The following is a 72,089-nucleotide window of genomic DNA, read 5'->3' on the forward strand; positions in this document are numbered from 1 at the left end:
GTATGGGGTTCTCTCTCTATTTATATATACAGTGTATGAGGGTCTCTCTCTATTTATATATACAGTGTATGGGGTTCTCTCTATTTATATATACAGTGTATGGGGTTCTCTCTCTCTATTTATATATACAGTGTATGGGGCTCTCTCTCTATTTATATATACAGTGTATGGGGTTCTCTCTCTATTTATATATACAGTGTATGGGGTTCTCTCTCTATTTATATATACAGTGTATGGGGTTCTCTCTCTATTTATATATACAGTGTATGGGGTTCTCTCTCTATTTATATATACAGTGTATGGGGTTCTCTCTCTATTTATATATACAGTGTATGGGGTTCTCTCTCTCTATTTATATATACAGTGTATGGGGTTCTCTCTCTATTTATATATACAGTGTATGGGGTTCTCTCTCTCTATTTATATATACAGTGTATGGGGTTCTCTCTCTATTTATATATACAGTGTATGGGGTTCTCTCTATTTATATATACAGTGTATGGGGTTCTCTCTATTTATATATACAGTGTATGGGGTTCTCTCTCTATTTATATATACAGTGTATGGGGTTCTCTCTATTTATATATACAGTGTATGGGGTTCTCTCTATTTATATATACAGTGTATGGGGTTCTCTCTCTCTATTTATATATACAGTGTATGGGGTTCTCTCTCTATTTATATATACAGTGTATGGGGTTCTCTCTCTCTATTTATATATACAGTGTATGGGGTTCTCTCTATTTATATATACAGTGTATGGGGTTCTCTCTATTTATATATACAGTGTATGGGGTTCTCTCTCTCTATTTATATATACAGTGTATGGGGTTCTCTCTATTTATATATACAGTGTATGGGGTTCTCTCTCTATTTATATATACAGTGTATGAGGGTCTCTCTCTATTTATATATACAGTGTATGGGGTTCTCTCTATTTATATATACAGTGTATGGGGTTCTCTCTCTATTTATATATACAGTGTATGGGGTTCTCTCTCTATTTATATATACAGTGTATGGGGTTCTCTCTCTATTTATATATACAGTGTATGGGGTTCTCTCTATTTATATATACAGTGTATGGGGTTCTCTCTCTCTATTTATATATACAGTGTATGGGGTTCTCTCTCTCTATTTATATATACAGTGTATGGGGTTCTCTCTATTTATATATACAGTGTATGGGGTTCTCTCTATTTATATATACAGTGTATGGGGTTCTCTCTCTCTATTTATATATACAGTGTATGGGGTTCTCTCTATTTATATATACAGTGTATGGGGTTCTCTCTCTCTATTTATATATACAGTGTATGGGGTTCTCTCTCTCTATTTATATATACAGTGTATGAGGTTCTCTCTATTTATATATACAGTGTATGGGGTTCTCTCTCTCTATTTATATATACAGTGTATGGGGTTCTCTCTCTCTATTTATATATACAGTGTATGAGGTTCTCTCTCTCTATTTATATATACAGTGTATGGGGTTCTCTCTCTCTCTCTATTTATATATACAGTGTATGGGGTTCTCTCTATTTATATATACAGTGTATGGGGTTCTCTCTCTCTATTTATATATACAGTGTATGGGGTTCTCTCTCTCTATTTATATATACAGTGTATGGGGTTCTCTCTATTTATATATACAGTGTATGGGGTTCTCTCTCTCTATTTATATATACAGTGTATGGGGTTCTCTCTCTCTATTTATATATACAGTGTATGGGGTTCTCTCTATTTATATATACAGTGTATGGGGTTCTCTCTCTCTATTTATATATACAGTGTATGGGGTTCTCTCTCTCTATTTATATATACAGTGTATGGGGTTCTCTCTCTATTTATATATACAGTGTATGGGGTTCTCTCTATTTATATATACAGTGTATGGGGTTCTCTCTATTTATATATACAGTGTATGGGGTTCTCTCTCTCTATTTATATATACAGTGTATGAGGTTCTCTCTCTCTATTTATATATACAGTGTATGGGGTTCTCTCTCTCTCTCTATTTATATATACAGTGTATGGGGTTCTCTCTATTTATATATACAGTGTATGGGGTTCTCTCTATTTATATATACAGTGTATGGGGTTCTCTCTCTCTATTTATATATACAGTGTATGAGGTTCTCTCTCTCTATTTATATATACAGTGTATGGGGTTCTCTCTATTTATATATACAGTGTATGGGGTTCTCTCTCTCTATTTATATATACAGTGTATGGGGTTCTCTCTCTCTATTTATATATACAGTGTATGGGGTTCTCTCTCTCTATTTATATATACAGTGTATGGGGTTCTCTCTATTTATATATACAGTGTATGGGGTTCTCTCTCTCTATTTATATATACAGTGTATGGGGTTCTCTCTCTCTATTTATATATACAGTGTATGGGGTTCTCTCTCTCTATTTATATATACAGTGTATGGGGTTCTCTCTATTTATATATACAGTGTATGGGGTTCTCTCTATTTATATATACAGTGTATGGGGTTCTCTCTCTCTATTTATATATACAGTGTATGAGGTTCTCTCTCTCTATTTATATATACAGTGTATGGGGTTCTCTCTCTCTCTCTATTTATATATACAGTGTATGGGGTTCTCTCTCTCTCTCTATTTATATATACAGTGTATGGGGTTCTCTCTCTCTATTTATATATACAGTGTATGGGGTTCTCTCTCTATTTATATATACAGTGTATGGGGTTCTCTCTATTTATATATACAGTGTATGGGGTTCTCTCTATTTATATATACAGTGTATGGGGTTCTCTCTCTCTATTTATATATACAGTGTATGGGGTTCTCTCTATTTATATATACAGTGTATGGGGTTCTCTCTCTCTCTCTCTATTTATATATACAGTGTATGGGTTCTCTCTCTATTTATATATACAGTGTATGGGGTTCTCTCTATTTATATATACAGTGTATGGGGTTCTCTCTATTTATATATACAGTGTATGGGGTTCTCTCTATTTATATATACAGTGTATGGGGTTCTCTCTCTATTTATTTATACAGTGTATAGGGTTCTATATGTTGGTATTATGCCCCGCCCATTGTGAGGGTAGCCACACCCATCCCCGTGAAGGCTCTTTTCAGTTGGCTTGCTAGCTCCGCCTACAGAAGGAGTCGATCCCGCCCAGTTTCTGCGCACGCGCACTGCTCTCCCCGCCCCGTCGCTATGGAGTCAGTCGGTGTCGGACCGGAAGCGGCTGTGGTACCGGGAAACGGACCGGAAACGGAGAACTGGGGACCGGAAGACGGAGATATCTTGGAGGAAGAGATTTCTCGTCTTTTAGAGACCGGAGACACCGGAGGAGACCGAGCAGCAACCGGGGTTCGGAAATAACCGGCCGCAACCTCTATATACCGCTCATTGTATCTCTATATACCGCTCATTACCTCAATATACCGCCCATTACCTCTATATACCGCCCATTACCTCTATATACAGCTCATTACCTCAATATACCGCTCATTACCTCTATATACCGCCCATTACCTCTATATACCGCTCATTACCTCTATATACCGCCCATTACCTCAATATACCGCCCATTACCTCTATATACCGCCCATTACCTCAATATACCGCTCATTACCTCTATATACCGCTCATTACCTCTATATACCGCTCATTACCTCTATATACCGCTCATTACCTCTATATACCGCTCATTACCTCTATATACCGCTCATTACCTCTATATACCGCTCATTGTATCTCTATATACCGCTCATTACCTCAATATACCGCCCATTACCTCTATATACCGCCCATTACCTCAATATACCGCTCATTACCTCTATATACCGCCCATTACCTCTATATACCGCTCATTACCTCAATATACCGCCCATTACCTCTATATACCGCCCATTACCTCTATATACAGCTCATTACCTCAATATACCGCCCATTACCTCTATATACCGCTCATTACCTCAATATACCGCCCATTGCCTCAATATACCGCCCATTACCTCTATATACAGCTCATTACCTCTATATACCGCTCATTACCTCTATATACCGCTCATTACCTCTATATACCGCTCATTACCTCTATATACCGCTCATTACCTCTATATACCGCTCATTACCTCTATATACCGCTCATTACCTCTATATACCGCTCATTACCTCTATATACCGCTCATTACCTCTATATACCGCTCATTGTATCTCTATATACCGCCCATTACCTCTATATACCGCTCATTGTATCTCTATATACCGCTCATTGTATCTCTATATACCGCTCATTACCTCTATATACCGCCCATTACCTCTATATACAGCTCATTACCTCAATATACCGCTCATTACCTCTATATACCGCTCATTACCTCTATATACCGCCCATTACCTCTATATACAGCTCATTACCTCAATATACCGCTCATTACCTCTATATACCGCTCATTACCTCTATATACCGCTCATTGCCTCTATATACCGCCCATTGCCTCAATATACCGCTCATTACCTCAATATACCGCCCATTACCTCTATATACCGCTCAATACCTCTATATACCGCTCATTGCCTCAATATACCGCCCATTACCTCTATATACCGCTCATTACCTCAATATACCGCCCATTACCTCTATATACCGCCCATTACCTCAATATACCGCCCATTACCTCAATATACCGCTCATTACCTCAATATACCGCTCATTACCTCTATATACCGCTCATTACCTCTATATACCGCTCATTACCTCTATATACCGCTCATTACCTCTATATACCGCTCATTACCTCTATATACCGCTCATTCTACCTCTATATACCGCTCATTCTACCTCTATATACCGCTCATTCTACCTCTATATACCGCTCATTCTACCTCTATATACCGCTCATTCTACCTCTATATACCGCTCATTCTATCTCTATATACCGCTCATTCTACCTCTATATACCGCTCATTCTACCTCTATATACCGCTCATTCTACCTCTATATACCGCTCATTCTACCTCTATATACCGCTCATTCTACCTCTATATACCGCTCATTCTACCTCTATATACCGCTCATTCTATCTCTATATACCGCTCATTCTACCTCTATATACCGCTCATTCTACCTCTATATACCGCTCATTCTACCTCTATATACCGCTCATTCTACCTCTATATACCGCTCATTCTACCTCTATATACCGCTCATTCTACCTCTATATACCGCTCATTCTACCTCTATATACCGCTCATTCTACCTCTATATACCGCTCATTGTATCTCTATATACCGCTCATTGTATCTCTATATACCGCTCATTGTATCTCTATATACCGCTCATTGTATCTCTATATACCGCTCATTGTATCTCTATATACCGCCCATTACCTCTGTATACGGCCCATTAACCCTATATACGGCCCATTACCCCTGTATACGGCCCATTACCCCTGTATACGGCCCATTACCCCTGTATACGGCCCATTACCCCTGTATACGGCCCATTACCCCTGTATACGGCCCATTACCCCTGTATACGGCCCATTACCCCTGTATACGGCCCATTACCCCTGTATACGGCCCATTACCCCTGTATACGGCCCATTACCCCTGTATACGGCCCATTACCCCTGTATACGGCCCATTACCCCTGTATACGGCCCATTACCCCTGTATACGGCCCATTACCCCTGTATACGGCCCATTACCCCTGTATACGGCCCATTACCCCTGTATACGGCCCATTACCCCTGCATACGGCCCATTACCCCTGCATACGGCCCATTACCCCTGCATACGGCCCATTACCCCTGCATACGGCCCATTACCCCTGCATACGGCCCATTACCCCTGCATACGGCCCATTACCCCTGCATACGGCCCATTACCCCTGCATACGGCCCATTACCCCTGCATACGGCCCATTACCCCTGCATACGGCCCATTACCCCTGCATACGGCCCATTACCCTGTATACGGCCCATTACCCCTGTATACCGCCCATTACCCTGTATACGGCCCATTACCCCTGTATACCGCCCATTACCCCTGTATACCGCCCATTGTACCTCTGTATACCGCCCATTGTACCTCTGTATACCGCCCATTGTACCTCTGTATACCGCCCATTGTACCTCTGTATACCGCCCATTGTACCTCTGTATACCGCCCATTGTACCTCTGTATACCGCCCATTGTACCTCTGTATACCGCCCATTGTACCTCTGTATACCGCCCATTGTACCTCTGTATACCGCCCATTGTACCTCTGTATACCGCCCATTGTACCTCTGTATACCGCCCATTGTACCTCTGTATACCGCCCATTGTACCTCTGTATACCGCCCATTGTACCTCTGTATACCGCCCATTGTACCTCTGTATACCGCCCATTGTACCTCTGTATACCGCCCATTGTACCTCTGTATACCGCCCATTGTACCTCTGTATACCGCCCATTGTACCTCTGTATACCGCCCATTGTACCTCTGTATACCGCCCATTGTACCTCTGTATACCGCCCATTGTACCTCTGTATACCGCCCATTGTACCTCTGTATACCGCCCATTGTACCTCTGTATACCGCCCATTGTACCTCTGTATACCGCCCATTGTACCTCTGTATACCGCCCATTGTACCTCTGTATACCGCCCATTGTACCTCTGTATACCGCCTGTGGCGAAACCGACCTCGCCACGTGTACTTGGAGGGGGCTGCTTGCCCGCCTCCTGCCTTTGGACTTTGGACTTCGGCTCCATGGCAATTGAACTGTGTGAATAGGATCTGAGCGTTATTTGGTAGTTTTGTGTGCTCAGATCCCAGCTGTCTGTGTTTTATGTATAAAATGTGACTTTGTGTATTTTATAGTATTTTAAGGCTTTGTGCTCACCATGTGCATAATGGAGTCTTGTCTCTGTCCTGGGAGATAATTGAATTACTTCTTAATTATCTCCAGAATAGAAGACTCTGAAACCGGTCTGGGCCAGATAGCCATGTGCCAGCCAGGGCCCAAAAGATATTTTACTAACTTCTGAACCCCTGGTCTGATTCATGCCATTTTTTGATATGTTGTTCCCCTGAATGGATTGATTGTGAATATGTATTTTTATGGATGTATGGTTTTAGAGTTATGAATGTTGGTTAAAAGGTATGTTTTAAACTGTATGTATAATTGGATTACCTCTCAGGCTAAGGGGAGGGAATCTGTGGGCTGTAACCATTGTGTGATTGGTGTATTGTAAATCCCTCCCTTGTATGGGAGAATCCTTTATAAGACAGTGTGTGAATAAATCTTAGCTTCTTGTTTTAACCCTCAAGCTGAAGTGTCGGCTCATCCTTGGGGGGAATGGGATTGTATGCTGATTGCCAGGAGTGTAAGCGGATTGTATGCTTTTCCTGTTCAGGTATTCCAGTATTCATGTAGTTTGTAGTTTGGGAGATTGGTGCTTGCTGTAGTTGCCTGTGTATCTGGAAAGGGGGATTATCGCCTAAACGGTTTTTATCCCCTTTTGAGCGAAACGGTCCGTTACACCGCCCATTACCTCTATATACCGCTCATTGTATCTCTATATACCGCTCATTGTATCTCTATATACCGCTCATTGTATCTCTATATACCGCTCATTGTATCTCTATATACCGCTCATTGTATCTCTATATACCGCTCATTGTATCTCTATATACCGCTCATTGTATCTCTATATACCGCTCATTGTATCTCTATATACCGCTCATTGTATCTCTATATACCGCTCATTGTATCTCTATATACCGCTCATTGTATCTCTATATACCGCTCATTACCTCTATATACCGCCCATTGTATCTCTATATACCGCCCATTACCTCTATATACCGCCCAGTGTACCTCTATATACCGCCCAATACTACAGTATACAGCAACCTGTAAGATGACTCTATTACTCTATGAAAGGAAATTTAACTACATATTGGCAATCATTCTTTCATTGCACAGTATTCAAACAGCCAATCACACACATTGTCAAAATATTTATTACTCGGCATTGGGTGTAGACATTATTTTTATCTTTGTTTAGATGTCAGAAGACGACTGTTTACTAAAAAAGCTTGAGATCAGTGTCTCGGAGGCAGAGAAACGGACTGGAAAAAATGCCGTAAACATGCAGGAAACATACACCGCGTACCTGGTAGAGACAAGGTGAGAGCGACACACACTGCGCTGAGAGTGACACACACTGCTCCCCTTTCAGAGATAGTGTGAGAGCCACTGCGCCGCTCTCAGAGACCGAGTGAGCGCCACACACACTCTGCTCCCCCGTCAGAGACCGAGTGAGCGCCACACACACTCTGCTCCCCTGTCAGAGACCGAGTGAGCGCCACACACACTCTGCTCCCCTGTCAGAGACCGAGTGAGCGCCACACACACTCTGCTCCCCTGTCAGAGACCGAGTGAGCGCCACACACACTCTGCTCCCCTGTCAGAGACCGAGTGAGCGCCACACACACTCTGCTCCCCTGTCAGAGACCGAGTGAGCGCCACACACACTCTGCTCCCCTGTCAGAGACCGAGTGAGCGCCACACACACTCTGCTCCCCTGTCAGAGACCGAGTGAGCGCCACACACACTCTGCTCCCCTGTCAGAGACCGAGTGAGAGCCACAGCCACTGCGCCCCTCTGTCAGAGACCGTGTGAGAGCCACAGCCACTGCGCCCCTCTGAGACCGACACACACTCCTCCCCTGTCAGACTGAGTGAGTGAGAGCCACACACGCTCTGCGCCCCTGCCAGAGACCGAGTGAGAGCCACACATTTACCTGATGGAGACACACACATATCACATACTATTCTCTGTGACATTATGTTGGGCATAGAATGGTGCTATTTTGTGGGTTATTTCCATGAGTAGCATTTCAAGGAATTTACTAAAAAAATGTTTGTTCTCTAGATCGTTGGAGCCACCAGCTGAGGGCCAGAATTCCCCTCTCGATGCTCTTTGGAGACGATACAGCGAGTTTGAGTTACTGCGAAACTATCTCTCTGTCAGCTATCCATTCGTGGTTGTTCCCCCGTTGCCAGAAAAAAGGGTATCATGTTTATATTTTTATGGCAAACTTTTTAAGTCTGATGGATCGTTAAATACTTGTTAAATATTTATTTGTAAATATGAGACAGAAGTAAATACAGTTTAAGAACCCTCTCCATAGGAGCTTACACTCTAGAAGGATCAATTTTTGCAGCCATTTCTTTTTTTTTATTTTTTTATTTTATTTTTTTTATTTATTTTCAGTTTGACATATGTAACAGCTTATCAGTTTACATTGGCATGTACGGTGGTCAAGTTGAGACGTGGCCATATTGTGCACATTTCCAGAGATAAACAAAATTGTTGTTTACATTTGTCTAGCTGAACAATGTCAATTTTCCATTACATCATAAAATCATGAAATCATAAAATCAACATTAACATAGGATTAACATAGATACTAATTACCTAGGATAACATCACTTTTCTGTTTGTGTGGGTTGGGCAACTATGTGGTTACACCTTGCCTCGACAAGGTGACTTCGTATAGGAGTGCGTATGTTATTTATACAATTCAGTATCCCGTCAGTATTGGGTGTCGGTAGCTGGTTGGCTTGTTTAATTCCTCCTTTGCGATGACGGGGTATGTTTTATCCCATTTAGTGGGGAAGAGGTCGCACTCTGCGCAGTAGGTCGTATGGACACTGTTGCCTCGCTTACTTACGTGTTGGTGGGGGTAATGGGGTGGGGTGGGTAGGCAGGAGGAGAAAATAAAAAAAATAAAATTATCTGCTGGGAGGGGGAGAAGGGGAGGGGCGCTGCGGGGAACCGTCTCTGTCTGTTCTCCAAGTCTTATCCTTGTGTGTTTGTGCGGGCCTCAGTCATTCATGTAGTCTTCCCAGGGTTGCCAGATTTTTTAAAAATGATTTTTCAGTGTTCCTGATTTGGGCTGTGAGTTTATCCATTAAATAGGTATCTTTGATCTTCATTATGATGTCAGTGGAGACTATAGGTGCCAGCCACGCCTGGGCTAGTGCCCTTCTGGCTCCTAGTGTGATTTTGTTGAGGAGGAGTTGTTCTTTTCTGGGGAGACAGTCTGTGGGCCTCGACAATAGGACGGACCACGGGTCCATGTCTGTGTCTTCCCAAGACGTTTGTCAGTAAGGTCTGTACTCGTTTCCAGTACCCTTCTATAACTGGGCATTCCCACCACATGTGTACGAATGTTCCCTTGCCTCCACATCCCTTCCAACACGTGTCCGTCGTGGTTTTTCCCATCCTATACAATTGGACTGGTGTGGTGTACCATCTCATCAACATTTTATATGATTGTTCCTGGTGTAGCACACATATTGAAGTCTTGGCCTTCGCCTCCCATATGTCTACCCAGTCCTCTCCCTCAAGCTCACCTCCCAAGTCCCTCTCCCAATGGCTAATGTAGTTGGGGTCTTTGGTGTTTTTGTCTGGTGCACTCAGTTGTGCGTATATGGTTGTGATCAGTCCTTTCTGGTCCGATTCTGCGTTACACATTTGTTCAAAAAATGTCATTGGGGCTTGTGCTGCTCTTTTGACCTCTGGGCTGTTGGCAAAGTCTTTAAGCTGTATGTATCTGAATACGTCTTTTGTGGTTACTGGAGCTAGGGTTTTTAAGTGTTCGAACGTTTTGAAGGTCCCCTTGTCATATAAGTGGGCATATCTCTGAACCCCAGTGCTCTCAATGCCCTGGAAGTCCCTCGCGCTTAGCCCTGGCTCGAATGCTCCGTTGTGTAGGTATGGGGTCATTGGCGATGCTGTGTGTTTGTTAGCCGCTAGGTCCCAGATCCGTATCGAGTTGAGTATTGCTGGACATGTGGTGCGGAGGGGTGGTCTGTCCTGTCTGGGTACCTGTGACTGTACAATCCGTTACTCCGTCAAGCATTCCCTTCTTCCCATAAAATTAAAATCACCAAGTAATCCACAGAGTAATAACTTGCTGGTATCGCCAAATAATCCACACATGAGCCAAGGCTTAATGCTGGATCAAGACTTATTTACTGGCACACAGAACTCACAATTTATGCAACACATAACTCCTCCTCTGGGCCAGGCTAGATAATTGAGTTCTTACAATACACATAGCTCAATTATCTGCTGGCCAGAACATTTACAGTTTTTAACAATTTCAGAAAAGTACTTTTCATACAACATACAAACATAATTTCAACATCCCTGGGTAGCTGAGGATACTGGTGGTCATATATCCAAATTTCACGAATTTCCGTTCGGTAGTTTCCGTGTCGCATCGTGTGGAAGTTTGACCGGCTTGCCATGTGGAGGTATCCGATCTAGAGTTCCATAGAATCAGTAGCAAGAGCCGGTGTCCGTTCGCATCTAACTACACAAAAACCACTGTTCGTATGGTATAGCTGGTTACATGTGAATGTTCCCCTCATTCGGTAGATTCTATCTACCGAACGCCAGTTTGATTCGTGGAGGGGAACGTATTCATCCAGGACTTCCGTGGGGACCGGGCGTTCGCATGGTTGCCGTGCCGAAATTAGTTCCAGGCAATCCCTGCATAAGTCCCGCTGACCGCGTTCGTGAGTTCTAAGATGGCCGCCATCCTTTGTTCTCGCCACGTGTTCATATGCCGAATGGCGGCCACCTAGTAGCAGTTAAGGTGCGGTTTTCTCTGTTCTAATGTTGATTGCTACCCAGGGTGTGTGGTCTCTGTTCGGTAAACGAATACATTTCTTTTATACATTTTAAACCAAACAGATACAGGTATTTAAACAGCAGGGAGAGGGTTTAACTGAGGGCCCACGGCAAGTACATGGAAAATCCTTCACAGTCCCCAAATCCAAAACTGTGGTAGGTCAGTGCTCATCAGTTGCGTTTCCAGCTCCACCCATCTGTGGGATCCCACCCCTGAGTGCCAGGCTACCACCTGGGCAAGCTGGGCAGCTAGGTAGTAATAGTAGAGATTTGGGAGTCCCATTCCCCCTCTGGTTTTTGGGCGATTATAGTACCTGCCTGGCTATGCGGTGGCGTTTTTGTGCCCATATGAAGTTGTCAATGGTTCTTTGTAGGGGCATTAGGTCTTGTTTGGTTACTCTTACAGGCAGGGCCTGAAACAGAAACGGCAGACGCGGGAGCAGAGTCATTTTTCTATGTCCCGGCACAGTGATTTTATGCTTTGTGTGTAATTGTCAAAGTATAATTTGTCCGGGTCTGCGGTGAGCCTGACGCCTAGGTATTTAATGTTGGTTTTTACTATCGTGAATGTGTGGTCTGATCTCAGTCGCTCTATCTCTTGTGGGTCCATTCCTACGGGCATGGCCACCGACTTTCCCATATTAATTTTATAGCCTGATACTGTGGGGATATTTATGGGATAATAATGTAAACAGAGAGAATTACCCACTATTTTTAATTCTCAGATCCCAAAGTCGTTATCGTTATAAGTGAAATGTAAACCATATAATTAAAATCACAATTGTTATAGAAATAGATAATTTATTGTGACATTTTAAAATATAATATTAAGTAACATGTGTGATAATAATCAATAGAAATTCAGTATAACACAAATATGCAATACAAAGTGGCAATACATTTCCTGGTTAATACAGTCTTATCTATAGCATTAGCTGTCAAGACAAGATTTATGACCCTTTCTTCACAGAGAAGGAAACAAAGTTTTAAGGAGAGAAGAGAATTCCTTGCAGAGTAAAGCCATAAAAACTTTCAACTGGCAGTTAGAAATAACCCTTTCAGTGCTGGCTAGACCTCCTAAGTAATTTAAGATCTACTCTTGTGTGATTTTAATTAAAATAATATTTAATCAGTCAGTAATCACTTCCTTGATCCATCCAATGAGAAACCTACTATGTATATAAGCTGATAATTTAATTAATTTGTCTAACAGATATTTTATCTTATTTTAGAGCAAATCCGTACAGCTGGATAAATGTCACAATATACTAATTTGTGATATGTCACAGAAATAAACACTTATCCCAATTTCATCTGCAGTATGAAATGGTTATAAATATATATTTCTTAGTTAATTAAGATTTCTGAATATGAAATCTAATCATGATTTATCCAGTCATATATCATGCTATTAATTTTAATTAATTTTAATTGATTAATGGAAGCCAGTATATTTACCAGTTAAGTAGATATTTTCTCGTCAGATATTCTCAGGTAGCTTGTTTGTCATGGGTCTCTTTCTCTGCATGGAGTGTAAGAGTTTCTTGGTTACTCTGATCGCCCGATTCTCCCTGGATCTCTCTCCTCAATCTTTGAATGTCCCTCTCTTCCCTTGTCTTAACTTTTTAAAGGGAAAATTCCTTAAAATGAGAACCAATAGCAGACCAGGGGTGTAGTTTTTTTCCATGTAACTATTTTAGTATTTGGACTCTAGATGGCAGTCTTGTCCCACTAAACATACCTATCCAGGAAAGAGTTAACTTTTCCTGGTGGCTATTTTGACGTCACTTACATTATCTATATGGTGGCTATAACTTTAAATATCCTTTCACTTCAAAGGGTCTTTCTGAAATTTCTTCAGACAATGCGTCTCCATTTCTGTAATAATTCCTAATATGACAGCTTGTAATACTACAGATTAACTCAAAATACAATGGGAATCTTGTACAATATCGAAAGTAAAATAAAATTATTTAATCTTCTGTCACCTATGTCTGGGTATAGAATTTATTTATATTCCATTAGCATTTAGACAGTCTCTTATCACTTGGTTTGTTTCTATTACACATTCCATTCAGCTCGGGCAAAGCGGTCAGTTTTAGAGAAAGGATAGAAATTCTGTGTCTCTTTGTTAACTTGAGAATAACAAAATGGAGTCTGGTCTGTTCAAATTGACTTCAGAATATATACTTTGTATTTCTATCATAGCACAAAATGTCTGCCGATATAAATACCCTGACAATACATATGCGTATTCCTCTAATAGGGACAGAAGCCGGGGGAGCGAGTGCTGTGGGTTGGTTATCGTGATCATGATGTCATCCGCATAGATGGAGACTTTGTACTCTTCATCCCCGGCCCGTATCCCCTCTATTCCCCCCCGTCTCCCAAATTCGGTGCAGCAGTGGCTCTAAGGCCAGGACGAGCAGCAGGGGGGGGACAGGGGGCATCCCTGCCTGGTTCCGTTGTTGGGCCGAAAGGGGGTCGGGGTTGCCCCGGTACCATCGTCTGTGCTCTGGGGTCAGCATATAAGGCCCTATCCCCCTCACGAAGGGCTCCGTCATCTGTAGATACTTTAATAATGTGGATAGGTAGTGCCAGAGTACCCTGTCGAACGCCTTCTCTGCATCCAGCGATAAGACCAGAGAAGGCGTCCAGGTCCTCGTTGCCCACCATGTGACATCAGCGCCACGCCTCGTGTTCTCATATAGCTGTCTCGTCAGGACAAATCCGACCTGATCCGCATGGATCATGGTCGTCAAGAGGGGGTTGAGCCACGTCGCCATTATTTTTGCAAATACTTTCACATCAAAGTTGATTAGGGAGATGGGTCGGTGGTTTATAGCGTCCGACGGGTCTTTCCCTGGCTTGTGAATGAGCGTTATGTCTGCAGTGAGTGTCTCAGAGTTCGGGTGCCTGCCCTCCATCCACTCCGTGTATACTTTTACGAGCCGGGGCGTCAGTGTTTCCCTCAATATTTTATAATAGGTGCCGCCGAAGCCGTCCGGCCCCGGGGCTTTGTTGCCTTTGAGGGCTGAGATTGCCTTATCTACCTCTTCTTCCTCAATGGGCACGCCCAGTGTCAGCATGACCTCTGGGCTGGGTGTGGGCATGTTGGTCTTGTTAAGAAAATCCCTGATCGCCTGGTCGTACAGTTTATTATCTCCATTAAGCTCTGGGGAGTGATTATAAATCTTAGAGAAGAGTTCTGTGAAGATCTGATTGATCTCTATGGGGTTATCTGTCCTCTCGCGTCTTTTAGCGCGGCTATGTTGTGGTGTTTCGGTTTCGGGTTCAGTGCTCTAGCGAGCAGGGTGTCCATTTTTTTGGAACGTTCATAGTAGAGGCGTTTTGTACGAACCAGTTCGTCTATTGCTGTGACCCTTATTTTGTGCCGCAGGTCCCTGAGCACCTGGAGTCCCCGGGCCGAAGGTGCCTGTTTATGTTTGATTTACGCCTGCCTCAGTTCCTTCTGGAGCTCGAACAGGGTTTCTGCTCTCTGTTTTTTGCGGCTAGTTGATATTTGAATAAGAGTCCCCCTTGTAACCGCCTTATGGGCAGCCCATATTGTTGTCTGGGACACGTCTGGCGTGGCGAAGTAGGCAGCTAGTTCGTCTTGTATTTGTTTCGTGACCTCTGGGTCCTTAATTAGTGTGTCCATAAGTCTCCATTTCCAGGTGGTTTAGGTCGTGGAAGTCTTAGTGTGAGTTCTACATCTGCATGATCGGACCATGTTATGAGGTTGATTCGCGCGGACTGGATCCATGGGATCCCTCCTTGGTTGATGAGGAACATGTCTATTCGGGAGTATGTCGAGTGGGCCGCCGAATAGAATGTGTAGTCCCTTTGGCCAGGGTGTTGCAGTCTCCATGGGTCAAGTAGTTTTGTTTGTTGTATAAATTTGGCCAATAACTTGTCTTGGCTCCCTCCCCCTGTGTTCTGCGCTCCCCTTGTGCGATCTATTGCCGGGCAGGGTGTGGAGTTGTAGTCGCCCCCCACTATCAGAACTCCGAACGGGAGCGTTTGTATTAGCCTACATAGCCGTTCCCAAAAGTCTGGGTCAGGTTGGTTGGGCGCATATATGTTAACCAGGTGGTATGTGTTGTTATATAGAGTGCCCGTGAGGACAATGTATCTGCCCACGTCATCTGTCTGCGAGTTTTGTGTTACAAATGGGCATCGTTTATGTATTAGTATGTCTACCCCGTTTTTCTTTGACGTTCCCCTTGAAGAATATGATCTGGTGTATAGGTGGTCTGTGAGCTGTATTCGGGCTGAGCGCAAGAGATGCGACTCCTGTATAAAGGCTATGTCCGGTTTTTGCCGTTTTAATTCCCTCATCAACAGCCTTATTTTGGTTGGGGTATTTAATCCATTTACATTGAGGGAGGTGAGCTTGAGTAAGGCCATGATGTCTGTCCTGGTCTTGGGAATTGCTCCTGTCTGTGATCAGTTGGTGTTCAGGTCTGTTCTGTCCCGCAGCGCGCTCCCTACGGTGGTGTGGAGTCTGGCGGGGTGGGTAGTGTATTCGTAGGCTCCGGGATCTATTATACTCCCCTAATCTTCTGTGTGCCAGGGGCGGTGGGGTAGGTGGAGAGGGGGTGGGGGGGAGAGGCGTGCCGGGCCGCCTCAGATGGGTGCCTGGGGGGGGGGACTAGGGAGGAGTCCGGTCTCCTGTCTGGGGGGGTGGTATGGGGGTGGGTGTGTACCTGGTCTTATACTTGCCTGGTCTGTCCGGGGGTGGCGGTTCCCTCCGCTAGTGAGTTCTAGTGCGCGGGGTGGGAGTACGGTCGCCTGTTCGCCTAGCCCCCCAGTGTCCGATCTCCATTTTTAGGGTGTGTCTATCACTGGTGTGTAAGCATTGGTGGGTCATTGTACCACCTGTATGTACTCTAATTCATCCTGTTTCCGCTACTTATCGTTTGGCATAAGCAATGGCAAAGGCATAACTTTTTCATAGAACAAGGAAGAACATATGTAAAAACATTCATATATACGTTTCATTTCCCCTCACAGCAACATTTGGATCCCCATGAGCAGCGTGGACTGTCCGGTCTCTCAGTGGTCGGCCCCATCAGTCAGGGGGAGGGGGGGGCGGGGAGAGGCGTCAGGGCACACTAGGTCCTTGGAGAGTCTCCCCCCCGGTCCCTATATGATCCATTAAGTCTCCCCCACCCCCCCAGTCACCACCCGTATCAAGTGTTCGTGTCTGTAATTCCCCGGGAAAGGGGGGAAAGGCTATACACTTGTGTGGTCGGTCGTGCAGGCCGTTGTTGGCAGAGCTTGTCGTAGGTATGCTGGCGTCGAAGCTGTGCCCTGTGGGTTTTGTCATCCGTGTTCATGTGTTCTGCACGTGATGGTGGGTGCTTTATGGCTCTGTCCATTTCCTTTCTTTGCTGTGACCGTTGCCACTGTATTCATTTCTGGTCGTCTGTGATTCCTGCAGGTGTACATCTTCGCAGTCTCCGCCAAGTCTCTGTGTGATGCTGTATGGCCCCGTTGTTCTTAGGTTTTCTTTTTGTTGTAGAAACTTTGTTGTCGGTTGAAAGGCTCGTGACTTGGGGTGTGCTTCCTCCCAGGGGAACTCGTGGGCGGTTCAGGGCCCTCCGCAGAGGCGGTCTCTCTTTTATGCTGCTGATGCGTGCCTTAGCGGGAACATCCCATCCCTCCCCCTGTGGTTTGTTGCATTTCTGTACCTTTCCCCCCCCCCCCCCCCCCCCTCCCTTCCCTCTTCTTCCTTGTTTTTTTTTTTTTTTTCTTTCTTTTTTTTCCCCTCGACCCTCCCTCTTTTCCCTGTTTAGTTTGATTCAGATTTTGTTGTTGTTTTTTTCTGGCGTACCTATCTGTTTTCCTTCCTCTTCGTTTCTGTTATCTGTTTGACCTCCTCCCTCCCTCCCCCCTCCCCTCTCCCCCTGTGTTTTCCCCTCCCCTCCTTCTTTTCTTTTTCTTTTTCTAGTTTTCTTTCTTTTTTTCTTTTTTTATTTTCCCCTTCTTGGGGAAAAATAAGTTTGCTGGGTTTTGGAGGTCGGTCGGGGCGCAGAGCTCAGAGCTTAAGCTGCCATCTCCTTCCGCGTCAAGCCACGCCCCTGCAGCCATTTCTTTTAAATGTTTGGTATAGTTAGTCAGGGTTTTTTTTTTATTTTTTATTCTATTTCATATTATTTTTTTTTTTTTCAGCAATAAGTAGTACATAGTCCTTTGTCATAGGTGGTGGTGTTACAGGAGTACAAGGTATATAAAACAGTGTACCAAAAGGAGAGACAATGTATCATTGCGTATAGAAGACATGAGTTTGACTATAGCAGTAGATGGTGGATGTTCCATATGGTGGTCAAATTTAACATAAACAATTCTTGGAAATACTATAGCATAACAGAACAAAAAGGTATAATACAGTACTTCACTAGTGAGGAACACTTCGAGTTATGGGGGTGTGAAATCAGGGTAGTCATGGTTTTTAAGGTAAATAGGCTTGGTGATTCTAGTAACTTGTTCTGGAGCTTTGAAGATCCTAATCTAGACTCTTAGTAACAGGGAAGATGGAGAGTTGGCAGGGTTTTAATAATACAGATCCGACCATCTTCCATTGTCATAGCGAAGATTGTGCAGTCTGTGAATTAGCCTTATGTACACCGAGATTGCCTGTGTAATGCCCTGTCCTGGGACAGTCTCTATATAAATATACCTCTCTGCTCCCTGGCATAGGCAGAGTTTGTTTGGCACAAACTTTCAGCTGATAACATGGATCCGGACTTTGTGGAGAGGAGAAGAATCGGTTTGGAGAACTTCCTTGTACGAGTTGCTTCGCATCCCATGCTCTGCCATGATAAAATCTTTCATTCTTTCCTTACACAGGTACGTCCATTGTGTCAGTTACAGGGACACTATAGGCACCCAGACCACTTGAGCTCATTGAAGTGCTCTGGGTGCAGTGCCCCTGCCCGTTTAACCCTGCGATTATAATTACTGCAGTTATTAAGAATCTGCAATAAATACATTGCAGAGGTAACTCCACATCTAGTGGCTGTCTACGCGAAGGCGTATTCAGGTAAGTGACTAAAACTTTCTGTGCTGCGGGAGGGAGAGTGGGTGGGGGGGGGGGGGGGGCAACAAGTTTGCATTTCTAGATTAAAGTTTCCCTTTAGGTAAGATCAGATCCTGAAACATTGAGCAGAAAAACCTCCTAGAACCAAGGAGCTGTTTTTTTTTGTTTTTTTTTTGTGCTTCCACATTCTGAGCTTTATTATATTAACTGTGAGCTGGGGCAACACTACAAACACCTTAACCATTTGCAGCCTGTATGAGTTATAATGTTAGGAGTGCCCTGCCATCTCCGTCCATTGTGTGTAGTCAAACCATGTTCCTATCTGGCATCAGTGCTGTAGGGCTTATGGTGCTTAGAGTGTAGTTTGCAATACCATTGTCAGCTAACAAACATTCATTGCTTAGCACATAAAATGTATATGTATATATAGTGTATAAGAAAATGATCCCTCCATTATTGAGCAATGTCTCCAATATTCTGTTACAATGCACCACTGTATGATTGCGTACATCCTGAGCAAGAGGAATATTCTCAGCAAATGTATGTTTTATTTGTAAATAAATATGCAGATGTATTCCATTATACCTAGACATACCTATTACCTATGCCAGGGCTCAAAATTCATCTGTTGCTAGCAAGGTTTAAAGGATAAAGGAGCACTATAAGGTCAGGAACACAAACATGTATTCCTGACCCTATAGTGTTAAAACCACCATCTAGCTCCCCTGGACCCCTCATGCCTCCATAAATATAGCAAAATCTTACTGTATTCAAGCCAGAAGCTGTAACTCTGCATGCTGTTTGCCTAAAAAAAAGGAGTCTGCTTACATCATTAAAAGTGGCTTCTGATCCAATCACAGAGCTTCCCCATAGGATTGGCTGAGACTGACAAGGAGGCAGATCAGGGGCAGAGCCAGCATGATTCAAACACAGCCCTGACCAATCAGCATCTCCTCATAGAGATGAATTGAATCAATGAATCTCTATGAGGAAAGTTCAGTGTCTGCATGCAGAGGGAGGAGATGTTTGGATGCATTTTAGGCAGCCATGACCCAGGAAGGATCTCTAACAGCCATCTGAGGAGTGGCCAGTGAAGTGATCACTAGGCTGTAATGTAAACACTGCATTTTCTCTGAAAAGACCGTGTTTACAGCAAAAGGCCTGAAGGTAATGATTCTACTCACCAGAACAAATTCAATAAGCTGTAGTTGTTCTGGTGACTGTCGTGTCCCTTTAATAGCCACTGCAAGCCAGAAGGGTCAATGTCAGGCTTACCATGGCTGAATTGGAACGCTCTAGTTGAGTGTTTTTTTTTAGCCCTGATCTTTTCATCTGATCTGGTGCGGTTATGGGACTGAGTGATAGATTTATCTGTATTAAATAGCATTTTATGTATACCCTTCTGGTTATTTGGCTGTACAATGCATAGTCTATACAGTGCCACCATGTTCTGTATGTAAATAAACTTAGTATTTCAGTGTTGCCTCAGAGAAGCTATGAATGACCGTGGATTCTGTTTGTTTAGGAGAGCGGCTGGAAGGAGGCTGTGAATGAGGCTGGACTACAGATGAAGGTGAGTTTGCCCTCTCTTTTTCCTTCCCATGCTGTGATTACACACAGGGAGTCCTTATAGGGGGGTAAAATTGCGCACATTTCTTACAGTGAACCATGCTGTACTGTGATTAGCAGTCTCAGCTTAAATGCACGTTCTTTGTCTAGCCTGGGTGGGGGGAAGTGACCATGGTAGCCTCCTTTTTAATTCCTGTTTTGTTTTCCAGACGGACTCCAGATTAAAAGCACTAAATGCAACATTTCGTGTTAAAAACCCAGATAAGTGAGTAGAGCTTTGCTAATTCCCCAATCTGTCCCTCATAATGCTCTGTGCGAGGTTCGCTCTAATCTGTGCTATTGTGCTGGCTGAGATTTATCAAAATGATCTGAAAAGTGTACTTTAGTCTTAGTCTCTATTCTGTTATTATTTAAGATGGAAAGTATTAATAAAGTAGAACGGTCACTGTCTGTGGACTTTGCATAATTTGCAAAGACCCTCAATAGTGGCATTGCTGCTTGTAGTGGCAAAGTTGAATTTAACTTACCATCCTCTTCCCGCCGATCCTCTCCTGCTACTGGAGGGTGCCACCATCCTCTTCCTGCCGATCCTCTGACTTGACTGCTGTACTCTCAAGTAAAGAATTGAGGCCAATGGAGGATCCCGCAAGAATACAGGAACCTCCATAGAAAGAGCTCATTTCTCTGCATCCATCACTGCTGATGGCTGAGGGATTGACACTTCTTGACAGCGGTAGCTTTGCCCAGTGTCAAGGGGAGGATTAATACTGAGAAAGTAGTCCCTACTGTCTCAGTATAGCGCTTGACTGGGTTTGAATTTCAACACTGTCAATATGAACATTTCCTAAAGGGTTTTATTTTTAAGAAATACTCGGTTTTGAATCTTCTCTCGGGGGTCTCGATACAGAAGAATGCTAGTAGTAACTTCTAACAGTCATTCTAAATATGGGAATAATCCCGGTTCCCACAGTGACGGCTGCAAACTGCGAAGGGAGACATACCACAAGACGAAATGGTGGTGTGGTGAAGCAGAACCTAAGATGGTTGCAAGACCAGATGGGCAGCTGCCCAGCCTGAAGCTGGGAGACATCCTAACCAGATTTGACAGCCTCTGCACGGATATCTGGGCACGGTTGTCCCACAGAGGAAGAATCTGAGTCAACCGGAGAAGAGGCGTGGGCCGCGGTTACTGGACGCTATTATTGTCTCAAGTAACAAAACTCCTCCAAGGTGACCATCTGGACTGCGAGCCAGTCGGGCGCTCTATTACACCATCCACATTTGTGGAGCATTAGCCAGAAAGGACGACAGTGCTACTGAATTTCTCGCACCGGACACATACAAAGACCCCATGTGAAGAAATTACCCTTGTATTTGGTATTTCTTCATGTTCCCCTTCTATTTCTTCATGTTTCCATTTGGTAGATGAAACTGCCAAACAAAGACCACCCCCTGGCTCATTTAACTTCAAAACCGGCATCATTTAAACCCTCTCTGTGTGCGGCCAGCGTTCGTACTGCCGAACGCCACGTGGCTGAGAAAACCGCGGCCATCTTTTTTCATATGAACAAAGGCAGCGGGACTTGGTTGTCGAGTGTCTGGAACTAAAATCGGACACTCGACTTCCCGAACACCGATGGAACTATATGTACCGATTAGCTAGAAGAGCGCTATTCGGTACGGTTGTGCATACAAATGAGGGGAACAATCGCTGCTAGGAGCCAGGGGAATCTATTCGGTACTTTTGTTCGTTTTCTCCTTTTTCTAAAGTGACCGGCAAAACCACCCAAACTTGTGGAACTGTTTTGGGCAACCCACCCACGGTGAACCGGTCACAAAGGACTTCCATGGTTTTTTGAGAACCCCTGAACCGATCTGGGTTAAATTTGAATATGTTGGTCACCCAGATCGGGGCTATCAGGGGACATATTATTTGTGGGGATACTCCATGTATAAAGGGGTGTACCAGATATTGGGGAAAACAGTGATTTTTCTGCCTGGAGATAATCAAGTTATTACTTTATCAGACTTGATTATCTCCAGGGCTAGGGGAGGGAATTGTATGTTTGTGCTAGGTGTGCTTTATGTTTTTAATGTACGGGATTGGTTACATGTTGTCCCTCCCTGTGGGATGTCCCCTTGCATAGGGACTTGCATAAAAGTCTGTGTGTGTTAATTGAAGCCAGTTCATCTTGTACCCTGCTTCTTGACTTCGGCTGTTATTTGGAATTCGTATACTTTGCTAATTCGTATGGATTTCGTCTATTGCAACTACTGAACGGAGAGCTATATATACTAGGCTCTGGCGGTTCGGGAGGAAACTACTGAAGGAGGTTTGAATACACTTGGTTTCCTTACACCCCACCCGGGGAAGGTCTCAAGCACAATACGTGCTTGGTTCCGTGGAACTCTGGTGTTGGCTCCTTGGTTGTCTGGGGCTGGTATACTGCTCTTCCGAGGCCTTCCTGCAGTATCTCTTCGGGTGATCATTGTGATTCAAGCGTCCAGCATCGAATGATTGTTGTGGCACTGCAACCCATGTTTATTTCTCACACCCTGTACATTTGAATGTTCATACGTCTAGTTTTCTGTTCACCTATTTCCTGCACACCTATATGCGACCTTGCAGCTCACCCGTGGTTTTATACCATCTTGATTTATCTAAGCTGTACCTCATGTTAAAGGGACACTATAGTCACCTGAACAACTTTAGCTTAATGAAGCAGTTTTGGTGTATAGAACATGCCCCTGCAGCCTCACTGCTCAATCCTCTGCCATTTAGGAGTTAAATCCCTTTGTTTATGAACCCTAGTCACACCTCCCTGCATGTGACTTGCACAGCCTTCCATAAACACTTCCTGTAAAGAGAGCCCTATTTAGGCTTTCTTTATTGCAAGTTCTGTTTAATTAAGATTTTCTTATCCCTTGCTATGTTAATAGCTTGCAAGAGCCTCCTGTATGTGATTAAAGTTCAATTTAAAGATTGAGATACAATTATTTAAGATAAATTACATCTGTTTGAAAGTGAAACCAGTTTTTTTTTTTTTCATGCAGGCTCTGTCAATCATAGCCAGGGGAGGTGTGGCTAGGGCTGCAAAAACAGAAACAAAGTGATTTAACTCCTAAATGACAGTGAATTGAGCAGTGAAATTGCAGGGGAATGATCTATACACTAAAACTGCTTTATTTAGCTAAAGTGACTATAGGTGACTATAGTGTTCCTTTAATGTTCTTATTTTACATTCCATAGAAGTCATAGTCAATAAATTAAAAATGTGATACATTACTTGTCTACATATCCGATTTTGTGTCTGGTATTTTGCTCTGTTTATCTCACAATGTATAATGTAACATCTTTTTTTTTTTTTTTTTTTTTTTTTTAGTCTTGCCTTTTTTGTCAATCTATATAAATCTCTGCTTTGTGCTGTGTTCAGGTTTTTCCAATTTTGTTTGCTATAATCAGTGAGCACTGTGCTGTACAGTTAAGTGAGCATGCTGTCCTAATAACAGGCTGTTTATCGTCCCCTCTCCAGGAGGTTTACAGAGTTGAAGCATTACAGTGATGAAGTACAGTCTGTTATTTCTCACCTCCTTCGGGTTCGTGCGGTGAGTAAAATGTGTTACCATCATTGATTTGGTTATAGCTGGCTGTGTATGGGCAGTGTGCTCGGAACAAGTCACCGCATACATCACATTCTTTCAAGGCCACCTAAAATCACCATTTTAAGTAAAATATACAGGAATTTGGTCAGCACCTGTTTCCCCCCCATTGTTGGTCCTGGGAGCAGCATGTGCCAGCTGCAGCATGGGCACTAGACCGTGCATTTCCTTATTCAACCCATAGGGCTCTCCTCAAATGCACAGGGTTCCCAGGCCTTATTGTGAGACTCCTGTGGGCTGGTAGGGGTGATTAACCAACAGGGCTCCAAGCTCTGCCTAGAACACGCATTAAATAAACAGTGTATCAAAATAAGTAATTGTAGCAACCCTGCAGTTTCTATCTGTACATGTAATGCACGTCCCAGCTTGTCTATATTGTGTACCTCGAGGTGAGAATCACCAAGGGAAATGGAAAAATTGCATTTCTTTGCTTTTCAAGGTACCCACATGTAGGGCACAACAGTCTGGCTACTCTGGCACTGGACACTTTACATTTATCAAACCAAATGGCTTTGAATTTGTGTTAAAATATTTAAAGGGACACTATAGGCACCCAGACCACTTCAACTCTTTGAAGTTGTCTAAGTGCATAGTCCCAGGTCCCTTAACTGCAGTGGTAATTATTGCAGCTTTTAACAAACTGTTATAATTTCTTGACAGGACTAACTCCAACTCCTAGTGGCTGTCTACTAGACAGCCACTAGAGGGACTTCCTGGTCGTTGGGCAAATTTTGGTTGCCCAATGACACCCAAAACCCCATAGGAAAGCATTGTGTAATGGTTTCCTATGTGGGAAGTCTTAATGTGAGGGACATCAGAATTGGAATCAGGTAAGTGACAGGGTTTTTATAGGGAAGGGCGCACTATAGGTAGCTTGTTTTCCTGGCACTAGAGTTTCTCTTCAACATAGCTCAGCAGGGCAACAGGTGTTCTATGCCATCCCTATTTTGGTGGCTCTAAACGTGGCAGGGCGGCATAGAATGCCCTGGGCGGTCTTGTCTGCCACGTGGCCGGCGGCATATGGCCGCTGCAATTCGCGGTCGGGGGGGCATGCCTGGCCCCCCAGACAGCCCCCCTGTGCCCGGGGACCGCGGTCTGCAGCTTCCGATCAGTGACAGGCTGTCACTGCGATCGATATTTACCATGTGTCATCAGCTGCATGCGCTGCGCGCGCATTCAGCCAGTCCATAGAAAAGCATTCTCAATGCTTTCCTATGGACGCTGGCGTCTTCTCACTGTGAAAATCACAGTGAGCAGCACGGAAGCACCTCTAGCGGCTGTCAGTGAGACAGCCACTAGAGGCTGGATTAACCCGTAGATAAACATTGCAGTTTCTCTGAAACTGCTATGTTTACAGCAGAAAGTGTTAATCCTAGATGGACCTGGCACCCAGATCAATTCATTAAGCTATAGTGGCACTTTAAGGTCAGATTGTAGCTGAATTGGCAAATTTTAATGCTCTGCTAATCTCACCTAAATTGATAAAATTCCATTTGTAACGTATCACCGTTTAGTGGATAAACCAGTGTTGTCTGTCACTCTAAGTCTGGTAAGCTTTGTGTTTGTGTTACAGAGGGTGGCTGACCGGCTATACGGCGTGTACAAAGTACATGGTAACTACGGCAGAGTGTTCAGGTTAGTTCTATCGCTCGCCTTCTTTTAACTGTTAAACCATCTCTATAAACACAGCGTATAAAGACCACGCAGATGCATTTTATCTAAATAAAGTACACGGTCTGAAATCTGGCCAAACACAAACTAATCCTAAAGTTTGCCTGCCCCTAGCAATAATCGCTTAACCCCTTAAGGACACATGGCATGTATGACAGGTCATGATCCCCTTTTATTCCAGAAGTTTGGTCCTTAGGGGGTGTGGCAAACCTAGCCACTTACAGAATGTACTTGTATATATCTTGCTATTACTGCATTGCTATTCCTATCTGTGGCCAAACCAGCCACTTAAAGTGTAACCCCCCCCATGAATGTAATATGATGTAAAGTGTATTCCTGTGTACTGCTTGGTATCTCCTAAGGCAGGAGATGGCTATCTGTAACCCAACCCCCTCCTGCCTGGGACTAAGGGAAGTGTATTGTGTGGAATGCAGCCCCCCCTGCGGAGGTCTGTGCTTAAAGTAAGCTGTAATCAATAAAGAGTGTGACTGGTGAGATGCCAGTGTTTTAACATCCAAGCTATGTGTCGTCTAGTTTTTGGGAGAAAAGGATTGTAACTACGCTACCTGCATTTTACCTGCTTCATCCTGTCTACCAGCGGAGATACCGTGGATAATACTACTACTCCGCTACAGGGGGTTAAACTAGACAGCAAGTAGAAATACCCAGCTTCATTACTAGTTATTACTAGTCTACCCATCTTTAATTACTAGCTATAACTAGTCTCTGTCATTCATTGCTTGCTATAACTAGTCTACCCATCTTTAACCCCTTAAGGACACATGACATGTGGGACATGTCATGATTCCCTTTTATTCCAGAAGTTTGGTCCTTAAGGGGTTAAAGGGACACTATAGTCACGAGAACAACTACTGCTTATTGAATTTGTTCTGGTGAGTAGAATCATTCCCTTCAGGCTTTTTGCTGTAAACACTGTCTTTTCAGAGAAAATGCAGTGTTTACATTACAGCCTAGTGATCACTTCACTGGCCACTCCTCAGATGGCTGTTAGAGATCCTTCCTGGGTCATGGCTGCCTAAAATACATCCCTCTGCATGCAGACACTGAACTTTCCTCATAGAGATTCATTGATTCAATTCATCTCTCTATGAGGAGATGCTGATTAGCCAGGGCTGTGTTTGAATCATGCTGGCTCTGCCCCTGATCTGCCTCCTTGTCAGTCTCAGCCAATCCTATGGGGAAGCATTGTGATTTGATCAGGCTACCACTTCTGCTGATGTCAGCAGGCAGTGGGCAGGTCTAAAGGAAACAGAGCCAGAGCTAGCAGCTTCAGACGTGAATACAAGTAAGATTTTGCTATTTTTAGGGAGGCATGAAGGGACCCGGGGGGCTAGATTGTGGTTTTAACCCTATAGGGTCAGGAATACATGTTTGTGTTCCTGGCCCTATAGTGCTCCTTTAATTACTAGCTATAAATAGTCTGCCTATCATTCATTGCTTGCTATAGCTAGTCTGCCTATCCTTAAATACTAGATACAGCTAGTCTGCCCATCCTTAAATACTAGATACAGCTAGTCTGCCCATCCTTAAATACTAGATACAGCTAGTCTGCCCATCCTTAAATACTAGATACAGCTAGTCTGCCCATCCTTAAATACTAGATACAGCTAGTCTGCCCATCCTTAAATACTAGATACAGCTAGTCTGCCTATCCTTAAATACTAGATACAGCTAGTCTGCCCATCCTTAAATACTAGATACAGCGGGGGGCGGGGCCTGACCGTGGAACAGAGAAGACGCTCAACGCATTAGCTCCTGCGATCCACGGCCAAAAAGCCGACTTTTTAAGCGAAACAAAACACCCAATCGGGCCAGAACGGCCACCCAGCGTGCAGTGACACCGGGGGGTACATGTAGATACCAACCATGCGGCATATCGAACCCCGTTCACCCGACACGAAGGTGAGGCCTACCTGGATGGCGGGCACTGGAGAGACGGCCGATCTCCTTATGCCACGACCGACAAAGCTTCCAGCCATGAGCCCCAGTCCCCCCCCCTCTGGGCCGGTGGGGGTCATCCCGGTCTACCCCCGTAAGATACCCTTGCAAAGCGATGGGAAAGCGACTACTACAAAGAGACCGGCAATTCCAGCCAAACAGCCTCCTAAAATGGCGGATACAGCCCACACGACTTGCGCACAACTTGCCTGGCTGGAAACTGAGCAGCGACTCAATCAAATCTTCACCTCCTTCTGGCAGCGGTTGGAAGCCAGAATGCAGCCACGGGTGTACATACCACCACGAGGTACCCAGCGGAGGGCAACGGGTGCTACTCCTACCCTTAAGCCTACGACACCTAAGCATCAGCGGGGAGTCCCCTCGGGATCACAACCGAGCTACAAGAGGACTAACCGCAGACCGGGGCCCAGGACCCGGAAGACACCGCGGAGCAAACCTGCACGACACACTCACCAGCGACCTATGTCCTGGAGGGATAGAACCAGCCCGATCCAGCAGACGAATCTGAAGGGTTTGAGACCCAGAAAGGCGCCAACATCCAGACAGCGAACAAGGCACTGCCCCGACCTGAGGCAGGTGACACCAGCACTACATACAGCCAAACGGCCATTAAACCCATCGACCACTACATTGCCGCAAATCGTGAGGGCTGTGAGTCCATGCACACCGAGGGGATACATACAGCCCAGGCACGGCATCGGCTGACCCCACAGAGCCTAAGACCCAATATAAGGCAGGACGCTTATGTTGATTACAATAATTATTTTACCACGACCCAGCTCACAATACATGGACTCTCGTTCCACACGCAGGTGGCAATGAACAATACTTGTTTAAAATTAAAATCTGAGCATACACCAGGCTACACAGCTAACATATTGTTTGCTGCAGCTTATCTTTCACCTTTTTTTTTTTTTGTTTATTTTATTTTATTTTTTTTTTAAATTCATTTGTACAATTTTCCCATTTATGTCCATGATTTGTCTGCCCATGCTGTCATCTATTAATGCTTAGACCATAACCTAACACGTAAAATGTGCATGTAAGATGTAAATACTCCTGCCTTGTTTAAATTGCCACTCCTGTCATCGGGTCTATGACCAAGTCTAGCAACTTCCCCTCACTAGTTACTCCAGACTTATACTGTCTAGCCTGTTTAGCCTGCATGATGTATAAATTAACAACGTGCCCCTACTTAAACGAACTACCTTATCTTGACTATCTCTACAAACAAAATCATTGTTAGGCTTCTTCGTTATTATTAATTTACTAATATGTCTCACGAATGCCGAGAAAATGTTTTACTTGTGGTGTATTTCAATCTATTTCTTATTTCTTTTGCTATAATTTACTTTCAGTCTAGACAGTACATCCTATGGTAAATATGCAATAGACGCGCAATCTAGACATATACTTCCAGCTCACAAGATAATCCTCCACTGTTTAAAAAAAAAAAAAAATGTGCACTGTACATAAAGCCACACTGTTGTTCACTATTGTTTATTGATAAGATTGCACCAGCTATTGTGGCTGTGCAAATCTGTTTGTGAATCCATGCATGACATAAATAAAGAATTACAAAAAAATACTAGATACAGCTAGTCTGCCCATCCTTAAATACTAGATACAGCTAGTCTGCCCATTATTAAATACTAGAGACAGCTAGTCTGCCCATCCTTAAATACTAGATACAGCTAGTCTGCCCATCCTTAAATACTAGATACAGCTAGTCTGCCCATCCTTAAATACTAGATACAGCTAGTCTGCCCATCCTTAAATACTAGATACAGCTAGTCTGCCTATCCTTAAATACTAGATACAGCTAGTCTGCCCATCCTTAAATACTAGATACAGCTAGCCTGCCCATCCTTAAATACTAGATACAGCTAGCCTGCCCAATCTTAAATACTAGATACAGCTAGTCTGCCCATCCTTAAATACTAGATACAGCTAGTCTGCCCATCCTTAAATACTAGATACAGCTAGCCTGCCCATCCTTAAATACTAGATACAGCTAGCCTGCCCATCCTTAAATACTAGATACAGCTAGTCTGCCCATCCTTAAATACTAGATACAGCTAGTCTGCCCATCCTTAAATACTAGATACAGCTAGTCTGCCCATCCTTAAATACTAGATACAGCTAGTCTGCCCATCCTTAAATACTAGATACAGCTAGTCTGCCCATCCTTAAATACTAGATACAGCTAGTCTGCCCATCCTTAAATACTAGATACAGCTAGTCTGCCCATCCTTAAATACTAGATACAGCTAGTCTGCCCATCCTTAAATACTAGATACAGCTAGTCTGCCCATCCTTAAATACTAGATACAGCTAGTCTGCCCATCCTTAAATACTAGATACAGCTAGTCTGCCCATCCTTAAATACTAGATACAGCTAGTCTGCCCATCCTTAAATACTAGATACAGCTAGTCTGCCCATCTTTAAATACTAGATACAGCTAGTCTGCCCATCCTTAAATACTAGATACAGCTAGTCTGCCCATCCTTAAATACTAGATACAGCTAGCCTGCCCATCCTTAAATACTAGATACAGCTAGCCTGCCCATCCTTAAATACTAGATACAGCTAGTCTGCCTATCCTTAAATACTAGATACAGCTAGTCTGCCCATCCTTAAATACTAGATACAGCTAGTCTGCCCATCCTTAAATACTAGATACAGCTAGTCTGCCCATCCTTAAATACTAGATACAGCTAGTCTGCCCATCCTTAAATACTAGATACAGCTAGTCTGCCCATCCTTAAATACTAGATACAGCTAGTCTGCCCATCCTTAAATACTAGATACAGCTAGTCTGCCCATCCTTAAATACTAGATACAGCTAGTCTGCCCATCCTTAAATACTAGATACAGCTAGTCTGCCCATCCTTAAATACTAGATACAGCTAGTCTGCCCATCCTTAAATACTAGATACAGCTAGCCTGCCCATCCTTAAATACTAGATACAGCTAGCCTGCCCATCCTTAAATACTAGATACAGCTAGTCTAACTCATTCATTACTAACTGTAACTAGTCTGTAATTTATTGCTTGCTATAGCTAGTCTGTCCGTCCTTAATTACATCGATCAATCAGATTGGGTTTTAACTGGCTTATAATGTCTTTAATCAAGGGGTTATTGAATACTTTCTCCAAGATATTGGTCCGTCTTTTTCCTACTGGAGCACTTGTTGGTATCTCCTTTATTCCATCGTTCCTCTGAACACCAGCTATTTAGTGCCGGTGGTGCTAAGAATAAAAATCCCAAATTTCTTGTATATGATACAGGCAAGTAATGCTGAGGTCTCTTTTCTTGTTTATAGTGAGTGGAGTGCAATTGAGAAGGAGATGGGAGACGGCCTTCAGAGTGCAGGACATCACATGGATGTGTGAGTAGTGGTCGATAGCGAGAGCTGTCTGTTAAATATGAGTTGGGTTGTACTCTTGTGAGTAAATAATAAGTGATCTAGTCAATGGGAATTGCAGAAACCCTCAGTGTGGGATGTAATGTTTGCATTGATTGATTGAGGTGACTGTCCACCAGGTATGCTGCGTCAATTGATGACATTCTGGAAGAGGAGGAACACTACGCCGATCAGCTTAAGGAGTATTTGTTCTACGCTGAAGCCTTGCGGTACGATCTTATATTCCCACTTGGTTGGTATTTTACTTTAATGAGATTAATTTGCTTCATGTAAGAGCCGTGTCTGAGATGTTACCAGTTGCTGTCATGCGGTTATCAGGAGGAGCTGGTGTCACAGGATTTTGATTTCTACAGGAATTCTTGTACATTCAGAGCTTGCTATAATTACACATTTATTGCGTTCAGTGGATACAAACTGTGTACATGGTTTGTATGAAATGCACATTAATCGGGTTGTTTCCAGAAAACTCTTAAACCAGGATTTCTCCGTATTCTTACTGTAGCCCAAAAGATTGGAAGCACCTTCTATAGTAGCTTTGTCCACATCCTGCTTCCTGCCAGTTCATGGACAGTGTGCAATAATTATATTTTCTCTGTTTCTTCTCACCTTGTTGTGTGATCACTTGCTGTGATTTAGAAATTGGGCAAATACACTGTTGCATTGTAAATGGGAATTTTTATCTCCAATTTCCCTCCCACTGGGACTAGCCCATTAAGCTGTGTATATTTTAATGACCGGATTGGCTAAATGTTTGCAGTGTTTGAGCACACTTTAAAAAAGCATTGTGCGCGCGCTTAAAGTGTTTAATGGTTCTGGTTTCAGGGCTGTGTGCAGGAAACACGAACTCATGCAATATGATCTGGAGATGTCTGCCTTGGATCTGGCGTCCAAGAAACAACAGAGCGAGGAGCTGGCAACAGGGGTACGTCTGTCTTGTTATATATATTCCTGAGACCAGCAACATCTAAACCATATAATCTGCTCTGTACTGATTTTATGGACTCTGTAATACCATCCCAGAATCTTAAAGATCTCACTCGGTCTACAATCTAGCCATTCCTGCAATAACTGCTGTCCTTTATCTATTTATTTGGATTTTGTTTGTCTTAAGAAATCTGTTTTGTAAACCTACAACACTGAAAGTTGTAAGAAAAGTAAAGATACACAATTTTTTTGTCTAGAAAGGTTGTGGTGTTAGTTTTTTTTTTTTAGTTTAAATTGTATTTTTATTAGTTTTATCACAAAGTATATAAAATTAATTTACATTAAAAAAAAATACTTTACAATAATTTTACTTTGACCCATAATACAAAAGTACAAAGACAACAAACAACAAAGACAACGAACAGTTTATCAATTGACAATGTATGAGTACTTATAATAACCCACTGGGTTATAAGCTATTCCCTTTATAAGTCTTCATCGATTATTCACTTCCAAGTTCATACCCCTTTTTCCTATACTTATCACAGTCAGCTGCCCCTAACCCTGGTCGACATTAAACCCCAAAATATGGGGGAGCCCTATAAAGTATGCCTATCTTCAATGCTAAGGATTGGGACACTCTAAATACAGGAGAAAGAGGAGGAGTAAAGAGTCGTACAAAAAATAACTCTAAAAGGAGAACCCCCAAAAAACCCATACTTCAACATCCACACACATACCACATACATTATACCGAGATTCCTTGGGGAGGTGGGCCGACAAGGGGGAGTAACTAAAAAGAGTTTTGTCCAAGGGCCAAACAATAGTCATCCCAAAGAGCCCATCTATACTTTGGGACTATATGAGCACCTAAATGACCGTCATCTCTTTCCATTGTCCTATTTCTTTGCATTACCCTTTCCACTTCTGACCACTTTGGCAACCTTCCTCCTTTCCAATTTACAGCAATCACCCATTTCACTATCGATAAAATATGAAACAAAAAGGTTTTAATTATTTTGAGCGGTAACTAGGGAAGAGGCGAAACAGGGCCAATTCTGGGGTTAATTTAATCTTCTCACCTACAATTCGAGATATTACACATTTGACCTCTTTCCAATACATTTGCATATGGGGGCACGAACACCACATATGTATTGCTGAACCAACTTCATTACAACCTCTCCAACAGAATTTATATATATCTTCTTTTTTTATTTTCCAAAGCTTAAGTGGTGTTATGAACCATCTGTTTAAGATTTTAAAGTAAGTCTCCCTATATGAGACATGTTTGATTAGTTTATCCATTTCCATGGGCCATGATTGATTGAGTTCTTCTTCCCAAGTTCTTAGATTTAAAAAGTTCTCAAGAGACTGAAGCATTTTGATAGCAAGTGCTGCTTATTAGTTGAACGTATTATTTTTTCACAGGGTGTCAAATGTCATAAACTGGACGTCCTAGTCTTCACCTTGATATATTCCATCCACAAGCTAGTTGGAATTTTAAGGTTAGATTGTAAATAATCAAATGAGAAGAATTCATTATTTACATATAGATCACTTAAATATCTGTATCCCGATCTCAATAATATCTCAAGCAGATCGGAATGGATCTTTTCCTGCAGCCATGAGATAGGAATGATCGGGCTAGGAAATGGTTCAACTTCAACCAGCTTTTAAAACATTGCCATATAATCGATGATTTACTATACACGATACCAGTGGATAAATCATCTCGGTAAAGGATTGAGTTCAAGTGGGTTAATTTAAGAAAAGAAGCTTCAATCAAACCCCAATAGTTGTTTATTCCCTCTTCCTCCCATCTCAGCATATGTTAGTGTTGTTAGTATTAATAGATGGAAAGGGGTAATTGCAGCAAATCAGGATCTGTAGATTGTAAGAAGTATGAATACAGCATCGCTTTCTCTATTTACAGTTGTTTTAACCCCATAAGGACCGCAAATGTACCTCATACGTCCGCGGCTAATTTGAGTGCACGTTGAGGCATCGTGGAATACCCCCTCTCACTTCCGGGCACCTGACTTCTTCCGGGTTGCCGCACGTGGCGCCTGGCAGAGCAGAGCACCGGAAGCCATCAGGCAGGCTTCCGATGCTCTGTCTATACCAAGTGCCTCGAGGGGTCGAGGCACTCCGTTAGAGTAAAAAATAATTAAAAGTTTTTTTTGTTTTTTTTTTAAATTAACCCCTCCCTCTCCCTCCCCTTCACCATGTACTTACTGATCGCCGCCGTTCCCCCACCGGCGATCTGTCTTCTTCTGAGGGGGACTGTCTGGGTGGTCACATGGCCGCAATAGGTGTCCACAGTGCTGCCAGCAGGGGGACTGCTGGAACTGACAGGCAGTCCCCCTGCTGGTGGAAAAAGTTTAGAAAAATAAAGTTAATAAAAAAAAAAAAAAAAAAAATAAATTGTGTGTGTGTGTGTGTGTATATATATATATATATATATATATATATATATATATATGCCATACCAAGTGTATTTTTTATTAATATATACATAAAAAGAGTAAAATAGAGTAAAATTACACGTGTTTGTGTGTATATATTTAGATTATAAAAAAATAACAAACTGTAAAAATATATGTAATTTTATTCTAACTGTATTTTGATATTAAATATATAGATTTATATCAAAATACACTTAGAATGAAATTATATATGTATATCCCCTTAACGACCGTGGACGTACTAGGTACGTCCGACAAAAAAACGGTCGTTAAGGACCGCAGACTTACCTAGTACGTCCGTGGCAAATAGGAGCCGTGTACTTACCTGGACCGATGATCCGCGGCGATCAGTCGGGGGTACTGCTGGAGACCCCAGCAGTCTCCCTGCAGCAGCTCTGACCACCAGGCCCTCCAGGGACATGTGATCACCGTGATCACATCACCGCAATAGGATTATAGGAGCTACCAGCAGGGGGACTGTCTGAGCTGTCAGGCGGTCCCCCAAGCTGCTAAAAAGTAAAAAAATAAATATATATGTATAATATATTATAAAATAATTAAAGCATTTTATGATATATAATACATATGCATATATATGATTTCATTATAAGTGTACTTTGAGATGTATACACATATCTCAAAATACACTTATTATGAAATTATATATGTATAATATATTATAGAATGCCTTAATTATAATATATTATATATATATATAGGAAATACAAAGAACACTAAGTTTGGCCAGCGTTTGTGACTAAATGACTACTACAAAAGACTGTACATACCCTATTTTGAATACCGTGGGTTGTCTACTTTTACAAATGGTATGCCATGATGGGGTTAATTTTCATTCCTGGGCTGCTATACGGTCTCAAAGGCCCAGCAAACCAATCTGGCAAATTTCAATATGCAAACATGGAAAAGGGGAAAGCATTATATTTGACCCCTGTAAGTTTGCAAAAACCCATAAAACCTGTACATTGGGGACACTGTTGTACTCTGGAGATGTTGCTGAACACATATTGGGGTGTTCTTTGTCAGTAACACATACCAGGAACTGAGAATCCGTGCATAATGTACAATGTGAGAGAAAAATAACACAAAAAAACGACTACCCAAAAGTTTGACAAAGACTGGTTGTAACGTTCACTAGGTAACCCTAACACGCAGACAGGACAGCGTAGAGAGAATTGCAATACCGATCCTTAGAATGGTCAGGCTATGCAAAAAGGATAGTCAAAACATGAGCCAAGGTCAAGGGAAACAGAGAGACGGAATAATGAGAGACAAAGCCAAATATCAGAAACCATGAAATCCAAATAACAAGTGCAATGGTAAACCAAAGACCACAATAGGGCACTGAGGCAAGGGGGGGCTAGCTTATATACATAGGGGGTGTCTGATTGGCTAATCTCCAATTAGTGTTGACCACAACACGTGGGAGGAGTTTCTTCCCTCCTTTGTGGTCTGAGGTCCTCACTGCCAGGTCACAGGACCGGGTGCAACACACATAACGAAGCTGCTCTGGAGCGTGCAGTGTCAGACACACTGCCAGTCTGGAGACAGGGACCAGATGATGCCGCTTGCTGTGATGAGGTAAGCAAGGTAGCCGCGAGCAGCGCGGGGGCGGGGGACCTGACACTGGTAGTAGAATTAGTGCATGGAAAGTGTTAAAATACCACTATTTGAAATACCCTAGGATGTCTACTTTTCAAAAATATATGGTGTGATGGGGTAAATTTCATTGGCCGGCTTAAAAAAGTCCCAAAATAGGATGTGGGTGCATGATGGCCAGCTGTGAAAATTCCAAGTTGAAAAACTGGAATGCGCACCCTCCAAGTAAGGTGTTTAAGCCCCTAGAGAACCCGACACACCTATACATGGGGGGTATCCCTGTACTCCGGAGATGTTGCTGAACACATATTATGGGGTGTTCTCTGGCAGTAATCCTTAAAGTTCTCCGTACATGTATTCTTAAATTGCTATGTGTGTCAAAGAAATCACCAATCATTTATTGTTTTAATTTGGCATAGATTGGTGGTAAAATGGTTGCATGAAAAGAGTCAAAATACCCCAAGTTTAATACCTTAGGTTGTCTTCTTTAAAAAAAAATATATACATGTGAAGGGTTATTCAGGGATTCCTGACAGATATCAGTGTTACAATGTAACTTGCGGCAATTTTGAGAAAAAATGGTTTGGAAATAGCAAAGTGCTACTTGTACTTATTGCCCTATAACTTTCCAAAAAAAAAGCTAAGAACAGGTTAACATTGGGCATTTCTAAACTCAGGACAAAATTTAGAAACTATTTAGCATGGGTGTTTTTTTGCGGTTGTAGATGCGTAACAGATTTTGGGGTCAGAGTTAGAAAAAGTGTGTGTGTTTTTTTACATTTTATCCATCATATTTTATTAACATTTTTTTATAGTAAATTGTATGACATGATGAATAATAGTATTTTTAGAAAGGCCATTTAATGGCGAGACAAACGGTATATAATATGTATGGGTACAGTAAATGAGTAAGAGGAAAATTACAGCTAAACACAGCAGAAATATAAAGAGCCCTCGTCCCAATGGTAAGAAAATTGAAAAGTGGTCTGGTCACTAAGGGGTTAATATTTGTCAGTATTTTGTCCAGGAGTGTGTGAGCATGATAGGCTTAGGAGTTCTTTCATTGCTCATTTCTGTAACATTGCTTTGTGATGTCCAGAACATTTGATGTGAAGATGAAAGAGCTCAATGGATTCTCATGTGTAAATATGTTAACTGTTCATTACCAGGGCAGCTCACTCTTGGATATAATTCTAAACATTTTTTTATTGAGGCGATATTAATACAGAGCAAGTTCAGATCACACATTGTCACTGGTATACACAATGTCCCCAGACTTTTATACAAAAAACAAGTCCCTTACCAAATCTCTAAGCAAATAGCAACAACTCGGTCTTCTTTAACTGAAGAGTTAATCACAACTATGGGGTGTCCCTTGTTTGTACAGACTTGGTCATTCTTACAGAACTTGTTTGTTCTCCCACAAAAAGTGTAGTGTGCAATGACAACCCCTGCATTCCCTATGAGCGTCCTGTTTCCTTGATTTCCCCACAGACAATAAGAACCTTTTCACTGAAGGGAATGACCAGCAAGTTGTTTGGTCAAGAAACACCAGAGCAGAGAGAGGCCAAGCTCAAATTGCTTGAAGAACAGATAGTGGAGGGAGAGGAGCAACTCAAACTGCGCAACGTTGAGAGCAGGTAACGCCATGATTCTATAAATGGCTGTAATGGCAAATGCTCTGTGTGCACATGGTTTATTATCCATCATTCTCTGAACATATTGCTGCGTGTCCTGCAGTAGAATAGTGGATGACTTCTTCCCACTAGCACAGACTGCCATATTGGGGGCACAAATTAGGTGTACAGATCTCCTAGAACATAGGGCAGCACTATATGTTGGCAGCCTACAAATAACCACCAGAATTGTACGGTTCTCAAAAAAAATGCCTCATATGTACAAACACCCAAACGGGCAGCAGTTGTGACATGTATAAGGCCCACAGAGGGCCTATCTCCAGCTTCCTAGTTAAACTTTGCATTGTGCTATTTTCAGAGACTTTGTGAAGAACTCATGGCTGGAGATCGAGAGATTTAAGGAGCAAAAGAATCGGGACCTAAAGGAGGCTTTGATTAGTTATGCAGTTATGCAGATCAGTATGTGCAAGAAGGTGCGTATGTGAAAGCAGGTTTGTTGTATGTTCAATTCCAGCTGTTCATATCCTGTCCGATAGGAAGACATGGTGAATGAACTATGCAGATTAACTGATTTCATGTTGTTATATGGTGCTTTTATGTATGTGCAGGGGATCCAAGTTTGGACAAATGCCAAGGAGTGCTTCAGTAAGATGTGATCACAGAGATGACACTCCGTGAATATTGCCACACCGTGGGTCTGATCATTGTGAGCAGCCAGAGAGCAATGATCTGCAGCAGACAGACTGGATCCACCAGAGACAATGAAGCACAGCTCCAATATTGTGTAGGCATTTCCAATGAAAATCATTCACAGCAATCCCTCTCCTTTAAAGAGCATGGGAGTAAGTCCCTTTACTCCTAATGATAGGATTAATGCATTCGTCTAATTACCAGCGAGAGATGGTGATTATTCTTTTGCTTTGGGGATCATTTCTTACGTTTGGATCAGAATTCACATTTTATCTGTGTTAAGTCCAACTTGATATCACCACTTCCTATTTACTAATAAGCTAATGCTCCTTTGTTATTCTTATCTTTTGAAGTGCACCGAGTTCCAGAAACATTAATCTAAATCTGACAGATAAATGTAGCTTCTCATTGCTTGCCAACACCCCCTTCTCAGCCTGTGTCACCCCTTCAGGTTCACTTCTCTAGCAGAGGGAAAAGAACGCTCCCACACTGACCATTGTTTGACTTGTGACTTTCACGTTTCACCTCTAATCTGTAAAATAACAAAACTTGAGATGTCTATTAATGTTTCTTGGTAAAGCTGTATTGAATGAGAAATGCAAGATCCGGTTAATACAGAGATAGATTTTGTATGTTTACTGTATACTCCATGTCTAGCAAACACCAGTGGTTTGGGCAGTTATGCTGGGATTCTGCTAATTACAGCGATTGGTGTGTTTGTATAAATCACTGTGTGCGTGAGATGGATTAGATAAGCTCTCCTCCACCTGCGTGAAAGTATAGCGTTTGGGTTGCTGTATGTTTGGTCTCGCTGATGCTGTAATCAATCTATTTGTCGCAGCTCCATATACCCAGGAATTGACATATTGTGCCTTATCCTGTACCGCAGGCACTTTATGACGCGTTTATGCACGTTATTTCAAGATTAATCTTTTTTTTTTTTTTTCTTCATTATACTAGTGTCATTCATTTTGTTCATTATTTGCATTCTAAATTCTCATCTAAGGTGAGAAGAGGGCAGTTTTCTTTTTCTTGTAATCCTTGTGCCAAACAAACAGAATAAAACACTTTATACAATCTTTGTCGTGTTGATGGCCTCTTGCTCGTGTTTTCTTATTCGATATGTGTGAATGTGGTTAAATTGTGATTTATTTCATAGCATACACAGTTGTTGGGTAAGCTAAGGTTCTATATGTATAATAATAATTCTTTGTTTTAAGCCCGGCCGGATCAGGTGGGTCTAATCCTCAGGCAGATCTTTAAGTGAGACATCCTCTGAACCCTGCCTTCTATCAGGATTACTAACTGATCCAGCACGCAGAAATAGTATCACATTTATCACATTAGTCCCTGGCCTTATCTTATAGTTAGGATAGCCTTATGCCTATCCCACACAGGCTTAAACTCCTTTACTGTGTTAACCTCTACCACTTCAGCTGGAAGGCTATTCCATGCATCCACTACCCTCTCAGTAAAGTAATACTTCCTGATATTATTTTTAAACCTTTGTCCCTCTAATTTAAGACTGTCCTCTTGTTGTGGTAGTTTTTCTTCGTTTAAATATAGTCTTCTCCTTTACTGTGTTGATTCCCTTTATGTATTTAAATGTTTCTATCATATCCCCCCTGTCTCGTCTTTCCACCAAGCTATACATGTTAAGATCCTTTAACCTTTCCTGGTAAGTTTTATCCTGCAATCCATGAACCAGTTTAGTAGCCCTTCTTTGAACTCTCTATAAGGTATCAATATCCTTCTGAAGATATGGTCTCCAGTACTGTGTACAGTACTCCAAGTGAGGTCTCACCAGTGTTCTGTACAATGGCATGAGCACTTCCCTCTTTCTACTGCTAATACCTCTCCCTATACAACCCAGCATTCTGCTAGCATTACCTGCTGCTCTATTACATTGTCTGCCTACCTTTAAGTCATCAGAAATAATCACCCCTAAATCCCTTTCCTCAGATGTTGAGGTTAGGACTCCATCAAATATTCTGTACTCTGCACTTGGGTTTTTACATCCAAGATGCATTATCTTGCACTTATCCACATTAAATGTCAGTTGCCACAACTCTGACCATTTTTCTAGTTTACCTAAATCATTTTCCATTTGGCTTATCCCTCCTTGAACATCGACCCTGTTACATATCTTAGTATCATCCGCAAAAAGACACACCTTACCATCAAGACCTTCTGCAATATCACTAATAAAAATATTAAAGAGAATGGGTCCAAGTACAGATCCCTGAGGTACCCCACTGGTGACAAGCCCAAGCTTCGAATATACTCCATTGACTACAACCCTCTGTTGCCTGTCACTCAGCCACTGCCTTACCCATTCAACAATATTGGAATCCAAACTCAAAGATTGTAGTTTATTGATAAGCCTTCTATGTGCAACAGTGTCAAAAGCCTTACTGAAATCTAGGTAAGCAATGTCTACTGCACCACCCTGATCTACAATCAGTGACACACACACACAGATAAAGAGACATACAGAAACACAGACTGACACATACGCAGATATACAGACTGTAGCGGAGGGGCAGGGGTTACTCCAATGGCTCTCCGCTGGGAACAAAGATTCAGCATACAAAATCACAGGAACACAGCATAATCCACCTCCCCAAGGACTAGACGACACATAGTCTGGAAGTCAACTGTCAGCTTTATTCACAAGTTTGCTTTTATGCATTTTTCCCATGCAAGGGAGGTAACTTACAGTATCCAATCATATCGTGGTCACCTCCTCTCCCTCTCCTCCCCTTAGATTAACAGTTAAACATATTAGTGGGGACAGAGTTTTTCCCACTTTCTGGATGTCCCCCAAATACAGGGGGTACGGGGACAAATAAGGGGTCCCCTGGTAGGTCTGATCTGGGTGAGCAACATACTCAAAATTCACCCAGATCGGACCAGGGGTTCGGGAGTTATAGCCAGTTAAAGTTTTGACCGACCGCAAGGATTTAGTAGCCGAAAACAGCTCCATGAATTCTGGCCCTGCGGTCGGTCTATTTCAATGAATAAAATGTACCGAACAGCTTAGCCATCCGGCTCTAACTCTGCGTTCGGATGAATCCCCTAGTCTGGGGGATTCATCCTACCGAATGGCGGGCCGGTCGGCAGTTTGAATCGAACGTTTCCGTTGTTCTGAAGGTCTGAGCGGTGTCTGGGTAGTCTAGCGTCCGATTGTAGTTCCAGACGCTCGACGACCAAACACCGCTGTTCGTGAGTTAAGATGGCCGCCGCCACGTGTTCGTTATACGAACGGCGGCCACACACGAACCCAATTACCAGTGTTTGCAACATTGTTGCCTTCCCCTAATGGGAGGCACACGACCACAGCAGGGTTGTCTCTCTTTCGGTATTTCAATCGGTTCCCGAACCGGCTAAGAGTTCTGGTTCGGGAACCGATTACATTATTACATACAGTTCAAATACAGACAATAATCAATGCAAAAGTCTCTTGTGGCTGCTTCTGCCACACAGACTCTTAGATACACGCATACAGATACCAGGACAGGCCCAAAACCTGCCCGCATTCATAGTTACATAGTTACATAGTTAGATAGCTGAAAAGAGACTTGCGTCCATCAAGTTCAGCCTTCCTCACACCTGTTTTTTGCTGTTGATCCAAAAGAAAACAAAAACAAAAAAAAAAACCCAGTTTGAAGCACAATTTTGCAACAAGCTAGGACAAAAAATTCCTTCTTGACCCCAGAATGGCAGTCAGATTTATCCTTGAATCAAGCAATTGTAATATAATTAAAACCAAAATGATAAAATATCTCCTGATGGGGGCGTGACTGTGCAGGAGCACAGACGTGTCTCTGAGGAGCTCTGACTGATTACAGGCGTATTGGCCCAAAAAGAGACCAAAACGCTCTGCAGACACCCTGATGAATACTTACCCCCACCAGCAGACATCATGGGGCAAGAACCGGAGATTTCACAACCCAGGATTCTGCCTCGGTCCGACTGGGGGAATGTGAGTGCGGCAGGAGACTTATGGTGGGAGGGACCATATTTTTACATCTAATTCGTTTTTTAAAAATCCATAGATTTTTATTTCATTACCTGTTGCAATGATTCTTATAATTAAAAAAAAAAAAAAAGATTTTTAAATCTGGTGACAGTTGTCCTTTAAATTTTCCTGTTACCTAAAGCAGACTTGGCACTAATAAAGTTACATTCTGTCTCTGTCGTCGTCGTCCCCCCAAATAAAAATAAAAAATATCTCAAATACATTCCAGTAACATATTTAAATCCATGCATACTAAATTAAGCGTCACAACAGATATGCTTCTGCCGTGCTATTAAAATATTAGCAAAATACAATATATCAATCACTAACAACAAACCAAAAAGGAGTAAGTTAATTTGCCATGTGTGATCTATGCCATTAGTTTGGGGATGTAGTGTGTGTGTGTGTGTGTGTGTGTGTGTGTGTGTGTGTATGTGCTAAGAATATAGTGTCTCTGTGTGTGTATGCTGGGGATGTAGTGTGTATGTGTGCTAGGATTATAGTGCGTCTGTGAGTATGCTGGGGATGCTTGTGTGTATTCTGGGGATGCAGCGTGTCTGTGTGCTAGGGCTGTAACGTTTGTTTGTGTATGTGTGTGTGTATGTATGCTGGGGAGGTTGCGTGTCTGTGTGTATGCTGGGGATGTCGCGTGTCTGTGTGTGTGTATGCTGGGGATGTGGAGTGTGTGTGCTGAGGATGTAGTGTGTCTGTGTGTTTGCTGGGCATGTAGCATTTGTGTGTGTATGCTGGTGATCTAGTGTGTGTGCATGCATGCTGGGGATCTAGTGTGTGTGCATGCATGTTGGGGATGTAGTGTGTGTGCTGGGATTGGAATTCTTATGTCTAGCATACTGTGCATTGAAAATAAATATTTTTTGAGAGGTCTCATAGTCCTCTCTCCAGCGGATGAGCTAATCGGGCTTTCCCGGCACTTTGATGGGGTGGCAAAATTCCGCCCCTGTCAAAGTGCCGCCTGGAGCCATTGGGATCTATGGACAGGCCAGCCCTGACAGCTACACAGACATACAAATACTGGCAAACATGCAGTTACATAGATACACATACATACAGATGCGTGCACACACAGACATAGAGATATGCACATTGACACACAGATACATGCTGGTATACAGATACAGATATGAACACACACGCAAACAGATACAGATATACAAATATGCACACTGACACACACACATGCATACATACAGATACACACCTTGGCACACACGCAGATACAAAGGTCTACAGATGCACTGACGCACACAAATACAAACACTACATACATAGCGACACCCAAAACACATACCTTTAGGGTGGCTCCTGCTGGCTGGGGCTGTTGAGAGTTGAGGGCTATCTCCTCTCCCGGTCAGCCCTGCCCCCTTTGCGGCCCCTTCCCATGTGACTTTGTGTATTACAGACGCTCTAACAGTATTGCAGCAATGCCTCCATGTCGCATGGAGCGATTACTTCCGGGTTGCCCCACATGGCGCTCGCCAGTGTAGCAGAGCATTTGAAGCCATCGGCAGGCTTCTGATGCTTGCCTGTGTGCTAAGTGCCTTGAGGGCACAAGGCACTCAGTGAAAAATAAATAATTTAAAAAATATATATAAAAAAAAAAAAAATCAAAATATAAAATCAATGGGCACTGACTATGCTGATGGGCATCGTAAAGAAGACCTCCATCCGCTCCTACTGGAGCAGTAGCCCCATCTGCTCTACCCCCATTTACTCCCCATGTATGTCGAAGAAGAGGTATGAAATTATAATATAATATCCGCCTCCTGATTACCCACTTTGCTGCCAGGTTTGCAGATGCTTATACTCCTGGAAGGAATATATGCGTGGATGAATCCCTGATGAAGTATAAGGGAAGGCTGGGATTCAGGCAGTACATTTGTTCCAAGTGCTCCATGTATGGTGTAAGGGTATACTCAGGCCTTCCGGGTGTATGAGGGAAAGGATAGCCACCTTGACCTTTCAGGTTGCTCATAACATATGGGAATCCGTGGCAAGATTGCCTGGGACCTAATATTTCTCCTGATGAACAAAGGGGTACCACTTGTTAGACATGTGCGTTTTGTTCCGAATGTCAATTTGGATGGCAATTCGGATAATTCAGAATTGCCGAAGTTCTGAAGCACAGTATTGCCGAAGTACTAATATACCTACTGTGGTGAAACCAACCTCGCCACTGGGCATTGGAGAAGCCTGTTTGCCCGCTTCCTGCCTGCTGACTATGGCCCCTGGGAGATTTGGCCCTTTAAATACAGTATGTGGGCATATTTTATTTTATTATGCTGCTGGCCCTTTAAGAAACATCTGGGGACATACTGTGACTTTTGGGAACAATGCCCCTTTAAGACTGTGTCCCCTGTCCCCCTAATATACTTTGTTTGTGCCCTTTCACCACTTGGTTCAGTAAATGGGGCTTACTGAACCAAGTACCACACAGGCGGACCACCCAGAACTGGAAGTGTGCAGGCAATTTACCTCCAAGGCTGGGAGCCTGCTGTAGGTAAATTGCCGACCACTGGGTGGCCGCCGTTCGCACAAACGAACACGTGGCGGCACCATCTTTTTTTCTTTCAAATGCGGTCAGCGGTGTGTGGAGCCAAATTCACGGAACTGAAATCGGCTACACAGTTCCACGAACACTGCTAACCCTTACCTTCTCCTACACTGAATTTTCAGCCACAGACAATAAGTCCCATTCGGCGAATGTAACGGATCACCTGGCACCCAGACTGGGAACCTCCGTTGAAGGAGGCTCCAAGCACTCCAACAGACACCATAACCACTGTAGATTCCTTCAGCGAGCAAAACAGGAACAAGCTCTTAAAAGAACTTAGTAGTGATTATAGCAAGAGAGTATGACTAGCATAGCAATCCCTTGTAGCAGATTCCCCCAATAAGAGACGGCACTCCAAATTGAGGGTGAAGTAGAACTGAAGCTTTTAATCAAACACTCTGCTTTTATGCACATTTTACACGCATAGTGTCACGATTCGGGGAACCCAACACGCTGACACACACACACACACACACAGAAAAGGTGCAGTACCGGACCTTAGAGTGGCCGGGCTAAGCACACAGAGAATAGTCAGGAGACAAGCCGAGTAAAGGGAACCAGAAGACAGAATAACGAGAAACAAGCCGAGGTCAAAGGGTAGGAGAGAGTCACAAAGTCAGATAACCAAGCCAGAGAGTACGTAACCAGAAACACAAGATTCAGTAGCAATACTAGCAAGCAAAGACCACAACAGGGCAGGGAGGAACAGGAAAGGTGAGTATTTAAACCATAAGGATAATTTCCAATCAGAATTAACAATCACACGTGGGAGATATCTAAACCTCCCACTGTGATTGAGGCACTGTGCCTTTAACGCCAGGTCAGGTGACTGACCCCGGCGTGTCATATATTGCCCGGTCTCCCAGCGTGCAGCGTCATGCATGCTGCCGTGGGGGATGTGGAGGAAGACGCGGGCGGCATCCGAGGCTGGAGGGATGCCGCTCGCCGAGCCCACGTGGAGGAGGGGACCGCGGACGGCTGGAGGGTGAGTACTGCGAGCGGAGTGCAGCCTCCCCTCGCAGCCGCCCGCGGGATCCCGACATTACCCCCCCGTTGAAGACCGCCCGGAGGGCGGGAAGCAGTAGGCTTCAAAGGAAAGCAGGCGTGAAAGGAGTGGACCAAAGAGGGAGCGTTCAGATCAGAGCTCGAAACCTTAGACCGCTCCTCAGGGCCGTACCCCTTCCAATCCACCAGATATTGCAGCCGACCCCTAGAAACACGAGAGTCGAGAAGGGCAGCCACCTCGTACACATCACTAGAGACAGCGCAAGGGGAAACGGGTCGCCCGAGGGGACAAGAGAACTGGTTACACAGCAAGGGCTTCAAAAGCGAGACGTGAAACGTGTTCGGAATACGCATTGAAGGAGGCAGGTCAAGGGAGTAGGAAGCGGGGTTAACCCTGAGGTACCCCATGCAAGCGGAACACTTCTTTGGCAAACACCTGAGCTAGCTGAACCGCAGAAGGCAGTTTCTTAAGCGGAATAAAGTGCTTAATTTTAGAGAACCTATCCGTCACAGTCAATATCACTGTCTGACCATCAGAAAGAGGAAGGTCTACAATGAAATCCATGGATAAGTGGGTCCACGGTTTCTTGAGTATGGATAGAGGCATCAGTAGACCCTGGGGTCTCACATTAGGGGACTTACACTGTGTACAGACCCGACAAGCCTGTACAAAATCCACTACGTCTCGCTTAAGTGAAGGCCACCAGAACTGTTGAAGGAGGCCCTTATAGGTTTTGGTAACCCCCGGATGACCAGCAGTTTTGGCGGTGTGAAATAAAGTTAACAACTTTTTTCTGTCATTTGCTTTAACGTATAGTTTACCAACCAGCGTCTCAGGGGGTGCTTGGGTTTGGTATGTCTTAATACTATCAAGGAAAGGAGACGAGACAACCAAACGGGTAGCAGCTATTATCTGAGACACAGGTACAATAGGTACAGGAGTCGGATTAACAAATTCTAATGGTTCATGCTGTCGAGAGATAGCGTCAGCTTTGGCATTACGGCAACCAGGTCTATAGGTAATAACGTATTGAAAGCGTGAAAGAAATAGAGACCATCTAGCCTGCCGGGCAGATAACCTTCTAGCATCAGCTATATAGGAGAGGTTCTTATGATCTGTTATAACCATAATTTTGTGTCTAGAGCCCTCTAATAAGTACCTCCATTCCTTAAAAGCTAACACAATGGCTAATAGTTCCCTGTTCCCAACATCGTAATTCTTTTCTGGATCAGACAACCTCTTAGAAAAGTAACAACAGGGATGGGAGGGGTTTGTCATACGACAACCTCTGTGACAGTACTGCTCCCACACCCGACTCAGAAGCGTCTACTTCCATAACAAAGGGAAGAGAAGGATTAGGGTGGTGTAGCACTGGAGCAGAGGCAAATGCCTTCTTGAGAGTTTCGAAGGCCTTAAGGGCTTCAGGAGTCCAAACCCTAGGGTGTAGACCTTTTTTTGTCAGCTTCGTTATAGGAGAGATAAGTGGTGAAAAGTTCTTTATAAATTTCCTATAATAGTTGGCAAATCCTATAAAACGCTGGATAGCCTTCAGTCCTTGGGGAAGTGTCCAGGACAGTATGGCTTCCAATTTAGCAGGATCCATACTGAAACCCTGTGTCATGCCTTAATTATAATATCCTCTTACTTCCTGGTTCCACGGAGCTTAGCCACACCTCTTTATGACACGGTCTCCCTATTTAATCTGACCGCACCAGCTGATCGACGCTGGATTATTGAACTACGTTCCGTACTCACGAACCGGCTGCAACTTCGTTGTGAAAGCCCTCTGTTACCGGACCGGACTAGAAGACTTCAAGTTCCCTTCACCTCTCCTCATCCACGACTAAAGCTGAACTCTCTCCATTCAGGATAAACCGCCTCTGAGGAGATCTCGGGAACCAGTGTTCTATGTGCCGGAAGCTAAGTAAAACCTCTGTGATAAGCGTTGCATCTCAAAGCTGTTATTTCCTGTCTCCAAAGTCCTTCGTTAAAACAAACCCGTTACAGCTAACTTCAACTCATACTTTATCTCAGTTAGCTGCATCTGTCTTACTTCAGTTAAAGTCTATGGAACAGTTAATCGTAACTTCTTATCACCTAATTAATTAATACTACTAAGAGACTCTTGCTGATTCAGTCACCGTTTACTACTTAAAGCTACAGTGCATATAATTGTGGACTTCAGTTATCGTTTACTACTTAAAGCTACAGTGCTTATAATTGTGGACTTCAGTTATCGTTTACTACTTAAAGCTACAGTGCATATAATTGTGGACTTCAGTTATCGTTTACTACTTAAAGCTACAGTGCATATAATTGTGGACTTCAGTTATCGTTTACTACTTAAAGCTACAGTGCCTGTAATTGTGGACTTCAGTTATCGTTTACTACTTAAAGCTACAGTGCCTGTAATTGTGGACTTCAGTTATCGTTTACTACTTAAAGCTACAGTGCATATAATTGTGGACTTCAGTTATCGTTTACTACTTAAAGCTACAGTGCATCTAATTGTGGACTTCAGTTATCGTTTACTACTTAAAGCTACAGTGCATTTAATTGTGGACTTCAGTTATCGTTTACTACTTAAAGCTACAGTGCATATAATTGTGGACTTCAGTTATCGTTTACTACTTAAAGCTACAGTGCATATAATTGTGGACTTCAGTTATCGTTTACTACTTAAAGCTACAGTGCATATAATTGTGGACTTCAGTTATCGTTTACTACTTAAAGCTACAGTACCTGTAAATTGGAATTAAAGTCAATACCTTTTACTTTTTATAATAAATATTCAAACTATAAGAAATCTGCAGGGGGGCGGGGCCGGACCGCCGAGCTGGACGGTCGCAAGACTGACCAGCTCCAGCGAAACTTAAACATATATGAGCTAAAAATGCTATATTGGCCAAGTATACCGACCGGCAGCGGCGGCCCTCGATGGGCACAGAGCCCGGGACCCAGGGAGAGGCTAGCTCGCAGAGTTGTAGTCCCCTGGGAGGGGAATCTTCGAGGCTGAACTTGAGGCCTACTCCAGCGGTGAGCGGGGCGGACGGCCGCTGCCCTGCTATCCCGCCGAATGGTACCCGGCCGGGGACCTGGACCCTCGAGGAACCGGCTCCGTTCCCCCCCCCCTGGACCGGGAGGGTGATCCCGGTCCTCACACTGAAACCCTGCCACCCGGACAGCCACGAAGGGGACTGAGGCCTTGCAATACCGCCAGATCTTAAAATGGCGGCGAACACACACCTAACAACTAGATCTGGGCGGGAGAGACTCACCCCACAACCACCGAAACCGCCATAGCCCCACAACGCTGCAGGATCTACCACCAATGGACTGCAACTGCACATTTACAACAGGGCGCCCTACTGGGACACTTACCGCACGGAACCCTCCTCTGAATCTCAGCTCCGGTAAGGAGAGGGACCCACAACTAGCGGCGGGAAACAGGGCACCACGCATTAAGCCTGCAACTATCAGACCGGCAGAACATATCAGCCCTCACTCTGCACCACATCACCCCTTGGAAATCCCGGGGCCCAAATCCAGAACATCGGATGTCACACAGCAACCCATGCAGCGACGACTAGCCGGCCCACAGCAGCCGCAAAGCGAGCAAAATCAGACCACGGGGAGTTCAAACTGAATCCACAGAAGGCAAGAATTCTCGGACATAAAGGGACCTTTTAAGCATGACCCGAATAGCCTTTACCCTCCCTAGTATAAATATAACAATATGATGTCTGCCTTACAGTAATGGGTGTATTTCTGTATTGCGTGTATTCCTGCATAACTATCAGCGGTAAGGGGTTAACTGTATAGCTCTCGACCCTTATCTACTGCATCCATCCACGAGTGGCTACAGGGGAGTAAGAGGTGAAATTACTTAGTTGACACCTAACTACATTGTTCATACCTAAGCATGTACTTACTTAAACTAGGCATATTACCTGCATGCAATCATATGAGTCTAACACTAAGCTACCGTCCTATATACTTCCTTGTTGTCTTTTAGCATGTTCCCAACCGGATCTTCTGATCCATAGCCTGCATTTTATTTAACTGATCGATACTTATAACATTTAACCAAATGTTCCACCGCTGTTACTTTAAACTGTGAGCTTCTTGTCTACGCATGTAAAACCAACTGTAGGACCTCTAATATGTTAGCATGTTACCTACCGGATCTTATGATCCTTAGCCTGTATTTTCTAACTAAGGTTTTAACGACAAAAATTAAAAAAATTGAGGCACCGCAATTCAGGAAATGTCATTTAATCTTGCTGTACTGACCCTATACTGTAATTCATTTGAACGTTTCCCCCAATTTCTCTTATGTATCCCATCTTATTTGCCTCTAATAAAAGAAAGATTGACAAAAAAAAAAAGAAATCTGCAGTTGTGTTCCTTCATAACAAATGTTTAGACGTGACAGAATAATCCAGCCATTGTAATGGAACCAGCAGATTTCAATTCTACTATAACTACGCTGAATCAAAGAGTTGATACACTAGCCCAAGGTGTGCAAGACCTGCAAGTCACTAACGAAAGACTTCTCGCTTATGTCAGAGATTTACAAACTCATACTCCTCATACCATTCTGCACTCGGCTAGTGATCCTGCTGTATGTAACCCAGAAAAGTTCTCTGGAGATCGTTCAAAATACAGGGAGTTCCTCAACACCTGCAAATTACTAATTGCTTTGAAACCTCGATCCTATCCTACAGAAAGAACTAAAGTTTGTTCGGTTATTTCCTTTCTAAGAGGTGAACCTATGTCATGGGCCCATTCCTTTCTGGAAAACGACGACCCCATCTTAGACTCACTGGATGAATTTTTTGAAGCCATGTCTCTTCTCTATGAAGATCCTAACAAACAAGCTACAGCTGATTTAACAATCAGAACACTACAACAAAGAAATAGACCCGTTGAAGATTACATTGCTGAATTCAAAAGATGGGCTGTAGAAACGCAATGGAATGACATCACATTGCGCAACCAATTTCGAATTGGGTTATCTGAAGCTGTAAAAGATGAACTGTCTAGAACAGAACTCCCTACTACTTTGAACGCTCTAATTCGCCTATCAATCAGCATTGACAGAAGATTAAGAGAAAGAAAGGCCGAAAAAGCCCTTTTACATACTAAAGACCTCAAACCTTTCACTCCCTCAAGAGCTCCAGAAAAGACTTCCTTACCAAGCGAACCTATGGAAATAGGGGCTCCAAAGCCTCCTGACAACCCATCTGAACCAATCGAACCTATGGAAATAGGGATAATAAGAAGTCCCCTCACTCCTGAAGAGAAAAATCGAAGACGTCAGTTAAACCTCTGCATGTATTGTGCCTCTCAAGTTCATTTAGTCTCTGATTGTCCTTCATTAAAACGGATAAAAGGCAGAAGGCAGTCTCATGCCTCTTCCATCCTAAGCGTACTTCCCTCTACAGCAAATACTCAAATGTCCCCTATCGTTCTTGTATTACAGTGGGACAATAAAAGAATTATAACCAAGGCTGTTATCGATTCCGGTGCAAATGGAGTATTCATCGACTCAGCCTTTGTAACAAAGAATAAAATTCCTTGTGTTCGTAAAAGAACTTCTGTGCCTGTTAAAGTGATTGACGGGTCCCTCATTTCATCGGGACCAATACTTCATGAAACCATCCCTCTAAAGGTAACCACCAATCATGTTCATACTGAATTTCTAATATTTGATGTTATTCCATCACCTCTCTATCCCGTTATATTAGGGATCAACTGGTTAAGGAACCACAACCCTCAAATCTCATGGTTTCCCTTCTCTCTTGCCTTTAATTCTGATAATTGCAAGAAAACATGCTTGCAACGTATTCCAATTCTTCAGTCTACGAAAGAACCAGCTAAAACCTCATGTTGTTCTGACACCGAACTGGAGTCTCCTCCTCCTACAGTCATTGGAATCCTATCTTCTCTTATTGACGACATTAAAGGTCTCGGTGAAGACGCTCTTGAACTTCCTAAATCAAGTAAATTATCCAAGAAAAACGGTCTCTACTATTTTAAAGACCGGATTTATGTACCTCCCTCTTTCAGAATTAAAGTACTTGAATTTATTCATGATTCTCCTCTGGCAGGTCATCCAAGTATGAAAAAGACCCTTGAATTGTCTAAAAGATACTATTGGTGGCCTCGTCAAGACCAAACTATTGAATCTTATGTCAATTCCTGTTCTGTATGCCAAAGATCCAAACATGTGTCATTGCTAAAGCCTTATCATCCTGACCCTTTCCAAAGAAATGTCACTACTTCTCCTGATCCCATATTGGTCCAGGGTGAAGAAGAATACGAAATTCAAAGTATACTGGATTCAAGGATCCATCGTGGCTCCTTACAATACCTCATCAGATGGAAAGGATATGGAATTGATGAAGATACATGGGAAAACTCCTCTGTCGTTCATGCTGACAAATTAATTTCCAAATTTCACAAACGTTACCCTTCCAAGCCAAGTCAATAGCACCCAGAGGTTGCTCATTAAGGAGGGGATACTGTCATGCCTTAAAGGGAAACTCCAGTGCCAGAAAAACGATCCGTTTTTCTGGCACTGGAGGGTCCCTCTCCCTCCCACCCACCAATCCCCGGTTACTGAAGGGGTGAAAACCCCTTCAGTGACTTACCTGGGACAGCGGCGATGTCCCTCGCCGCTGTCTCCGCCTCCGCGACGCTCCTCCTAGTGATTACGTCGGCCGGTGGGCGAGACTAATCTCGCTCACCGGCCGAGGAGACCTAATGCGCATGCGCGGAAATTCCGCGCATGCGCATTACGTCTCCCCATAGGAAAGCATTGAAAAATCATTTCAATGCTTTCCTATGGGGTTTTGAGCGACGCTGGAGGTCCTCACACAGCGTGAGGACGTCCAGCGACGCTCTAGCACAGGAAACCTGTGCTAGAACCCAGGAAGTGACCTCTAGTGGCTGTCTAATAGACAGCCACTAGAGGTGGAGTTAACCCTGCAATGTAAATATTGCAGTTTATGAAAAACTGCAATAATTACAGTTGCAGGGTTAAGGGTAGTGGGAGTTGGCACCCAGACCACTCCAATGAGCAGAAGTGGTCTGGGTGCCTGGAGTGTCCCTTTAATTATAATATCCTCTTACTTCCTGGTTCCATGGAGCTTAGCCACACCTCTTTATGACACGGTCTCCCTATTTAATCTGACCGCACCAGCTGATCGACGCTGGATTATTGAACTACGTTCCGTACTCACGAACCGGCTGCAACATCGTTGTGAAAGCCCTCTGTTACCGGACCGGACTGGAAGACACTTCAAGTTCCCTTCACCTCTCCTCATCCTCGACTAAAGCTGAACTCTCTCCATTCAGGATAAACCGCCTCTGAGGAGATCTCGGGAACCAGTGTTCTATGTGCCGGAAGCTAAGTAAAACCTCTGTGATAAGCGTTGCATCTCAAAGCTGTTATTTCCTGTCTCCAAAGTCCTTCGTTAAAACAAACCCGTTACAGCTAACTTCAACTCATACTTTGTCTCAGTTAGCTGCATCTGTCTTACTTCAGTTAAAGTCTATGGAACAGCTATTGTAACTTCTTATCACCTAATTCATTAATACTACTAAAGGACTCTTGCTGATTCAGTCACCGTTTACTACTTAAAGCTACAGTGCATATAATTGTGGACTTCAGTTATCGTTTACTACTTAAAGCTACAGTGCTTATAATTGTGGACTTCAGTTATCGTTTACTACTTAAAGCTACAGTGCATATAATTGTGGACTTCAGTTATCGTTTACTACTTAAAGCTACAGTGCATATAATTGTGGACTTCAGTTATCGTTTACTACTTAAAGCTACAGTGCATATAATTGTGGACTTCAGTTATCGTTTACTACTTAAAGCTACAGTACCTGTAAATTGGAATTAAAGTCAATACCTTTTACTTTTTATAATAAATATTCAAACTATAAGAAATCTGCAGTTGTGTTCCTTCATAACAAATGTTTAGACGTGACACCCTGTTCAGTAATTATATATCCAAGGAATTGCACAGAGGTCTGATCGAATAAACATTTTTCTAACTTACAATAGAGTCCGTTCTGTAATAACTTTTTGAGCACCATCCTAACATGGTTATGGTGTGACTTAAAATCAGGAGAATACACAAGTATGTCGTCAAGGTACACCACGACACAGACATGCAATAGATCCCTAAGGACATCATTTATGAGGTCCTGAAACACAGCAGGAGCATTACACAGACCAAAAGGCATGACCAGATATTCGTAATGCCCACTGCGCATATTGAACGCTGTCTTCCACTCGTCATTCTCCTTTATACGGACAAGGTTATAAGCCCCCCTGAGGTCTAATTTGGTGAAGTACCTAGAACCTTTAACACGATCAAACAACTCAGCGATGAGGTTGGATAGGGTAGGAGTTTTTAACCGTTATATTGTTCAGACCCCTGTAGTCTATACATGGCCTCAAATCGCCCTCCTTCTTTGCCACAAAGAAGAAACCAGCACCAGCAGGAGAGGAGGACCTTCTAATAAAACCTTTACTTAGGGATTCCCGTATGTACTCCTCCATGATCTGGTTTTCTTTCTCAGAAAGAGGGTAGACCTTGCCCCTAGGAGGCATAGTACCCGGTAACAGGTTTATGGCACAGTCATATTCACGATGTGGAGGTAGCTTATCTGCCTCCATTTTTTCAAAAACCAAGGCAAGGTCTGCATATACAGAAGGGACAGAAACCGAAAGTGGTTTAGCCGTGGGCACGTTGAGTAAACAAACAGGACGTACATGAGCCATACAGTCTCGTTGACAAGATTCCCCCCAGGAGAGTATATCTAAACAACCCCAATCAAGTACAGGGTTGTGTTTAACTAACCAGGGAAAACCCAGAACGATGGAGGCAGTAGGAGAGTCAATAATTTGGAAGGTTAACCTTTCCTTGTGCAAAGCACCCACAGACATAACTATTTCCTGGGTTTCATGGGTCACCAGAGGTTTCTCAAGTGGTCTACCATCTATGGCCTCAACGGCCAAGGGTGTGGCCTTTCGGATCAAAGTCAGGGCTGCGGTTTTGGCAAAGTTCTCATCCATAAGGTTGTCTGCCGCACCTGAATCGATCAAGGCTTTGGTTGTTATAGTGGTTTTATTGACCAAAAGAGAAACCGTAATAAACGGTCTGGAGATGGACACATGAGGGGACAAAGTCATAACACCCGAGGCCGACCCCTCTCTAGGCCTCAGGTGCTGCAGTTTTCCTGTACTTTAGGGCAGGCATTACAGTGGTGCCCCCTCTTCCCACAATAAAGGCATAACCCCTCCCTTCTTCGGTACGCTCTTTCGGCCTCAGTTAACCCCGTAGCACCCAATTGCATGGGTTCAGGGGATGGTTGCCTAGGAGCGGGTAACGCTAGTAGCGCAGTACTGGGTAGAGCAAGTAACACCCGTGTATCCAGCCGTCTTTGACTACGCCTCTCTCTAATACGGTTATCAATAAGAATCATATAGTCTATAACATCATCTAGAAGAACAGGTAATTTCCTGGATGCTAGTTCATCCAGTATATAAGCGGCCAAACCCTCCTGAAAGGCTGTTACGAGGGCGTCATTATTCCAAACCACTTCAGCTGCTAGAGTGCGGAATTCGATAGTGTAATCCGCTACAGATCTGTTACCCTGTCGGACCCTAAGCAGAGCTTTGCCAGCAGAAGCAACCCTACCGGGTTGATCAAACGTGCGTTTGAAAGCTGTCAAAAAATCTGCGAAGGACATAGGAGACGTATTCTCCCACATGGGGTTGGCCCATGCTAAAGCTCTCCCGGACAAGTGGTTTATCATAAAGGCGATTTTAGATCTGTCAGTGGGATAGGAACGTGGATTCATCACCAAATGAATGTCGATTTGGTTGAGGAAACCACGACACAATGCTGGGTTACCGCTGTAGCGCTGTGGCAGCGTCATATAAACTACATGAGCAGGAACGGGCACTGGAGTGGGAATGGGTTCGGGCACAGCAGCAGCCTCCTGAACGGCAGGCTGCAAGTGTGCAGTACGAGCCAGTATGGTTTGCAAAGCTTGAGCAAACTGATCCATACGGTGGTCCAAGCCATCCATTCTCGCCTCCTGATTAACTAGGAGCTGTGGTATGTCAGCAGGTTCCATTATGGCCCTGTTGTAATGTCACGATTCGGGGAACCCAACACACTAACACACACACACAGACAGAAAAGGTGCAGTACCGGACCTTAGAGTGGCCGGGCTAAGCAAACAGAGAATAGTCAGGAGACAAGCCGAGTAAAGGGAACCAGAAGACAGAATAACGAGAAACAAGCCGAGGTCAAAGGGTAGGAGAGAGTCACAAAGTCAGATTAACAAGCCAGAGAGTACGTAACCAGAAACACAAGATTCAGTAGTAATACTAGCAAGCAAAGACCACAGGGCAGGGAGGAACAGGAAAGGTGAGTATTTAAACCATAAGGTTAATTCTGATTGGCTAATTTCCAATCAGAATTAACAATCACACGTGGGAGATATCTAAACCTCCCACTGTGATTGAGGCACTGTGCCTTTAACGCCAGGTCAGGTGACTGACCCCGGCGTGTCATATATTGGGCGGTCTCCCAGCGTGCAGCGTCATGCATGCTGCCGCTGGGGGACGTGGAGGAAGACGCGGGCGGCATCCGAGGCTGGGGCGGGATGCCGCTCGCCGAGCCCACGTGGAGGAGGGGACCGCGGACGGCTGGAGGGTGAGTACTGCGAGCGGAGTGCAGCCTCCTCTCGCAGCCGCCCGTGGGATCCCGACACATAGTACTGCCCACAGGGTTTTGCAGAACAACCAATCAATACGTACAATACCCACAGACACTCCCACACAAAATCAACCCCTCTGCCTGTGATACAATTACCTTACACAATGGGTTAATGTAATTATCACAGGCAGAGAAATACAGTTTTTACACATGTACTGTAACTTTAAAAATATGCATTTAATCTTCATAAAAATAACATAATATTATTCAGCACACTTTAATTATAAACATAGTCAAAATTCCACCAATTCCATCCAGGGGTTAAAAAGTAAGCTGGAAGTCCTTTTATGACAGACCGCAAGCACATTTTCTTGCCCAAAACAGTTCCATGGATTTGGGCTGTGCGGTCGGTCAGTTTTCTGCATAAAAACGGCTAAGTCCCGTTCGAAGTGTTGCCTGTACTTCGACTTTAGTTGAAGTGTCGAAGTGGAGGCGATGATAAGGGTCGGCGGTGTTCGACGTTAAAATGGCTGCCGCCATGTGGTCCTTTGTCCGATGCCGGTCACTTCGACGACTTCGGCAACTTCGACAGCTTCGACAGCTTCGACTGTGTCCGAAGTGCCATATAAAAAGTACCAATCTTTCCCCAAAGTATTTAAAGGGCTAGGAAAAGTATTATACAATCCATTATGCCCAAATACAGTTCTTAAAGGGTCAGCAAAGTATAATAGCAGTCCATAAGCCCCAATTCAGTCCCTTAAAGGGCAATGTCTCCCAGGGGCCATAATCACTGGGCAGGAGGCGAGCAAGCAGTCCCCACCAGGAAACTGCGGCAGACTCTCGTGTAGGGTCCAGTCCGCTACAATAATAATATTCAGTATACACACAGTATAATAATAATATTCAGTATACGCACAGTATTATAATAATAATAATAATAATAATAATAATAATAATGATTATATTCAGTATATACACAGTATAATAATAATAATAATAATAACGATATTCAGTATATACACTGTATAATAATAATAATAACGATATTCAGTATATACACTGTATAATAATAATAATATTCAGCATACACACAATATAATAATAATATTCAGTATACACACAGTATAATAATAATAATAATATTCAGTATACACACAGTATAATAAAATATTCAGTACATACACAGTATAATAATAATAATAATAATAATATTCAGTATACACACAGTATAATAAAATATTCAGTACATACACAGTATAATAATAATAATAATAATATTCAGTATACACACAGTATAATAATAATAATAATAATTATAATAATAATATTCAGTACACACACAGTATAATAATAATAATACTATTCAGTATACACACAGTATAATAATAATATTCAGTATACACACAGTATAATAATAATAATAATATTCAGTATATACACAGTATAATAATAATAATAATAATATTCAGTATACACACAGTATAATAATAATAATAATAATATTCAGTATACACACAGTATAATCATAATATAATATCCAGTACACACACAGTATTATAATAATAATAATAATAATAATAATAATAATAATAATAATAATAATGATAATATTCAGTATACACACAGTATAATAATACTAATATTCAGTATACACACAGTATAATAATAATAATAATAATAATAATCAGTATACACACAGTATAATAATAATATTCAGTACACACACAGTTTTATAATAATAATAATAATAATATTCAGTATATACACAGTATAATAATAGTAATAATAATAATATTCAATATATACACAGTATAATAATAATAATAATAATCAGTATACACACAGTATAATAATAATAATATTCAGTATATACACATTATAATAATAATAATAATAATCAGTATACACACAGTGTAATAATAATAATAATACTAATAATAATAATATTCAGTACACACACAGTATAATAATAATAATAATAATAATATTCAGTATACACACAGTATAATCATAATAATAATAATAATAATAATAATAATAATATTCAGTGCACACACAGTATAATAATAATATAATATTCAGTATACACACAGTATTATAATAATAATAATAATAATAATATTCAGTATACACACAGTATAATAATAATAATAATATAATATTCAGTATACACACAGTCTAATAATAATAATAATAATAATAATATTCAGTATACACACAGTATAATAATAATAATATTCAGTGCACACACAGTATAATAATAATATAATATTCAGTATACACACAGTCTAATAATAATAATAATAATATTCAGTATACACACAGTCTAATAATAATAATAATAATAATAATAATATAATATTCAGTATACACACAGTCTAATAATAATAATAATATTCAGTACACACACAGTATAATAATAATAATAATAACAATATTCAGTATACACACAGTATAATAATAATAATAATAATAATATTCAGTATATACACAGTATAATAATAATAATAATCAGTATACACACAGTATAATAATAATAATAATAATAATAATATTCAGTACACACACAGTATAATAATAATAATAATAATATTCAGTATATACACAGTATAATAATAATAATAATCAGTATACACACAGTATAATAATAATAATAATAATAATATTCAGTACACACACAGTATAATAATAATAATATTCAGTGCACACACAGTATAATAATAATATAATATTCAGTATACACACAGTATAATAATAATAATAATAATAATAATAATCAGTATACACACAGTATAATAATAATAATAATAATATAATGTTCAGTATACACACAGTATAATAATAATAATAATAATATTCAGTACACACACAGTATAATAATAATAACAACAATATTCAGTATACACACAGTATAATAATAATAATAATATTCAGTGCACACACAGTATAATAATAATATAATATTCAGTATACACACAGTATAATAATAATAATAACAATAATAATATTCAGTATACACACAGTATAATAATAATAATAATAATATTATTCAGTATACACACAGTATAATAATAATAATAATATTCAGTATATACACAGTATAATAATAATAATAATAATAATAATCAGTATACACACAGTATAATAATAATAATAATAATAATATTCAGTATACACACAGTATAATAATAATAATAATAATAATAATAATAATAATCAGTATATACACAGTATAATAATAATAATAATAATAATATTCAGTATACACACAGTATAATAATACTAATACTAATAATAATAATAATCAGTATACACACAGTATAATAATAATAATAATAATAATATTCAGTATACACACAGTATAATAATAATAATAATAATAATGTTCAGTACACACACAGTATAATAATAATAATAATAATAATAATATTCAGTACACACAGTATAATAATATTAATAATAATAGTATTCAGTATACACACAGTATAATAATAATAATAATAATAATAATAATACAATTCAGTATACACACAGTATAATAATAATAATAATAATGATATTCAGTATACACACAGTATAATAATAATAATAATAATAATAATAATATTCAGTACACACACAGTATAATAATAATAATAATAATAATAATATTCAGAATAGACACAGTATAATAATAATAATAATAATATTCAGAATAGACACAGTATAATAATAATAATAATAATAATAATATTCAGTATACACACAGTATAATAATAATAATATTCAGTACACACACAGTATAATAATAAAAATAATAATAATAATCAGTATACACACAGTATAATAATAATAATAATATTCAGTACACACAGTATAATAATAATAATAATAATAATAATAATAATAATAATATTAAGTATACACACAGTATAATAATAATAATATTCAGTATACACACAGTATAATAATAATAATAATAATAATAATATTCAGTACACACACAGTATAATAATAATAATATTCAGTACACACACAGTATAATAATAATATAATATTCAGTATACACACAGTATAATAATAATAATAATAATAATAATAATATTCAGTATACACACAGTATAATAATAATAATAATATAATATTCAGTATACACACAGTCTAATAATAATAATAATAATATTCAGTATACACACAGTATAATAATAATAATAATATTCAGTGCACACACAGTATAATAATAATATAATATTCAGTATACACACAGTCTAATAATAATAATAATATTCAGTATACACACAGTATAATAATAATAATAATAATATAATATTCAGTATACACACAGTCTAATAATAATAATAATATTCAGTACACACAGTATAATAATAATAATAATAACAATATTCAGTATACACACAGTATAATAATAATAATAATAATAATAATAATATTCAGTATATACACAGTATAATAATAATAATAATCAGTATACACACAGTATAATAATAATAATAATAATAAAAATAATATTCAGTACACACACAGTATAATAATAATAATAATAATATTCAGTATACACACAGTATAATAATAATAATATTCAGTGCACACACAGTATAATAATAATATAATATTCAGTATACACACAGTATAATAATAATAATAATAATAATAATAATAATAATATTCAGTATACACACAGTATAATAATAATAATAATATAATGTTCAGTATACACACAGTATAATAATAATAATAATAATATTCAGTACACACACAGTATAATAATAATAACAACAATATTCAGTATACACACAGTATAATAATAATAATAATAATATTCAGTGCACACACAGTATAATAATAATATAATATTCAGTATACACACAGTATAATAATAATAATAACAACAATAATAATATTCAGTATACACACAGTATAATAATAATAATAATAATAATAATAATATTCAGTATACACACAGTATAATAATAATAATAATAATAATAATCAGTATACAAACAGTATAATAATAATAATAATATTCAGTATACACACAGTATAATAATAATAATAATAATCAGTATATACACAGTATAATAATAATAATAATAATAATATTCAGTATACACACAGTATAATAATACTAATACTACTAATAATAATAATCAGTATACACACAGTATAATAATAATAATAATATTCAGTATACACACAGTATAATAATAATAATAATAATGTTCAGTACACACACAGTATAATAATAATAATAATAATAATAATAATATTCAGTACACACACAGTATAATAATATTAATAATAGTATTCAGTATACACACAGTATAATAATAATAATAATAATAATAATAATAATAATACAATTCAGTATACACACAGTATAATAATAATAATAATGATATACAGTATACACACAGTATAATAATAATAATAATATTATTCAGTACACACACAGTATAATAATAATATTCAGTATACACACAGTATAATAATAATAATAATAATAATAATAATAATAATATTCAGTACACACACAGTATAATAATAATAATAATAATAATAATAATAATATTCAGAATAGACACAGTATAATAATAATAATAATAATAATAATATTCAGTATACACACAGTATAATAATAATAATAATAATATTCAGTATACACACAGTATAATAATAATAATATTCAGTACACACACAGTATAATAATAAAAATAATAATAATAATCAGTATACACACAGTATAATAATAATAATAATAATATTCAGTACACACAGTATAATAATAATAATAATAATATTAAGTATACACACAGTATAATAATAATAATATTCAGTATACACACAGTATAATAATAATAATAATAATATTCAGTACACACAGTATAATAATAATAATAATAATATTCAGTATACACACAGTATAATAATAATAATATTCAGTACACACAGTATAATAATAATAATATTCAGTACACACAGAATAATAATAATAATAATAATAATAATAATATTCAGTATATACACAGTATAATAATAATAATAATAATAATATTCAGTTTACACACAGTATAATAATAATAATAATCAGTACACACAGTATAATAATAATAATAATAATAATAATAATAATAATATTAAGTATACACACAGTATAATAATAATAATAATAATAATAATAATAATAATAATAATAATAATATTCAGTACACACACAGTATAATAATAATAATATTCAGTACACACAGTATAATAATAATAATAATAATAATAATATTCAGTATACACACAGTATAATAATAATAATAATCAGTACACACAGAATAATAATAATAATAATAATAATAATATTCAGTATACACACAGTATAATAATAATAATAATAATAATAATAATATTCAGTACACACAGTATAATAATAATATTCAGTATACGCATAGTATAATAATAATAATATTCAGTACACACAGTATAATCATAATAATATTCAGTATACACACAGTATAATAATAATAATATTCAGTACACACAGTATAATAATAATATTCAGTATACACACAGTATAATAATAATAATATTCGGTACACACAGTATAATAATAATAATAATATTCAGTATACACACAGTATAATAATAATAATATTCAGTATACACAGTATAATAATAATAATAATAATAATATTCAGTACACACAGTATAATCATAATAATAATAATAATAATAATATTCAGTATACACACAGTATAATAATAATATTCAGTATACACAGTATAATAATAATAATAATAATAATAATATTCAGTACACACAGTATAATAATAATAATAATAATAATAATAATAATATTCAGTATACACACAGTATAATAATAATATTATTCAGTACACACAGTATAATAATAATAATATTCAGTACACACAGTATAATAATAATAATAATAATAATAATATTCAGTATACACACAGTATAATAATAATAATAATAATATTCAGTACACACAGTATAATAATAATAATATTCAGTATACGCAGTATAATAATAATAATAATAATAATAATAATAATAATATTCCGTACACACAGTATAATAATAATAATAATATTCAGTACACACAGTATAATAATAATAATATTCAGTATACACACAGTATAATAATAATAATATTCAGTATACACAGTATAATAATAATAATAATAATATTCAGTACACACAGTATAATAATAATAATAATATTCAGTATACACACAGTATAATAATAATAATAATAATAATAATATTCAGTACACACAGTATAATAATAATAATAATATTCAGTATACACAGTATAATAATAATAATAATAATATTCCGTACACACAGTATAATAATAATAATATTCAGTATACACACAGTATAATAATAATAATATTCAGTACACACAGTATAATAATAATAATAATAATATTCAGCATACACACAGTATAATAATAATAATAATAATAATAATAATAATAATAATAATATTCAGTATACACACAGTATAATAATAATATTCAGTATACACACAGTATTATAATAATAATAATAATAATAATAATGATTATATTCAGTATATACACAGTATAATAATAATAATAATAACGATATTCAGTATATACACAGTATAATAATAATAATAATAATAATATTCAGTATACACACAGTGTAACGGATCACCTGGCACCCCGACTGGGTACCTCCGTTAATGGATGCTCCTAGCGTTTCCTGAGGACTCCAAGCACTCTGGCACACACCACAATCACCGAACTGAAGAAGCATAGGAATCCTTTCTAGCATATGAATGCTGTAGACCGTTGAATAGGAACCATACGAATAGGCTTACACTCCTAGCAGTCAACTGGAACAGCATGCAATAAATCCTTCCCCCAATAATGAGACGACACTTCACTTTGAGGATAAAACAGGAACTCTGGACTGGCTCATCCAGCCTGGCTTTTATTACAATAATACACAAACAGTCCCCACCCAGGGGGAGGCATAAAATACCCAATCACATACATGGTTCAGCCCACACATCTCCTCCCCTTAGATAACACTTAACCCAATTATACAGTACACACTTTTCCCCAATTCCTGGATGTACCCCAAATACATATGATACACCCCTAAAATCCCCTGATAGCCCTGATCTGGGTGAGCAACATACTCAAAAATCACCCAGATCGGACCAGGGGTTCGGGAGTTATGAGCAGGCAAAGTTTTGACCGACCGCATGGGTAAAGTATCCGAAAACAGTTCCATGTATTTTGGCCCTGCGGTCGGTCACAGAAAAGTGAATGAAACAGACGAATTGCCTGGGTTATAGAGACTAAGGGGAATTCGCATGAATCCCCTAGTTCGTGAGTTTCTTTCTACCGAACGGCGGGCCGTTCGGTAGTTTCCCCACGAAATCCTGGAAGTCTGGAGGTTTCAGCGGTGCTTGCCTAGTCGAGTGTCCGTTTTCAGTTCCAGACACTCTATGGCAAAACACCGCTGTTCGGTAGTTTAAGATGGCCGCCGCCACGTGTTCGGCTCCCGAATGGCGGCCACCCAGAGGACACAGACCACACTGCACTGATTGCCAATTATTGGTAATTGGAGGCACACTCATTCCTGGGTGGTCTGGTTGTTCGGTAGTTTCACTCAATATACTGAATGGAGTGATTCCAGAACAATCAGTTGAATGCTGCATACAAATCACCCAGGATAAACTTAACATATAAATCCATATATAATATTGCAGGCAGTACACTAGAGTATGCTTCACAGTCTTAAAGGGACAGTAGTCCCAAAAGTCCCAATGTGTCCATAGATGCTGTTAAAAGGGCCAGTAGCAAGCAATTAACAGTATAACAAGCCCAAATATAAATCTTTAAATGTACCAGTTTTCCAGGGGCCATAGTCAGCGGGTAAGAGGCAGGCAGCCAGACCCCTCCAATGCCCAGTGGCGAGGTGGGTTCCGCCACACACAGTATAATAATAATAATAATATTCAGTATATACACAGTATAATAATAATAATAATAATATTCAGTACACACAGTATAATAATAATAATAATAATAATAATATTCAGTATGTACACAGTATAATAATAATAATAATAATATTTAGTACACACAGTATAATAATAATAATAATAATATTCAGTATACACAGTATAATAATAATAATATTCAGTACACACAGTATAATAATAATAATAATAATATTCAGTATACACACAGTATAATAATAATAATATTCAGTACACACAGTATAATAATAATAATATTCAGTATACACAGTATAATAATAATAATAATAATATTCAGTACACACAGTATAATAATAATAATAATATTCAGTATACACACAGTATAATAATAATAATATTCAGTACACACAGTATAATAATAATAATAATATTCAGTATACATACAGTATAATAATCATAATAATAATATTCAGTATACACACAGTATAATAATAATATTCAGTATACACACAGTATAATAATAATAATAATATTCAGTACACACAGTATAATAATAATAATAATAATATTCAGTATACACACAGTATAATAATAATAATATTCAGTATACACACAGTATAATAATAATATTCAGTATACACACAGTATAATAATAATAATAATATTCAGTACACACAGTATAATAATAATAATAATAATATTCAGTACACACACAGTATAATAATAATAATATTCAGTACACACACAGTATAATAATAATATTCAGTATACACACAGTATAATAATAATAATAATATTCAGTACACACAGTATAATAATAATAATAATAATATTCAGTATACACACAGTATAATAATAATAATATTCAGTATACACACAGTATAATAATAATATTCAGTATACACACAGTATTATAATAATAATAATAATATTCAGTATACACACAGTATAATAATAATAATAATATTCAGTACACACAGTATAATAATAATAATATTCAGTATACACAGTATAATAATAATAATAATAATATTCAGTACACACAGTATAATAATAATAATAATATTCAGTATACACACAGTATAATAATAATAATATTCAGTACACACAGTATAATAATAATAATAATATTCAGTATACATACAGTATAATAATCATAATAATAATATTCAGTATACACACAGTATAATAATAATATTCAGTATACACACAGTATAATAATAATAATAATATTCAGTACACACAGTATAATAATAATAATAATAATATTCAGTATACACACAGTATAATAATAATAATATTCAGTATACACACAGTATAATAATAATATTCAGTATACACACAGTATAATAATAATAATAATATTCAGTACACACAGTATAATAATAATAATAATAATATTCAGTACACACACAGTATAATAATAATAATATTCAGTACACACACAGTATAATAATAATATTCAGTATACACACAGTATAATAATAATAATAATATTCAGTACACACAGTATAATAATAATAATAATAATATTCAGTATACACACAGTATAATAATAATAATATTCAGTATACACACAGTATAATAATAATATTCAGTATACACACAGTATTATAATAATAATAATAATATTCAGTATACACACAGTATAATAATAATATTCAGTACACACAGTATAATAATAATAATATTCAGTATACACAGTATAATAATAATAATAATAATATTCAGTACACACAGTATAATAATAATAATAATATTCAGTATACACACAGTATAATAATAATAATATTCAGTACACACAGTATAATAATAATAATAATATTCAGTATACATACAGTATAATAATCATAATAATAATATTCAGTATACACACAGTATAATAATAATATTCAGTATACACACAGTATAATAATAATAATAATATTCAGTACACACAGTATAATAATAATAATAATAATATTCAGTATACACACAGTATAATAATAATAATATTCAGTATACACACAGTATAATAATAATATTCAGTATACACACAGTATTATAATAATAATAATAATAATGATTATATTCAGTATATACACAGTATAATTTTTCCACGTTTGGGGTCTGAGGGTTCGTTTTTCCTTGGGCAGGTGGGTCCTTTTTAGGGGAATGGGGGTCGGGAACTGGGTCAGTCCGGTCTTTTACGTGCTTTCCTCCCTGCCCCTACCACACGCTATAAAAGGGAAAAAATGTGTAAAAAATAAAAAAAAAAAATCCGACAAAAAAACGAAAAAAGATAAATTAAACGTAATTGCAAATATAGAAAATGGGGAAAAAAGAAACGTAAAAAGTTCACAATCATAATGTAAAAAGGGGGGGGGGAAATTAAACGAAAACATATTTGCGTAATTTGCTAAAGAAATTGAGTGGACAACGTGCCCCGTGGTCCTACACCCCTTTCCTGTTCAGCCCCGTTCTATGACTTTCTCTTAATATTCTGGACTTCCTGACCCTTTGGCTAAGGTTATGTGGTATGGCGGCCGGAGATTTCAAAGGGGACTGTTTTTTTTTTTTTTTGGTTCTTATCCATTCCTTGCACCGAAGCTGGTGCCACTAACGGGCGACTGCCCCACCTCTCAGGAGCTACCTATTGATGGTGAAATGGGACTTTGTTGGCTGCGGCCTCTATGTGGACTTTGCTAATGTTATTACCCGGTGGTTGTACATGGGAAGCGGATGGGGGGTGTGGGGCTGAGGGTTTGCACCCCTCCTTCCCTCCCTTTTTTCTTCGGGAGGGCGGGCGGGGAGCGGGCCTCCGGTTCCCCGACGCGTACATGCTGCAATTTGATGTCTGTGCCCTAATGTTCTTCCTCCTTGTGGGGATAATGGTGCAGGGAGTGGCGGAGATTCGCTATGTGTCCCCCCCCACCTTCCCCTCCCCCCTGCCCCTGTCCCCCCCTTCCCCCCCTCTCCCTCCCCGTCCCCCCCCCCAGATTACACTTCACCTTCGGAATACACCTAAAGTAAAATGGTGAAAATAAAACATAAGAAACTAGATTAACCAAACATCGCACCATAAAGCGGGCAAAAACGAAATGAGGGGATGTTGAGTCCGTCTCTCTGACTAGCCTATTGTTAATATGTCTTTTGTTCGGACCCTAGACAGTGTTATTGCACGGGAGGGACTCCTACAGGGATAGCAGTATCTTGTATATTAGAATATGTGTAAAGGAGTCATTATCAGACTGGAGCAATTTAAATGGAGTCCAAAATAAATGGGATTATTTAAAAGTTGCACTACTGAAGGCAACAGAAAATTGCATTAGGCTTGTCAGTAAAAGCAAAAAATTCAAGAAACCACTGTGGTACTCCGCAGATGTGGCCAAAATAGTAAAAAACAAAAAGTTAGCATTTAGTAATTATAAAAAAACCCAGAGTGAGAGCTTCCAAATCACACACAGAAGAGAAAATAGCACAGTCAGTAAAAAAGGGAGCCAAAACTTTTTTTAGATACCTAAATGAGAAAAGAAAAGTAAAACAAGGATTAGTTAGATTAAAAACAAAAGAAGGAAGGTATGTAGATGAGGATAAAGGTCTAGCTGACTGCCTCAATGAATATTTTTGTTCAGTATTTACAGATGAAAATGAAGGAAAGGGACCTCAGTTAAGAAAAAGGATAAATGAGTCATTTATTACACGTGGGTTTACAGAGGAAGAGGTTCTATTTCAACTGTCAAAAGTAAAGACAAATAAGTCAATGGGACCTGATGGAATACACCCAAAGCTATTAAAAGAGCTTAGTGGTGTACTAGCAAAACCATTAACAGATTTATTTAACCAATCATTGATAACAGGAGTAGTCCCAGAAGATTGGAAGTTAGCGAATGTTGTGCCCATTCACAAGAAAGGTAATAGGGAGGAGTCGGGCAACTATAGGCCAGTAAGCCTTACTTCAGTAGTGGGGAAAGTGATGGAAACCATGTTAAAGGATAGGATTGTTGAACATCTAAAAACACATGGATTTCAAGATCAGAGACAACATGGGTTTACTTCAGGGAGATCATGCCAAACTAATCTTATTGATTTTTTTGATTGGGTAACTAAAATTATAGATCAGGGTGGTGCAGTAGACATTGCTTACCTAGATTTCAGTAAGGCTTTTGACACTGTTGCACATAGAAGGCTTATCAATAAACTACAATCTTTGAGTTTGGATTCCAATATTGTTGAATGGGTAAGGCAGTGGCTGAGTGACAGGCAACAGAGGGTTGTAGTCAATGGAGTATATTCGAAGCTTGGGCTTGTCACCAGTGGGGTACCTCAGGGATCTGTACTTGGACCCATTCTCTTTAATATTTTTATTAGTGATATTGCAGAAGGTCTTGATGGTAAGGTGTGTCTTTTTGCGGATGATACTAAGATATGTAACAGGGTTGATGTTCCAGGAGGGATAAGCCAAATGGAAAATTATTTAGGTAAACTACAAAAATGGTCAGAGTTGTGGCAACTGACATTTAATGTGGATAAGTGCAAGATAATGCATCTTGGACGTAAAAACCCAAGGGCAGAGTACAGAATATTTGATAGAGTCCTAACCTCAACATCTGAGGAAAGGGATTTAGGAGTGATTATTTCTGATTACTTAAAGGTAGGCAGACAATGTAACAGAGCAGCAGGAAATGCTAGCAGAATGCTGGGTTGTATAGGGAGAGGTATTAGCAGTAGAAAGAGGGAAGTGCTCATGCCATTGTACAGAACACTGGTGAGACCTCACTTGGAGTACTGTACACAGTACTGGAGACCCTATCTTCAGAAGGATATTGATACCTTATAGAGAGTTCAAAGAAGGGCTACTAAACTGGTTCATGGATTGCAGGATAAAACTTACCAGGAAAGGTTAAAGGATCTGAACATGTATAGCTTGGAAGAAAGACGAGACAGGGGGAATCAACACAGTAAAGGAGGAGACTATATTTAACGAAGAAAAACTACCACAACAAGAGGACATAGTCTTAAATTAGAGGGACAAAGGTTTAAAAATAATATCAGGAAGTATTACTTTACTGAGAGGGTAGTGGATGCATCGAATAGCCTTCCAGCTGAAGTGGTAGAGGTTAACACAGTAAAGGAGTTTAAGCATGCGTGGGATAGGCATAAGTCTATCCTAACTATAAGATAAGGCCAGGGACTAATGAAAGTATTTAGAAAACTGGGCAGACTAGATGGGCCGAATGGTTCTTATCTGCCGTCACATTCTATGTTTCTATGTTTCTATGTTTCTATATCCGAGTGGAACACAAAGTTGACAAGGGCTGTTGGGTGACAAGGCTACCAACGCTGCACAGCACCCCTTTCATTGGGCTTGTTGTCCTGCTATGGGGCATAAATGCCCTACTTTAAGGAGGAGATGTGGGCCAATTGATTGGCCCGTATCTGTCTTTGGGTTTAGTTCGCCTTCTCCAGCTAAGATTGATATTCCCCTTTTTGCTGTGGAAATTTAGTGAACCCGTGGGATGTCCTATACGGCCAAGGGTCCGGGGTCCCTGCTCATTCCGGGTGAGTCTGAACTACAGTTAAGTTTCCCTCCCGTACTATTGAGAAACAGGGGAATAAGGGGTATAGTGGGGGGTACCGCCATAATGTGAATTAACTCTTCCCGGTGGTGTCGCTGCCGCTGAGTGTGATACTCCTGTCTGGACCCTCGCGCTCCGCGACACGGGACACCATGCATAGTCCTTATTGTATATTGTAAACTGTAAATTGCAAATTGTAATTTGTATATCGTGATTTCAGTTAAGTTGTTTATCACCCTGGGATATGCCGTTTCTCTCTGATGTCTCTATTGTACAAATGTGTTGGGGGGTGGGAGAGTGGGGTGACGGGGAATACTACGATAACTCATATATAAGACCTATGCAGGCCATTTTTTCCCGACGCCTGAGGCCTTTAATACCAAGGGCTTGGCTGTCCCTGAGGGGCAGCTCGATTCTTATACGCCAATTGGGCAAGGTCACTGCTGGGACAGGGGACCCCTTAAGGCCACCGAACAGGGGGAAGGCTTTTTTACTGCAGCGGGTGTAGCTTTGAGAGGGCGCCTGCGGTTAGGGGCTCACTATCCCATTGTTCCTCCCTACGTTGACCGTGGCTGGAAGGTGGGAACACGTTTCCATAACACTCTGGCGTTTGGTAAGACCAGAGTTTCTTGGCGTCAGACCGAGTCTGGACGCTGTCTTCTCTCTCTCTTCTCTTCTTCTCTCTCATCCTTCCCCTCTTTCTCTCATCTTTTTTCCTGTAGGGGGGCTGGTGGGGGCTCGGCGGAGGGATGTGTTTGATGACTTGCCGGGGACCATAGGGATGACGGACAGGGTGCATGTTGC

The 72,089-nt window shown here is 40.3% G+C and overlaps 1 protein-coding gene across 1 annotated transcript; it reads left to right on the plus strand.

The window, feature by feature from the left end:
• Positions 1-3,166: 3,166 nt before the first annotated feature.
• SNX4 (sorting nexin 4) lies at positions 3,167-38,419 on the plus strand. Its single transcript, XM_063429164.1, has 14 exons — positions 3,167-3,358; positions 8,055-8,176; positions 8,924-9,062; positions 18,401-18,550; positions 20,266-20,313; positions 20,519-20,574; positions 23,843-23,915; positions 25,543-25,604; positions 30,948-31,013; positions 31,169-31,258; positions 31,872-31,971; positions 37,553-37,698; positions 38,054-38,168; positions 38,304-38,419. The coding sequence occupies exons 1-14, from the start codon at positions 3,203-3,205 to the stop codon at positions 38,349-38,351; spliced, it is 1,371 nt and encodes a 456-aa protein (XP_063285234.1). The 5' UTR covers positions 3,167-3,202; the 3' UTR covers positions 38,352-38,419.
• The last annotated feature ends 33,670 nt before the right edge of the window (positions 38,420-72,089 follow it).

The sequence above is a fragment of the Pelobates fuscus genome, chromosome 8 (assembly GCF_036172605.1).
Source record: "Pelobates fuscus isolate aPelFus1 chromosome 8, aPelFus1.pri, whole genome shotgun sequence".
NCBI classification, from domain to species: domain Eukaryota; kingdom Metazoa; phylum Chordata; class Amphibia; order Anura; family Pelobatidae; genus Pelobates; species Pelobates fuscus.

Excerpts from the sequence above, each read along its gene's own strand:
- SNX4 (XM_063429164.1), top strand. The coding sequence starts at position 3,203 with ATGGAGTCAGTCGGTGTCGGACCGGAAGCGGCTGTGGTACCGGGAAAC. Across the intron at positions 8,177-8,923 it reads GCGTACCTGGTAGAGACAAG|ATCGTTGGAGCCACCAGCTG; the intron begins GTGAGAGCGACA and ends TTTGTTCTCTAG. Across the intron at positions 31,014-31,168 it reads GCAGGACATCACATGGATGT|GTATGCTGCGTCAATTGATG; the intron begins GTGAGTAGTGGT and ends ACTGTCCACCAG.